Source organism: Plecotus auritus, assembly GCF_963455305.1.
Source record: "Plecotus auritus genome assembly, chromosome: 6".
Lineage (NCBI taxonomy): Eukaryota > Metazoa > Chordata > Mammalia > Chiroptera > Vespertilionidae > Plecotus > Plecotus auritus.
The window spans coordinates 84,938,768-84,993,643 of record NC_137773.1 but is presented as its reverse complement, the minus strand read 5'-3'; the positions used below and the strand labels follow the sequence as shown (position 1 = coordinate 84,993,643).

At 50.8% G+C, this 54,876-nt stretch overlaps 3 protein-coding genes and 1 long non-coding RNA gene across 18 annotated transcripts in view; all 4 read right to left on the bottom strand.

Annotated features, from left to right (window-relative positions):
- Window positions 1-904, bottom strand: part of SHD (Src homology 2 domain containing transforming protein D) — an 8,207-nt gene extending 7,303 nt beyond the window's left edge. For 2 of the 6 annotated variants that reach the window (XM_080675866.1, XM_080675871.1), the window contains exons 1-2: window positions 788-904; window positions 51-262 (exon numbers count right to left, since the gene is read on the bottom strand). The gene's annotated coding sequence lies outside the window, so the exon portion shown is untranslated. Of the gene's footprint in view, window positions 321-488 lie in introns of those variants that run through there. The other 4 variants (XM_080675868.1, XM_080675870.1, XM_080675872.1 and 1 more) reach the window with 4 other exon arrangements.
- A 3,644-nt stretch (window positions 905-4,548) lies between these two features.
- Window positions 4,549-19,661, bottom strand: LOC308251059. 2 transcript variants are annotated; one of them, XR_013960896.1, is made up of 4 exons: window positions 19,547-19,661; window positions 12,283-12,357; window positions 10,172-10,239; window positions 4,549-5,291 (listed from the first exon to the last, which is right to left on the bottom strand). It is a non-coding gene; the product is annotated as an uncharacterized lncRNA (long non-coding RNA). The 2 variants fall into 2 exon arrangements; XR_013960897.1 differs by lacking the exon at window positions 12,283-12,357 and adding an exon at window positions 5,516-5,643 and having other exon boundaries at window positions 19,547-19,647.
- Window positions 19,662-22,537: 2,876 nt separating this feature from the next.
- On the bottom strand, window positions 22,538-30,790 carry EBI3 (Epstein-Barr virus induced 3). Its single transcript, XM_080672248.1, has 5 exons — window positions 30,477-30,790; window positions 29,253-29,373; window positions 27,996-28,174; window positions 26,639-26,796; window positions 22,538-22,954 (listed from the first exon to the last, which is right to left on the bottom strand). Exons 1-5 carry the CDS (start codon window positions 30,541-30,543, stop codon window positions 22,802-22,804), a joined length of 678 nt encoding a protein of 225 aa, XP_080528374.1. The 5' UTR covers window positions 30,544-30,790; the 3' UTR covers window positions 22,538-22,801.
- Window positions 30,791-31,933: 1,143 nt separating this feature from the next.
- On the bottom strand, window positions 31,934-47,980 carry ANKRD24 (ankyrin repeat domain 24). Of its 9 annotated transcripts, none has more exons than XM_080677026.1 (21): window positions 47,801-47,980; window positions 46,846-46,932; window positions 46,604-46,734; window positions 46,434-46,522; window positions 45,167-45,231; window positions 44,594-44,651; window positions 43,051-43,121; window positions 42,769-42,875; window positions 42,415-42,602; window positions 41,897-41,925; window positions 41,256-41,336; window positions 41,012-41,119; window positions 39,884-39,928; window positions 39,697-39,795; window positions 38,789-38,861; window positions 38,439-38,557; window positions 36,761-38,269; window positions 34,356-34,523; window positions 32,630-32,755; window positions 32,340-32,405; window positions 31,934-32,232 (listed from the first exon to the last, which is right to left on the bottom strand). In XM_080677026.1, exons 1-21 carry the CDS (start codon window positions 47,873-47,875, stop codon window positions 32,155-32,157), a joined length of 3,372 nt encoding a protein of 1,123 aa, XP_080533152.1. In that variant the 5' UTR covers window positions 47,876-47,980; the 3' UTR covers window positions 31,934-32,154. The 9 variants fall into 9 exon arrangements, with proteins under 9 accessions (XP_080533152.1, XP_080533158.1, XP_080533156.1 ...); XM_080677032.1 differs by having other exon boundaries at window positions 46,434-46,508; window positions 47,801-47,976; XM_080677028.1 differs by having other exon boundaries at window positions 31,935-32,257.
- Window positions 47,981-54,876: the final 6,896 nt, after the last annotated feature.

Genomic DNA, 54,876 nt, shown 5'->3' with positions numbered 1-54,876 from the left:
AAAAGGAGAGAAAAAGGAGGAGACAGAGGAGGTGGGGACGCAAAGCCCACCTTAGCCCGGCTCTGGAAGGCCCGCGGGGGAAGGGGGTGCTCCGCAGGGCCCCGAACGCCGAGCGCGAGGTCGTCCGGCCAAGGCGAGGGGCATCCGCGGAAACGCGTGGAGTTCCTGCGGGCAGCGAGGTCCCCGTGTGCCACTCGGCCACCAGGCGCCTCCGGGAAGCGCCGGGATCCTTCCTGGGGTCCGGGGGTCAGGAAAGCGCCGCCTGCGGACGCCCCAGCCCCGCTCACACCGGACGCCTGGGTTCTCAGCGCAGCGGGGGGCTCCCCCGGGGTGCGGGCGCCCCGCCCAAAGTTGGACCGCCGGGACCTTGACCCCGACGCAGTGTATCTTTTGCGGCGCTGCCCTCTGCTCCGGGGGAGCCCCAATCCCTCGGCCCCCAGCCCCGCCGCCTCGATCCGCCCCGCCACCGGCACAAAGGGAAATTAAACCTGCAGTGCCCCTTCACGTTTTCGGAGAGACTTGACCCGCCGCCGGCGCGCGGCCGGGAGGTGGGACTTCGGGGAGGGGACGCGCAGGCGGACGCTCCGGTCCCCACCAGCCTCGGGCCGTGTCGGGGCAGCGAGGTTAAGGGTCCTCCGCCTCCCCCTCCGCGGCTTCCCCACTCCCTCCCCGCTTCTGCATTCCCCTCGGAGGTGACTGAGACCTTCCGCTCTTCTGGGGAGGGAGGGGAGCCGCTGCCACGGAGGGAGGGGGATGCGAGCAGGAGTCGCGGCAGCTGGACACTGACCCGGAGGGCAGAGGCGGCAGGAGCGAGCGAGGCGCGCGGGCGGTGGGCGCCCACAGGCGCTGACCTTCAGGAGAGTGAGAGGTGCAGAGGCGGGTTGGGGGAGAGGGAGGTGGAAATTGGCCGGGAAATGGGGGCTGGACTTGACCACGCGACAGGGCGAATTGACCAGCAGAGGGGGTGAGAGTGACCACCGCTACTGGGCGTTCAAATTGAACCAGGGTCTGGCGGCGAAACTGACCAGGAGATGGGGGGTGTGGGGGTTGTCGCAGAGGTCACCGCAGCGGGACTGACACAGAGGAGGAAAGAGGGAAGCAACGCTGGGGATCTGGCTTCCCCTCCCCTAAGAGGGCTCCCCAGGGGACTAATGGCAGGACGGGGGAGAGGGTTGGGGCAGCTGGCCAGGGGAAGGGAGATGGTATCTGTGCCTGGCGAGTGTCCTCAGCATCTGTCCCTTTGTGGCTTCTGGGGAGGAGGCAGGGAGGGGGACAGAAATCAGAGGGGTCTGCTTGGCCTGGCTGCCTGTCGGCAGCTGCAGCTGTCTGGTGGGGAGGACACTAAGAGGTTTGGGGGAGGGAGAGAGGCCAGTGGAGCTTCTGGCCACTTCCAGAGCAAACACATTTGCTTTCTTTCCCCATAAGGGGCTTGCTCAGTCCCCTAATGTTGGAGTAAGAGAGGGGTGGTCAGGAAGGGTGGGATCCCAGATTTCCTTCTCCCAGCCGCCCCAGGCTGGACAGGTGCCTATGGCTTGGAGGGGAGGGAGAACCAGAAGTCAGAGCTGACAGTGCTGTGAGCTGCCCCTGGGAAGAACAGTGGGGACGCCCCAGTATTGTGAGAAATATTAATCCTGCTCTGTTAACCATGACTGTTTTATTCTGATTAAAGAAGGCACATTCTCCCCTGGCTGGAGCTGACCTGGAGAAGCAGCCCTTCCTCCCCATTTGGAGCTGCCTGTTCTCATGGAAAGATGAACAACTTTGCTGCAGAAACAGGAATCACCAGCCCTTTGAAGACACCCAGCCCTTTGCACACCTGCAGGCCTTTGCAGACCTCCAGCCTGCTCACCTGTTAACTGCCCATCTGGCACTCCCATTGGCTATTTCCCCATGTTACCCCAGCCCTTGCATATCACTAAGCCCTTTGAAGACCCCTAGTCCTTCTGCATATCTGTAAACGGCCCTTTTGCCTACTTTTCCTTTGTGCTTTTACTGTATAAGCAACTGGCTCTCGAGGTGGGGTGCAGAGCAGATTCCTGTGGCTGACCTGCTGCTCTCCCATGCTGCCGGCAGTACTGGAAGAAACGCTCATCTATGATTCAACCCTGTCTCTGCTTCATTGGCTCGATAGTGACAGGCAGCACGGACCCATTGTTTGTCTGGTTACATATTCGCTGCCCCTGGGAAGAACAGTGGGGCTAGGGCTATGTCTATGCTTCTGCACTTTGCTTTCCTGGCTTAAAATATGGGACTTCTGATAGGAAACCCCCAAAGAGCTAGAGGAAGGATTGCCCAAGGGAGAGCCATTTTTTCCTGGTGGGGAAACTGAGGCACGGGGAGGGAGAAGGGCTTGCTCAGAGCCACCCCGCAGCTCATTTCTCCCTGGACGCCATGACATGGCCTGGCTTGGGGTGGCATTAGAGACCCACTAGAGTCTTTCATGGGATCAGTGGTTCTCCGTCTCCCCTCCACTGCTAGCCCCATTTTCCAGATGGGAAAACTGAGGTCCACAGCTGACAAGGCAAAGCCTCTCACAGCAGCAGGGGCTTGCTTCCCTGTGTCCTCCTCTTTCTCGTTTTGGCTGTGTCACCCAACACAAACCTGCTGAACTCAATCCTCTCTCGGGAAGCACATTCATTCAGCCTCCCAACCCCAACATGCCCACTCTGATCACCGCCCAGTCAGCATCCCTGGGGACCGCTGGGGAGCACAGCGGGTAATTGTCCTGTGTTCTGTCAGCCGCCAGGTAATTCCAGGCTTGGCTCAGGGCTGAGCTGATGACAGATCTCATCAAATCGAGTCCTCACCCTGGCGAATAAACACCCGGCGTCTGAGGTATAAATATTTGAAAGGGCCTTCTAATTACAGTTTGTGTCAGGAATAGCAATGAGAGGCCCCGGAGGCGGAATCAAACGGCATTTGACTTTCCTGCGCTTTTGAGCTGGCTTCTCCTGGGGCTGCCCCTCCACCGCCAGGCAAGGAGTGGGGAGAGGGGGGAGGAGGTGGACAGGAGAGCCAGGCTGGGCGTCCTGCGACCTTGAGGTATGACCTGTAAAGCCACATAACCTCTTGGGTTTTGGCTTTCTGATTGGAGAGCAGGGAGCCATGGAGCGATGCTTGGAGCCCCGGGGGCACTACATGGACAAAGGCAAGAAGGTGGGTGGTCTGGTGTGCTCCCTTCCCCCAGCACTACCCCCAGGCAGTTCAATAGGCTCCTCCCCAATAGGCTCCTCCCGGTGGGGCTCAGCCCGCCTGACCTTGGGCAGTGATTTGGATTGTTGTCCCATCTTTTCAGTGGGAATGTAACAGCTCACCTCTGCTGAGCACTTATTGCCGGGCATTGTTTGGGGCACTTTTTATTTTTAAAGAATTATTTTTAGAAAGAAACATCGATGTGAGAGTGGCAACATCAATCCTCTGCCTCCTGTCCTCCCCCAACATGGATTGAGCCCATAGCCTGGGTATGTGCCCTGACCAGGAATCGAAGGGGCAATCCTTTGGTGCACGGATAACACCCAACTAACTGAGCCACACGGGCCAGGGCAAGTGGGCAACTTTTTAAAAAGATATAATTCACATACCCTACAATTTACCCGTTTAAAGTGTGTATTTCAGTATGTTCAGAAGATTGTGTCACCTTCACCACTATCTAATTCCTGAACATTTTATCACCCCAAATTTAGCAGTAACCTTTTATTCTCCCCAAATCTATATTCCATGGCATCCATGAACCCACTTCCTGTCTCTGTGGGTGTGCCTGTTCTGGACCTTTCACATAAATGGGGTCACACACAGTGTGGCCTTTTACATCTGGCTCCTCTCACTGAGCAGCGTGTGCTCAAGGCTCACCCATGTTGTAGCCTGTGCTTCAGTCCTTCTTGCGGCTGAGTGATTGTCCAGTGCATGGACCGAGTAGGTGCTCACTATGTGCTTAGAGTGAATGGGACCTCAGGGAGGAGCTGGGGGGGACCTGGCTGGGGCTGGTGCCTGCCCCTCTGTTCTCTGCTGGATCAAGTCTGGAGTGGGGGTGGGGGCCAAAGCAGCAGGACAGAAGGGACAAGGCAGGGATGGCTCCCTGCTGATGTGATGGAGGAGGCGTGACCCTGCTTTAGGAGCTCCTAGTCTGATAGGGGAGACAATCTTTGCTCCCAGAAGCCCTAGACAGTCATGCCTTTCTTATCGCAGTCTGAAGGGAGAGACATGGTCTATACGTGCATGCCTTCATAGGCTCTGGCTGATAGGGGAGACATGGTCCTACCCTCGGAAGCACCCAGGGTGATGGGGGAGGCGTGGCTCTGACTCCAGGGGCTTCTCAGCTGATGAGAGATGCACGGTGCTGCCCCTGATGGAGACATAAACCTGTCCTGCCCTTGGAAGTTGCACTTTCTTTCAAGGGTCCCCATGTAATGGAGGAGACATAAGCCTTCCTGCAGGGGTCCCAGTCTGATAGGAGAGGCATAGCCCTGTCATTATGAGTCCCCAGTCTGATTGTGGTGACACAGCCCAGCCCCCGGGGGCTCCCCGTCAACAGAGCATGGTGATCAAAGTAGCCTTGGAGCCTTGCGGTATTTTTTATTTTAAAAGAGGAAGGGAGAGACAGAGAAACCTGGATCAGCCGCCTCCTGCACATGCCCCAACCAGGGAGTGACCCAGCAACCTGGGGATGTGCCCTGACAGGGAATCAACCTGCCAGCTTTTGGTGTACGGGACGAAGCTCCGACCAACAGAGCCACACCGGCCAGGATGGAGCCGTACAGTTCTAAACCCAGGCCTCGCGCTTCACTGGCTGAGTCCTGGAGTCTCCCCTCCTCGGTAAAATGGGGCAGCAGCGGGCTTGGGCATGGAGGGAGTGGGGTGCAGTGCCTCCTAAGGTGACAGCAGCCCCTCCTCTCCGTTGTGAAGCGCAGGCTCGGGCAGGAGTGGGCTCCGGGGAAGGGCGGCCACCGCTGCCTGGCCCTCTGATGTGCTCAGCCAGCAGTTCCCAGGGAAGTTGATAGAGATTCTGGATGGAGCCTGACAGCTCCCGAGAACCAGATGACAGACCGAGCTCAAGGGAAGCAGGGCTGTCAGCAGTGATGGGGGAGGGTAGCCTCCGGATAACAGTGTGTGTGGTGGCTCCAGGGGAGGAGAGGGAGGGGGGGCAGGCAGAGGCCCAGGAGGGTCTGCACACACAACAGATCCCAAATGTGTTGCTGTTCCTCTGCTCACTCGGTCCTGGGAACCCCCACAAGGGAATTGGGGGTCAAGAGCAAAACTGCTCCCAGATCACAGGGCGAAAGAAGCGTAAAAGCCTGGAGGGAAAAGAAAAATGAATGAAACACTACCAGTGGCAGGTGGAGGACTGGCGAGTGGTGGTGGAGCGCAGGAAGAACCAAGGTCCCCCGGGGCCTCGATAACCTCACTATGAATTGGGAGACACCCACTCAGTCAGGCTACAAACATTTACTGAACACCTACTAAGTGCCTCCTGGATGGTCTTAGGTGCTGGGGACGTACTCATCAACATGACACCTACCCTTGCAAAGCTCACTGTGGATGGGGGGGTCTGGCAGCCCCCAGTGACCTCCTGATGGACACACCCATGTGCAGTCGCCTCCCCTTGCATGTGGCTGGGACCTGAGGCTTGCTTCTCATCAGTGGAACCTGCAAAGTTGAAGTCACTTCCAGGAGACTTCCTCCTCTGCTGGTCTTACAAAGCCAGCTGGTAGGTCCGTGGGAAGGAACTGGGGCAACCACATGAGGAAGCTTGGAAGCAGACCTGTACCAATCGGGCCTTCAGCGGAGACCCCAGGCCTGGCTGACATCTCAATTACAGCCAGGAGAGACCCTGAAGCAGGGAACCCAGCAAAACCACATCCAATTCCTGTGGTTTTTAGCTGCTAACTTGGGTCATCTGTTATGCAGCACTAGATAACTCACACAGGGAGAAACGGGCAGAAAATACACCTCCTTAAGGCACCCTCTCAGAACTTTTTTTTTTTTTTAAAATATATTTTATTGAGTTTTTACAGTGAGGAAGGGAGAGGGATAGAGAGCTAGAAACATCGATGAGAGAGAAACATCAATCAGCTGCCTCCTGCACACCCCCTACTGGGGATGTGCCCGCAACCAAGGTACATGCCCTTGACCGGAATCGAACCTGGGACCTTTCAGTCCGCAGGCTGACGCTCTATCCACTGAGCCAAACCGGTTTTGGCCCTCTCAGAACTTTTTAAAAATATATTTTTATTGATTTCAGAGAGGAAAGGAGAGGGAGAGAGATATAGAAACATCAATGATGAGAGGGAATCATTGATCGGCTGCCTCCTGCACACCCACCACTGGGGTTCGAGCCCGCAACTCAGGCATGTGCCCTTGACTGGAATCGAACCCAGGACCCTTTAGTCCGCAGGCCGATGCCCTATCCACTGAGCCAAACCGGTTTCGGCGCTCTCAGAACTTTCTTACCCTGCTTTATTTCCAACATCGTTATCTCCACCTCTAATACTCATTTATTTTTATTTCATTATTATATTTAGATATGTTTACTCTATTATCCCCATCCTCCAACAAGAACATCACCTTTATGAGTGGAGTCTGTTTTTCGTCACCTGCTGTAGCACCAGTGCCTAAAACAGAGCTGGGCATATAGTAGATGCTCAATAAATGCTTTTTGAGTGAGCAAATGGATTAATATACGTGCATTGGGAAACTAAACAAGTGAGTTTGTATAACAAGCTTAGCAAAAGGTGTGGCCCATGCTAAGTGCTGCACAAATGTTAGCTGATGTTATTACTCGTTAAATGGACTCTGGGTGCCCCATCCACTGGGTCACACTGAGGAGTAGGAAGCTGGTCCAGTCCCTAGAGATGACCGCAGCCAGCAGAGCGGCAGGGACAGTGTGAGCTTAGAAATTGGGAAAGGGATTTCTTGGCCACCCTCCCCTAGAGGCTGTGGGCAGCTGAGTTGGGTGACCCTAACGGGCCAGCAAATTTTCTCTATAAACATGTTGGCTTTGAGGCCATGGAGTGCCAGTTGTAACTGCTCAACTCTGCCACTGGAGAGTGGAAGCAGCCATCCATGCATGATATGCACACAAATGTGCAAGCCAGTGTGCCAATAAAACTTTATTTACAAAAACAGGCCTTGGGCCAAGTTTTGCATGGACTGTAGTTTACTAAGCCATGTGTTGGAGTTAGGTTAATACTTAATTATAGTAAGTAAATAATAGTAACAGTGCACGCACAGGGCAAAAATTACGGTGGATCAAGAATGACAGAAGTATAGGAAACAGTCTAAAAGAATTAATCAAGCCCGGCCAGTGTGGCTTAATGGTTGAGCATTGACTTATGAACCAGGAGTTCAGGGTTTGATTCCCAGTCAGGGCACATGCCTGGGTTGTGGGCTTAATCTCCAGTAGGGCGTGTGCAGGAGGCAGCCAATCAATAATTCTCTCTCATCATTGATGTGTCTCTCTCCCTCTCCCTCTCTGAAATCAATAAAAAAATATTTTTTAAAAATAAAAACAAATAGCTCTAGCTGGTTTGGCTCAGTGGATAGAGCATCGGCCTGCAGACTGAAGGGTCCTGGGTTCGATTCCAGCCAAAGGCATATGCCCGGGATGCAGACTCAATCCCCAGTAGGGGGCACACAGGAGGCAGCCAATCAATGATTCTCTTTCATCATTGATGTTTCTATCTCTCTCTCCCTCTCCCTTCCTCTCTGAAATCAATAAAACTATATATTTAGCCGAAACCGGTTTGGCTCAGTGGATAGAGTGTCGGCCTGCGGAGTGAAAGGTCCCGGGTTCGATTCCGGTCAAGGGCATGTACCTTGGTTGCGGGCACATCCCCAGTGGGAGGTGTGCAGGAGGCAGCTGATCGATGTTTCTCTCTCATCGATGTTTCTAGCTCTCTATCCCTCTCCCTTCCTCTCTGTGAAATATCAATAAAATATATTAAAAAAAACAACTATATATTTAAAAATAAATAAATAAATAAATAAATAAATAAATAAATAAATAAATAAATAAAAGAATGAATCAAAATGCACAAGAGGAAAAAAATGCCCCAGAGGCCCTGGCCTGTGTTGCTCGGTGATTAGAATGTCAGCCTGCGCACCTGAAGGGTCTCGGGTTTGATCTGTCAAGGGCATATCCCAGGGTTGTAGGTTCGCTCCCAACCCCAAGTTAGTGCGTATGCGAGAGGCGACCAGTCGGTGCATCTCTCTCACATCGATGTTTCTCACCATCCCCCTCCCTTTCACTCTCTGAAAAGCAATGGAAAAAGTATCCTCAGGTGAGGATTAACAACAAGCACCAGAGAGGCCTCACCTCCCCTGTCCCTTCTCTTTTCACAACTCCTTAAGGTGGATGACTTTTTAAAAAATTATTGATTTTGAGAGAGAGAGAGAGAGAGAGAGAGAGAGAGAGATTTGTTTTGTTTTTGTTAATCCTCACCGGAGGATATTTCTCCATTGATTTTTAGAGAGAGTGGAAGGGAGGGCGAGAGACAGAGAGAGAGAAACTTGATGTGAGAGAGACACAAATTGGATGACTAAAAAAATATACATTGATTGATTGATTTGAGAGAGAGAGAGAGAGAGGAGAGGAGAGGGAGAAACATCGATTTGTTGTCCCACATATTTAAGCATTCATTAGTTGCTTCTTGTATGTGCCGTGAACAGAGATCAAACCAGCACCTTGACATGTCAGGAGGATGCTCTCACCAACTGAGCTACCGGGCCAGGCTTGGATGACTTGTTTCCGCCAGAGTCTCCTCGGGCACCACAGCCCCGGCGTCCTTCTCAACGCCGAGCTGGGAAGACAGGTGCGTGTGCTGGTCAGCACTTCACCACGGGACCTCTGGTTTGGGGCACTGACTCGTAGCACTCACTGACTTCCGTGGTGGAACTACTCTGTCATGGACAATTTTAAGCCACAAATATGCTGCTGCTGAGTGCAGGTTGAGGAAGTCTATGCACCACATGCCAGTTCTCACCAGCTGCCAGTACAAGCTGGCTCAGCCACCACGGTCAGGGCTTCAAACCAGGACCCCCAGGTCCTGTCTTCACAGCCAGGGAGCAGTGATGAGAAGCCCTAGTAATCCAGAAGCCCTGACTGGATCCTAGGTGGCCTCTTCGTCTGTCATATCTAAGTGGGAAAACTGTCAAAGGAAAGTGGACCCCAAACTCTGACAGTGAAAAACACAAAACGCCATTATCAAGTGCCAAAGGAAAGTCGTGTGTGTGTGTGTGTGTGTGTGTGTGTGTGTGTGTGTGTGAGAGAGAGAGAGAGAGAGAGAGAGAGAGAGAGTGAGCGCTGATGTCAGATACCCTGGGAGTGTGGGAGAGAAGAGAAGGTGTGAGGAGTCCGATGGTGGCACAGGCCCTTCCACTAGAAAGTATGGAATGGGAGAGCATGATACCAGAGTTGAAACCTGGCCACGTCAACAGAATGTGAGCTTGGGAATGAGACTTACTGGTCACATAACCATATTAGCTATCAACTGCTGTGTAACAAATATCCCCACACAACACATGCTAAACAACACACATGTATCTCATGGTTTCTGAGGCAGGAACCCAGGACTGGCTGAGTTGCATGGTTCTGTGCCTGCTCCTCAGACTCTGGTAGAGAAGGTGCCCAGGCCAGATGGGTGGGTTCCTTTTATTGCTCCCAGATGGTTTTGTGGCAAGAAGGGAGGGAGCCAATCGGGAGTGGGTAGGCTCACCCACGTGCCCAAAACATGACAGCCATCTCAAGAACTATCCAAGAGAGGACTGCAAAGGCCAGCTGGGAGCTGCTCCAGGGATATCACACCCGAACTCAGTGCCAGGAGGGGGCAGTGTAAGCTGGGGACCCGAGTTCAGGAGGGCTGATAGGAGGGGGGACAGGAGAGAAACCAAGTCCCTCATTCCCAAAAGCCAAGAGGTGGGTGGAGAGCTGGGAGCAGAGCATGGGCCCCTTGGCAGTACAAGCCGGCTTAGTCTGAGTTCTGGAAGGCTGGGGGGTGGGGGGCAGGAGAGAAACCAAGTCACTGTCCCCGCCCGCCTCAGAGGATGTTCATGACTGTCTGGTTGTGATCCTGGTTGGTGCCAAGGCCTCCTGCCCACATCGCTGGCTGGAGCTGGACGCGAAACCCTTGACCTGGGGAAGGGCCTGGGTGCTCTCTGTGTTGAAATACACACCTACCTGGCTCAGAGAGGAGGTGACAACTGTTCGGGGTGCAGGATCAGCCACCTTCTTCTTCTTCATGGCGCCTGGGGAAAGGCAAGAGCTAGCCCACCATGCCTTGTCCCTGAAGCTCTCCTATGGAGAGTTCCAGAAGCGCAGAGCCAGGATGAGACTGGGAGAGTGGTGTTAGTCATTTCTGCTTGTTCCCAGAGAGTATGGAAACAGTCTGGCCTGGCAGGGCCCAGCACAACTTAACGAATGCTCCTTGACCCAGCAACTCCACCTCTGAGCTGGCTGATGGAAATCCCCGCCCAGGCAGGCAAAGGCACCTGCACCAGGCTCCAAGTCTAAATCCAAAGCCACAAAACACGATGATTAAGAGGGCAGAGCCCTGGCTCGTGTAGCTCATGGTCAGAGCATCGGCCTGTGCACCGAAGGGTTGAGAGTTCGATTCCCAGTCAAGGGCACATACTTGGGTTGTGGTTTGCCCCCGTCTCTGGTCAGGGTGTGTGCGGGAGGCAACCAGTCGATGTGTCTCTCTCACATTGATGTTTCTTTCTCTCTCTGCCTCCCTCCCACCCTCACAGAAAAGCAATGGAAAAATATTCTCAGGTGAGGATTAACAGAACAAAAAAAAAAGAGGGGCAGACTCTGGGTTCACCACCCCCCATGGCTGTGTGGCTTTGAGCAAGTGGCTTCACCTCTCTGGGCCTCCATCTCCAAAGTGGGATGATAACTGTTCTGATGGCAATGGCTCATACATACGAAGGGCTCTCTGTCACTGGGCCCTACCATCAGGTCTGTTTCCCTCACTGAAACCCAGCCCCACAGCTGCCAAGGGTGCCCATGCTCTGCTCCCAGCTCTCTGCCCTCCTCATGGCTTTTGGGGCCTGCAGGTGCTGGGGGAAGATGAGTGGGTGCTCTTTCCCAGATCCTGGCCCTTCAGCGGCCTCCCTACTCTTAGAGCCCCTGCTAAACCACAATCTCTACCACCCCCAAACTCTCTGCTGTACTGACCAAGTGTCTCCCTTGCTCTAAACTCATTTGTGGGTCCCTATTGCCCTAAACTGCATACTCAACATCTCTGCCCATTTTTCATCCCACACACCCTTTGCTTACACATGCTAAATCACCATGGCTTCTCATCTTCACACCTTCACCCAAGCCATTTCTTGCTGGAGGCTAATTCCAGCAGGGCATAAATGCAAGAAGTTCATCAAAAGGTTGATGAACCTTGGGGCTTCGGCAGGGCTGAATCATATTACCTGCTGCTGGAATAGCTGAAAGCATTTCCCCAAACCTGAAGATCTGCATATATTATTGCCTGCTGCCAGACAGTTGAGGTCAGTTCCCCCAACCTGATAATCTTACCTTTGATATGTATATCTGCTTTGCTATAGGACAAAATGTGGGAATAAAAAGCCTTGGGCCCGGAGATTCAGAGAATTTAGCTACTAAAGCTAAGCCTTCCCTGGCTCCCCCGAAAAATGCCTTCCAAATTTATATTTCATGTCTAGTCTCTTTATTAATTTACTCCCAGCCCCTTCTCCAGATTCCTGAGCCCTTCTAGATGTGGATAACACCTCGGCAATTCCTCCTCCTGGAATGCCCCCGTTGGCCTCTAGTTCAATTGGTGAACTCCTACTCATCCTTCAATACCCAACTTAGGTATCTCCTCCCAGGAAGCCTTTCCTCACAGTTCGAGCTCATGCACACAGTGGCCTAGACTGCCCTACTAACTGCCTCCCCCAACTGTGCTCTAGATTCCTGTCTTGCTCACTGCTGAGTCTGCAGTGCCTCAAACAGTTCTTGACACATAGTAAGTGCTCAACCAAGTTGTTTAAGAGAATGAGGGAAAATGGAGGCACCACTTTGGGGACTAGTTAGAAGGAAGCAAAAGGGGCTCAGGACATAGAGGAGTACTAGACCAATTTTCCAGTGTTAATCCTGCAGTAATGTTTGAATTGTTTTTTTTTACCACACGTATACTTAGACATATACCGTGTTTTCCCGAAAATAAAACATCCTCCGAAAATAAGACCTACTTACAGGTTTCCTTCTGAGTGAAATATAAGGCATCCCCCGAAAATAAGGCCCCAGGCTCTGTCTCAGAATGAAAATTAATTTACCGTAAACTGGTCGCTAGGGCCGCCCCAGCTGGCGTCTAGCAACCAGTGACGTTATGCGGAGTCCTGACGTCACTGCTGTGTGGAGGCGGAGCGGAGGTCAGAGTGAGCGGTGAGCGCGGGGGCGGGAGAGAGGAGGAGACTTTCGCAGATGCGTGTAGAAGAACAGGAGGATTAGAGCGGACGGGACGCGGCGAAGGTGGTGAGTGCTGGTCTGTCTCTGGTGACACTACCTGATGCTCACAGCCGCCTTCATGATGACTGAAGGTTCTCAGTCAGTGGCAGACCCTGCTCCAGCCCAGATCCAGGCCCCAGCAAGCCCAGTGACAGTCCCCAGGCAGGCGCCAGGGGGTAAATGTCTGATAAAGGGGTATGGGGGATGTCTGGTGAAGGTGTTCAGTGGCACAGGGGTGGGGGGAGGGGGATCACTTAAAATGACACAGGAGGATCAGAAGGGGCAATCAAAATGACACAGGAGGATCAGAGGGGACAATCAAAATGACACAGGAGGATCAAAAGGGGTTACTAAAATGGTAATCCCCCCTCTGATTCTCCTGTGCCATTTTGATTCCCCCCTCTGATCCCCCCTGTGTCATTTTGAGTGATCCCCCTCCCCCCACCTTGATACCCCAATTCCTTTTTTTTTTTTACCCCTAGAAATGAGCGCAAAAAGAAAAAGCTACTCCGTGGAGTACAAGAAAGGAATCGTGGAAGACTCTTGGGGCCAAAATCTTACTGCTTTCTGCAAAGAGAAGATGTTGAGTACCCGATTGGTCCGAAAATGGCGAGCAGAGTATGGTAACCTCATTGAACAAGTGGACAAGGGAAATGCTAAAAAGCGCAAGTGTGGATCAGGTCGGCAACCATTATTTTCCGAGCTGGAAGACCTGATCTGTGAATGGGTTGTTGACAGGAGAGCAAAGGCTTTGGTTGTGAATAGGGCTCAGATTCAAGAATTTGCCCTTGCAATGGCACCACAGTTTGACATAGCCCCCGAAGACTTCAAAGCATCACAACACTGGCTGGATAATTTCCTTCAGCGAAGTGAACTGTCTTTAAGAAGATCTACAACATTGTTTAGGTTGGAAGATACTCAAGTTATTAAGCGAGCACTTGCATTCAAGTCCTTTATTGATGATGCTGACTTCTCTAAATACAATCTTTCCAACATGATTGCTATGGATGAAACTGCAGTATTTATGGGCCAATCATCTCAAACAATTGAACAGCGGGGTGCCTCCTTAGCGTACATTCCCTCCACTGCTTACGAAAGTGCACGTGTTTCCTGTATTTTGCAATTCGTCTGGATGGCACTAAAATTCCACCTTTAATCATTTCTAAGGGCAAGAAGGAAAAGATTGAACGTGTTTTGGGTGTTTTTATTCTTGAAACTGAAAAAGCCTGGGCCACACAAGCAGTTATAAGGAAGTGGGTCGATTTAATGCTGCCGCTTGTTATGCGAGGGAGCCAAAGAGGTCTGCTAGTCTGGGATGCAGCCAGCACTCACCGCGCTAAAGACATGAAGACATTTCTTCACGAAAGAAAAATAGATCAGATAATGATTCCCACAGGAATGACGGCCTATCTCCAGACTCTTGATATTGCAATAAACAAGCCATTCAAAGACAATTTGCGCATGGAAATTAATGACTACATTGAAAATAGAATGGAGAGAAATCAGCATGGAAACTTTGTGAAACCTAAACTGCAAGAAGTTGTGACTTGGGTGAAGAATTCATGGGAGAAAATCACTGACAGTTGCATTGCAAATGCACTGCGAGCAGGCTACCTTGACAAGAAGTACTCATTTAAAGACAGTGCTATTGCTAAACATGAGAGATTTGGTCCACTGATTCTGAAAGAAATGGAGTCACAAGAAATTCACCAGGAAATTCAGGAATTGGATTGTTATGATGATGTTCCAGAAGATGATGACATGATTGTCATTGAATCAATGAGTAAATTCTTGATACTGTAGGATTCACAGTTTGTCTGGTTTGTGTTGACAACTACCGTACTACCGTACCGTATACAGGTAATAAATTTCCTTTATTTTCATTTAACAATAAATGTGTACCGTATTCTTCTTCATGGAAAAATAAGACATCCCCTGAAAATAAGACCTAGCATGTCTTTGGGGGCAAAAATTAATATAAGACACTGTCTTATTTTCAGGGAAACACGGTATATCTACATTGATATCTATCTATCTATCCTATATAATAAAGAGGTAATATGCAAATTGACCATCACTCCAACACACAAGATGGCCACCCCCATGTGGTCAAAGATGGCCACCCCCATGTGGACACAAGATGGCCGCCACAAGATGGCCTGCAGGGGAGGGCAGTTGGGGACAACCAGGCCTGCAAGGGAGGGCAGTTGGGGACAACCAAGCCTGCAGGAGAGGGCAGTTGGGGGTGACCAGGCCTGCAGGGGAGGGCAGTTGGAGATGACCAGGCCTGCAGGGGAGGACAGTTGGGGGCGACTAGGCCTGCAGGGGAGGGCAGTTGGGGAGACCCAGGCCTGGAGGAGAGGACAGTTGGGGTCAACCAAGCCTGCAGGAGAGGGCAGTTGGGGGGGACCAGGCCTGCAGGGGAGGGCAGTTGAGGGGGACCAGGCCTGCAGGGGAGGGCAGTTGGGGGAAAACCAGGCCTGTAAGGGAGAGCAGTTAGGGGCGACCAGGCTGGCAGGGGAGGGCAGCTAGGGATGACCAGGCTGGCAGGGAAGGGCACTTAGGGGCAACCAGGCCTGCAGGGAAGGGCAGTTGGGAGGGACCAGGCCTGCAGGGGAGGGCAGTTGGGGGCAACCAGGCTGGTAAGGGAGGGCAGTTAGGGGTGACCAGGCCTGCAGGGGAGGACAGTTAGGGGCAATCGGGCCGGCAGGGGAGCAGTTAGGCATCAATCAGGCTGGCAGGCAGAAGCGGTTAGGGGCAATCAGGCAGGCAGGCAGGTGAGTGGTTGGGAGCCAGCAGTCCTGGATTGTGAGAGGAATGTCCGACTGCCCTCGAGGGGTCCCAGATTGGAGAGGGTGCAGGCTGGGCTGAGGGACACCCCCCCCCCATGCATGAATTTCGTGCACCGGGCCTCTAGTATATGTATATATAATCCTACTTATTTAATCACCTGAAATGCTTTATCAGAAAGTCCAATTTATAATATTTTCCCAAAGTTCATCTAGTCTTTAAAATCTAAATATATACATAACTTTATAATTCAGGTAAAAAATATAACTTTCTGGTAACAACCCAAATGCCCATCAATGGATGAGTAGATAAACAACATGTGGTCCATCCACACACTGGGGTATTACTCAGCCATGAAGAAGAGGGAAGCTCTGACACAGAGCACAACATGGTTGGACTCAGTGAGAGAAGCCAGATATGAAAGGCCAGTTGGGTGTGATTCCATTTATGTGAAATGTCCAGAAAACCCACAGAGTCAAAAAGTGGATTACTGGTTGCCAAGGGCTGGGGAGTGAGAGGGGGAGTGACTGCTAATGGGGATGGGCTTATGTTTGGGGTGATGAAAATGTCCTGGCATTAGATAGGGGTGGTAGTTTAATACATTGCAAATATACTAAGAACCAATGAATTGTACACTTTAAAAGGGTGAATTGTATGGTATGCAGAATGTATCTCAATAAAACTGTTGTTGAAACAGTAAATAAATAAAAGATATAATTTTTTTAAATTGTCTTTTTATTTTAATCAAATCTGATTTTTTAACCAAAGGAAAAAAGCTTCTGGCAAAAATATGCTCAAACAGTACAGAAGTATGTGAAGAAAAAATTGTACGCTCTCCTTGTCCTTTCCATAAATCTTTAATACCACACTTGGGATGACAAAGTAAACTTGTGACTGTTATTGGCTATGTAATATTCCACTGCACAGCAGCTTGTTCATAGAATCTCCTATTATTGTACATCTAGGTTATTTCCAGTTTTTATGCCTTTATAAATAATGCTGCTATAAATATCTCCCCCAAACCTTTGTGTCCCGGGGGCAAAGTGAAATGGGGGCTCCTGGACTTCAGGAGGGAAGGTTCTACCAGGAGGGAGGCCGCAGGGAACAAGGCAGAACTCCCGCCACTGCCCTACCTTAGCCCCTCCTGCTCAGCCTGTGCCTCCCCACCCAGCACACAGCCTCCTGCCATCCCTATAAACCCCCCGTTTGGTCCTACATCTGGGTTTTTGTCCTTGCAGTTCCCACGGCCCATGACACCCTTCAGCCTCAGACCCCAGCTCCGCTGGCATTTCTTCTGGCATTTCCTGGACCACCCCAGCTAAGCACTCTCCCTTCTCTGCCGTCTACCCAGTCACTCTCCCGTGACTGATTTATGTGCCCCACATGCACCTGTTGTGAATGCGCCTGAGTACTTTTTTATTATCTCCACTCCCCATCAGACTGTGGGGTGCATGGGGTCAGGGATTTTGTCAGTCTTGATCCCCAAGCATCCCTGGTATCCAGCCTAGGCCTTGGCACACAGCAAGTGCCTAATAAATGACTGCTGAATGAAAAACAAAAAAGAATGAAGGAAATAGAAAACAAACAGATCAATATGTAAACATGCACTGAAATTCACTGAACTAAGGTATCTTTGATTATCAGGGGTACCTGATTTCAAATTATGCTAAAATGTGAAAAAATATGAGGCTTGGAACTGGTAACATATGGTCATTCAAAAGTGGTGTAAAAGACAAGAGGGGAAATAATGGATGGGTTAGATGGGGGTTCAAGAGCAGCTCTCTGAGGAAGTGAGATTTAATCAAAGACCTCACGGGTGAAGAAGAGTCATGTGAGAGCAAAAGGAAGAGTGTTCTTACTGGGTAGAGGAACAGCTTATGCAAAGGTCCTGAGGTAGGAACAGTCATGGCTGCTGGTGGAAGTGAATGTATGTACAGGGCCCCATCTCTGTGCTCACACTTTCACTATCAAAGATCAAAATCTTGAGGCAAGCACTGGCTGGGAGCTCGAGGAGGGCAGGGAGATTAATCCTGAATGGTGGGAAAGTGGGGCTTGGAGCCGTCACTTGCTCACTGTGAAGATGTCTGAGCCAGGACTGGTGACCTGGTCTGATCGCCAGTGATGAGCACTCCCTGGACTCCAGACATCGGATCTGTCTGTCACAACTGGTGTGGGGGGCCATGTGGGGGCACTGACCTCATGTTGAAGGGAACCATCAATCGAACCATGTACTGCCTGCCGGTCTTTGGGTAGCCGTGCCAGGGTCCCCAAGACCACTCCTGGGTTCAATGATTTCGTAGGAGAACTGGTGGGGTTCAGCATATGGTCATACACATGGCTACTATCTATTACAGCAAAAAGTTATAGAGGAAAATCAGGAAAGGGAAAAAGGCACGTGGGACAGGTTCAGGAAGATCAGGCACAAACTTCCAGAGTCTTCTCCCAATGGAGTTACACAGGATGTGCTCAATTCCCCCAGCAAAAACCTGAGCCCTGTCCAGTTTGGCTCAGTGGATAGAGCACCGGCCTGCGGACTCAATGGTCCCAGGTTCGATTCCAGTCAAGGGCATGTACATTGGTTGCAGGCAAATCCCCAGTAGGAGGTGTGCAGGAGGCAGCTGATTGATGTTTCTTTCTCATCGATGTTTCTGACTCTCTATCCCTCTCCCTTCCTCTCTGTTAAAAAATCAATAAAATATATTTAAAAAAAATTCCCCCAGCAATGAGTAGTCACAACAGGAGTGAAAAGTCTCCTGGAGAAGCTCATGGAGACCCAGCACCCAGAGTTCTCAATGGGGATTGGTCATGCAGGCACCTCTGCCCAGCACAGACCAAGATTCCAGACTCCAGGAGGAAAGCAGGTGCTCAGCATAACTGTTTGTGCAAACAGTTTAAGCCCAGGGAACCACTCTTATCAGGGAACAGTGGAAACCATCCGGAAATTAAAGTTCCCAGATGCCAGCCAATGTCCAACCTTGTAATCTGGCCTTTCTAAGGACAGCAGCCTCAGACTTGCTGAATTAAAACTTCCTGCACAGGAGCCTGAAATGGGAGACACAGGGAAAGTGGGTTTGGATTATGAAAAATAACTACATCAGATAATGAGAAAACAAAGCACTTTGTGTTTCTGAGCACCTACTGGGTGCTGGGCACCACACAGAACACTTTTTATGGCTTTCAAAGTCTCCATGAGACAGAGAGTGATGCATCCATTTCACAGAGGAAACTCAGTCCTGGCAGTTTCAGTTCCTCAGTCACAGAGCATGAATTGCAGAGCCAGGATTCAGACCTGGGGACCCGACTCCAGGGGAGACAGGGTAGTACAGGGATTAGGAGCATAGGTTACAGAGCCAGGAGCCTGGGTCTGACTCTTCCACTTCCTAGCTATAACATATCCTCTCTGGGCCTCAGTTTCCTCATTTGAATGGATATAACCTGTCCACTTGTGAGGATTTGATCAGCATGGCACACAGAAGTATCTAACAGTAAATTACAGAAATAGATGGCTCCCAGTTGGATGCTCACGGTGAAAGGACTTTCAAGGACACAAAGTCCTGCACACTGCACTGGAGTGTGAAAAGGCTGGGCTGGATTCCTAACATAGGTGTTTAAAAGATGAAGGCACTGAGTCACAGGAAAGAACATCAACTCGACTTCAAACCGAGGCTCGTGGCTGTCGAACCTGACATCTTGGACTTACTCGCAGGCCTGAGAGCTCATTCCCTTTCTGGGAGCACACACACTCCTGTGGGGTGAGGACAGGCACTCAGAATTCCAGAGCTCTCTTCCAAACGCCGAATCCTGCCTTCCAAGGCCCTCTCCACCCAAGAGTACTGGTTAGTACTGGTTTTACCCAACAGAATTGTGAAGAGAAGTTGAGGGGCCCCTGAAGCCAAAGAAGTTTATTTAGCAAAGCTTAACCCCTTCTAGGAACGCAATAGGCTAGAGATCCCAGGATGGGCGGGGCTTAGCAGAGTCCCGCCTCCGAAGGTGAAAAAAGGTGTCGAGGGAACAATATTTTAAAGAAGCCCCGCCCCCAAGGGAAGTGATTGGATCATTTCTTTCGGAAACCCAATAATGGGAAGTGATTGGGTAAATATTCCAAGCTCCGCTCTTCCCTCCCCCCTCCGCCCCCCGCCTGTGATTGGGTAAATCCCGGGAAAAGTTTAGCGAAAGCCCAACTCTCGCGGAAGATGATTGGGAGGCCGTTAGCTAGAAAACAAGGTTCCAATTAGGATCACCTCGGCCAGAGTTCCGAGATATGCCGCCCTGGGTATAAAGCCCTAGACATCCAACACTTACTTTCAAAACTTTTCGCTCCGATATCTTTGTCTCCCACTCCTCTCACACGTACCAGAAAACAGGTTAGGGTTGCTGTTCACTGGACTTCCCCGCCGTCCCTTGCACTTCCGATACTGTCATTCCTCCAGCCTCCAGTATTGGCTGCAGCCTACACAGCCTGCATTTGTCATTGGTGCGATTCCCGCCTGTTAAAATCTTAATCCGGTTGTTTTCCCTCCCGGGTTGCAACTGTGATAGCTCGCAACAAAGGTACCGGGGCGTCTGGATTTGGCGTTCGAGGAGGTGCTGAGTCCTAGAGGTCAGCAGCTGCTTGTTAAAATTTTTTCGTGACAGGACGTAGCTGTTGTTCGCGATACTCCCTGTTGTTCATTCTTTTATTCAGCAAATCAAACGTTCAGTGTTGGGTGTTAAACCTGTGTGCTGGCCTCTGGGAACCCACACATCGTCCCTGTGTCCGCGGGGTTCACGTGGGGACTGCGGTCAGTTTCCACGGGCTACCCTGGACGGCCCACCCCGTTTATCCTGAGCCACAGGCAAAGACTCAAGACCAGGCGGCAAACCCACCTTCCCCCTACACACACACTAGCTTCCAAATGTCCCCCCATAACCAAATGTCCTTTTTTAAAAATTCTTTTTAAATCCTCACACAAGGATATTTTCCCATTGATTTTTAGAGAGAGAGAGAGAGGGAAAGAGAAAGAAATATCAATGCACTTCAGTTGGTTGCCTCCTGCATGGGCCGACCAGGGCCCCAGCTGGGGAGGAGCCTGCACCCTAGGTACTGTGCCCTGACTGGAATGAACCTGGGACCCTTCAGTCCGCAGACCAACACTACCCACTAAGCCAAACTGGCTAGGGCCCAAATGTCCTTTTAAAGAGGAAATCCCACCCAATTCCTTCCCCAGTCTCCTTCCTTCCTTTTTAATTTTTTTGTTTATCCTCACCCGAGGATATTTCCCACTGATTTTGGAGAGTAGAAAAAAGGAAAGGAGAGAGGGAGGAAGGGAGAGAAATATCGATTGAGAGACAAATATCAATTGGTTGACTCCCGCAGGCACCCCCACGGGCTGGGGATGGAACCAGCAACCCAGGTACCTGCTCTTGATCTGGAATAGAACCCTCCACCCTTCTGTGTGTGAGAGGGGGCGCTAACCACTTAGCTCACTGGCCAGGCCTCCCTTCCTTTGATAAATGTTTGTTCTATTTATTTAATTTTTTGGTTAATCCTCACCTAAGGATATTTTTCCATTGATGTTTATTTTTTTATTTTTTTAAAATTTTTTTAAAATATATTTTATTGATTTTTTACAGAGAGGAAGGGAGAGGGATAGAGAGTTAGAAACATCGATGGGAGAGAAACATCGATCAGCTGCCTCCTGCATACCCCCTACTGGGGATGTGCCTGCAACCAAGGTACATGCCCTTGACTGGAATCGAACCCGGGACCCCTCAGTCCGCAGGCCGACGCTCTATCCACTGAGCCAAACCAGTTAGGGCTCCATTGATGTTTAGAGAGAGTGGAAGGAAGGGGGAGAGACAGAGAGAGGGAAACATAGATGTGACAGAGACACATAGATTAGTTTCCTTCCACATGGGCCATGGATGGACCCTGCAACTGAGGTACATGCCCTTGTCCGGAATCGAACCTTGGACCCTACAGTCTATGGGCTGACACTCTAGCTGCTGAGCCAAACCGGCTAGAGCTAAATGTTTGTTGTGTCAGATATGTGCTCAGCCTCTAGGGACACATCAGAGAACAAGACAGAAGATTCCTGTCCTCACGGATCGCTGTGGGACAGATGGACAATAAATACACAAAAAGGACCTTTTCTGGCTTGGTAAATGGTCTGAAGACAAAACAGGGTAACTATGGAAAGTGAAATGGTATATGAGTTTCCTACGGCTGTTGTAACAAAATACCACAAGCTCCATGTCTTACACACAGCTATTATCTTCGAGTCCTGGAGGTCAGAAGTCTGATATGGGTGGCAGTGCTGGATCCTTCTGGAGGCTCCAGGGGAGAATCCATTTTCTTGACTTTTCCAGCATCTAGAGATGCCTGCACTACTTGGTTTATGGCCCGCAATCACTCTGACTTCTGTTTCCACTGTCACATCACTCTCTGTCTCTCCCTCTGATCTCCTGCCTCCCTCTTTAAACGTTTTTAAAATATGTTTTTATTGATTTTAGAGAGATAAAGGGACAGGAAGAGAGAGAAACATCGATCAGCTGCCTCCTGCATGCCCCCTACTAGGGTGCAAGCCTGAAATGGGCATGTACCCAGGCTGGGAATCAAATCAGTGACCTTTTGGTGAATGGCAATGCTCAACCAACTGAGCCACACCGGCCAGGGCTCCTGCCTGATCCTTGTTATTTTCTTGGGGCCCCAGGATAATAATTCTCCTTGATGTTCATTAACTTAAAGATCGTTAAACTTTAAATAAGGAGTGTTCTCATGATTCTTAATTTAATCATACCTGCAAAGTCCCTGTGGCCATGTAAGGTACCATATTCACAGATTCTGGGGTAGGATGTAGTTATCTTTTGTGTGTGGGGGAAGGGTATTATTCTGCCTACCACAGATGATGTGGTCAGGGAAGGCTTCTTGGAGGAGGTGACCTCTGAGATGAGACGTAAGTGAAATCCACAAACAAACCCATGGATTGAGAAAATACTTCCAGGCCTGGCTGCTTTGTCCCCTCCTCAGAGAAATCTTCCCAAACTGATGTCCCCTTTGTGTCCGCTCACACTGGGGCTCACATCTTTTGAGATGATGGGTGAACCAAATTGCTGAACTGAATGGCTCCCACCATCCCATCCCAGGCAGAACCCCTCCACTCCCACCCCAACTCCTCACGCTCCGGGCTCTTCCTCTCGTCCAGCCCTGACCCTCTCCACAGAGTGGCGATTCACTGTATGTGTGTCCTGCTCTGTTCTGTCCTCTCTAACTCCTCTCTGGGTCTGTTGAACAAAGGGAGGAAGAGTCTTTATGCTAGTAACAATGGTCCTGTCTAATTAAATAACAAATGATATGTCACATTCACAGTTCTGCAGTCAGAGGAGAGAGTACATCTCCATTTCACAGATTAGAAGATTAAGTGCCAGAAAAGCAAAGTCACTTGTCCAAGGTTGCCCAGCAACTCAGCAGCAGCGACCCCAGGCCAGTCAGGTTCCATCCACCTTTGAGTGGGTAGCAGTGAGGGGGAGGGGATGTCACGGAACCAGCCCCTCTTCCGGGGAGCTGGGAAGCCCCTGCTACTGGCCCAGAGCCACTGAGGCAGTGGCAGGGAGACTCCAGTTGCTTGACTGCCCATAGTCAGTGAGGTCCTGAGCAGCCACCTGGATGCAGTACCGGGCGTGGGGCTTCACAGCTCTGAGGGTGAAGGATGTGGCTTCGATGGGCCCCACCTGAGAGCAGAAAGACTGTGGTCAGTGGGATGAGGAGGCTGGGAAGGGCCATTGTCCAGCGATCTGTGTGACTGAGCCTCCAATCCTCACGCTCCATCCTAAACCGTTCGCCCTCCACAGCCCCCTCCCAGTCTTTGGCTTGTGTGGTCCTGACCTGTGTGGACTTCCTGCTGGTCCCACAGCCAACTCATTCAGGAATCCTTCCTGGACCGCACCAAGGGATGGTCCAGTTTTGAGGGATGTCTCAGTGGTGAGGTCCCTCACTCCCGGACATCCCCCTTCCGCCCGCCACCTCCTCCTGGCTTTAAACCAGAGCTTCTATCATTGACTTCAATGCCTTCCTCCCCAACCCTCCAGTCCCACTGTATTAACCATGTTTTTAAAATTTTTTTGTATCTTAGGATATTTTGGCATCTTAACATCTTGCTGGCCGGGAACAGACTGCACTTCTTGGGGTCAGCCAATTGTTAGAGATGGCAAAGGAACATGCCTTTCATATACAAACTAAACAATCGGAGTCTAAACCCCCATCCACCCTTTTCCCTCATTTCCCCCACAGAGGCCAGTATTCCTCCTGCCTATGTCACCCCAGTGCCAGGCAACTCGAGATCACTCATGTAGCCCAGAGCCCACAGGATTACTCACACTTGCTAGCCCCCAGCATTCACCCCACCCTGTCTCCTTTCCCAGGGAAACTCCAGCAGAGCTCTGCCTTGGCTCGCCACTCCCTCCTGCTCCAGCCTCCTGCTCCGGCCTCCTGCATCCTGATATTGTCTGTATGGCCCTGCATGGTGCAGCCTCCTGCATCCTGATGTTGTCTGTACACCCTGCATGGCGCGGTCTCCTGCATCCTGATGTTGTCTGTACGGCCCTGCATGGCGCGGTCTCCTGCATCCTGATGTTGTCTGTACGGCCCTGCATGGCGCGGCCTCCTGCATCCTGATGTTGTCTGTACGGCCCTGCATGGCGCGGTCTCCTGCATCCTGATGTTGTCTGTACACCTTGCATGGCGTGGCCTCCTGCATCCTGATGTTGTCTGTACAGCCCTGCATGGCGCGGCCTCCTGCATCCTGATGTTGTCTGTACGGCCCTGCATGGCGTGGCCTCCTACATCCTGATGTTGTCTGTATGGCCCTGCATGGTACGGCCTCCTGCATCCTGATGTTGTCTGTACGGCCCTGCATGGCGCGGCATGTCCCCTTCTCTCAGGAAATGTAATCAGTTCTTCTCTCAATGGCCTTTGCCTCTCATGTCCCCACACAGGGACATCCAAAGATTGAAGTCCCATGGGTACAAATGAGATACCCACTCAGGTCCGCCTTTCCTGCTTTCTCTCCTGTCCATCTTTTCTCCCCTGTCCCTGCTGCTCCACACTCTCCCTCCCTGACCTGGCCCTCACCTCCTTCCATCTCCCACAATCCTCAGAAGGTCCCATTCCAGCCCCCACGCTCAGCTGCCCAGCCCCAGGTCTGCCTAGCTCCCTTCCCTGCCCTACGTGAGTTTCCCATAGTGGAGGCTGATATGGAGCTGCAAGTCTTAAATTTAGGTTGATGGTTGCACAACTTTATGAACATACTCAAAGCCACTGGCTTAAGCACTTTAAAACAGTGAATTTTCTGGCATGTGAGTTCGATCTCAATTTTAAAACTGCAAAGACTTTAAAAAATTAATGAACACTAGTAAAATTTAAAAGCCAGTTCCTGGGCTACTCGCCACATTGGAATGGCTCGGCAGCCACCCATAGTTCATGGCCACTGTCCTGAGAGCAGATGGAGAAGATTCCCACCATCACCAAAGACTCCCACATCCCCGGGGCAGGGTGTGAAAAGCCACACTTGGCAGACTCGCTTCTCAGCCCAGGATCCAGCACTGCCCAGGACACCACCGACCTTTGGATGCTCATAGGACACTGCCTTTATTTTTTATTTTTTAAGAAGTTAAGACAACCCTAGCCAGTTTGGCTCAGTGGATAGAGCACTGGCCTGTGGACTGAAGGGTCCCAGGTTCGATTCTGGTCAAGGGCACATGCTCAGGTTGCAAGCTTATCCCCAGTGTGGGGCATGCAGGAGGCAGCCGATCAATGATTCTCATCATTGATGTTTCTATCTCTCTCTTCCTCTCCCTTCCTCTCTGAAATCAATAAAAATATCCTATATAATAAAGACAGAATATGCAAATTGACCATCACTCCACCACAAAGATGGTGGCGCCCACAGCGGAGGCTGAGTTCCCATAAAGAGCCTTAATGAGCAATCAGCAGGAACCTGAGGCTGCGCCCCCCGCACGGTGGGACTTAACAAGGGTGGGACCGGCCAGGTCTGGATCTAGCCCAATGGGGGGGTGGGGGGCTGGCTAGGTCTGGGTCTCATGCGATTTTGAGTTGCATATGGGTGGGCGGGGACTTGACTCTGGGTCCCATGGTGCACCCCAGACTCTGACAGGAGGAAGGTTTTCATATACATTTTACTAATTTTCTTTCATCTCTGACACTTCTATTATAGAGAAAGGGCAAATAGCAATATTAAAATATTTCCTCTAATTAATCCCCTTTTAATGTGCACGAATTTCGTGCACGAGGCCATTAGTATTTTTAGAAAAAAGACGAAGAAGCCCTAACTGGTTTGGCTCAGTGGATAGAGCATCAGCCTGCGGACTGAAAGGTCCCAGGTTCGATTCCAGTCAAGGGCATGTACCTTGGTTGAAGGCACATCCCCAGTGGGAGGTGTGCAAGAGGCAGCTGATCGAAGTTTCACTCTCATCAATGTTTCTAGCTCTCTATCCCGCTCCCTTCCTCTCTGTAAAAAAATCAATAAAATATATTTTTAAAAAAAGAAAAAGAAAAAGAAGCTGTTAAAACAGCCCTGGTTGGTTGGAGAGTCACCCCATACACCAAAAGGTTGTGGGTTCCATTTCTGGTTAGGACACATACCTAGGTTTCAGGTTTGATCCCATGTCAGGCCATGTATGGGAGGCAACAGATCAGTGTTTCTCTCTCCCTCTCCCTTGCTCGCTTTCTCTAAAATCAATAAAAAAAATTTTTTTTAAAAGTTAAAATAATATATGTTGTTTTCAATCAAAGTAAAATTTACATGGCATAAAATTAACCATTCTAAAGTGGACAATTCAGTATCCTTTAGTACATTCACAATGTTGTGCAACCAGCACCTCTAATTCTAGAAAATTCCATCACCCCCCCAAAAAAAACCCTGTTTTCATCAGCAGTCACTCCCCATCCTCCTCCTCAGCCCCTGACAACCATGAATCTACTTTCCATTCCTGGATGTGCCTGCTCTGAACATTTCACATCAATGGACTTACACACCTTTTGTGTCTGGCTTCTCTCACTGGGCATCATATTTTCAAGATTCATTCACATTGTAGTGAGTGTCAGTGCTTTCATGGCTGAGTAATATTCAGTGTGTGGGTGGACCGTGCTCTGTGAATCCATTCACCCACTGATGGACATTTGAGCCGTTTCCACCTTTCAGCTATTGTGTATAGCACTACTATGAAGATTTTGTCTTTGGGGCAGATACGCAGGAGCAGGAGTGGAGTTGCTGGGCTGCCTTTATTTTGCACACTAGCCACAAGCAATCTCAAGCTACATGGGAGGCCTCAGTGCACCTTTACACGTGCTGTTCTACCTGGGAATCATCCTCCCCAGCTGCCTCTCATCTTCCTCACCTGGCGAAAGCGGGCAGCTCCATGACGCTTGTAGCGAATCCAGTACTTGAGTGAGAAGATCTCTGGGAAGGGCCAGGATCTGGGAGGTTCCCACTGCACCCACAGTCCCTGCCCATGGAGGGATCTCAGGTGCACACCTTCTGGAGGGTCTGGTTTGACTGATAGACAAACAGGAGACAGGGTCTGCAGAGGGCAGTTTCATTCATTCATGCATGCATGCAAACAGCCAACAAATATTAAATGAGGATCTACTGTGTGTCCAGTGATGTTCTGGACACTGGGGACACAGCAGTGACCAGTACAGACCCAGCCCCTGTCCTTTTGGAGCTCAATCCACAGGACAGAAGGCAAGAGATGAGAAGGAAATCTACTGATCAGAAAGAGTAGGGAAGAGCTTTGCACAGTGGCAGTATCGTAGCCAATGAGGTTTATCCGGGGCATGATTATTGCTAATTGAAAAAAAAAAAAAAGGAGTAGGGGAGAAAGTTCAGGAGTGCAAGGAAGAGAGTGGCTTGCAACTTTTTGAGACATAATTCGCATACCACAAAACTCACCCTTTCAAAGTGTACAGTTCAGTGGTTTTTAGTACATTCACAATGTTGTGTGAACACCACCACTATTTAATCAGAACATTTTCATCACCCCAAAAAGAAATCCACATCCATTAGCAGCCATCCCTCCACCCCCATTACTGCTATGGAGGAGACCGGGCAGGTCATACAGGGCCCTGTGGGTCATTAGAGGACTTGGGCATTTACCCCAAGGGAGGCGGGAGCTAGAGAGCTGTGGGCCGAGGGGCGGGACCTGACTAGGGTGCTCACAGCGCCCTCTGGTGGCTGATTCAGGGAAGGCGCCCTCTGGTGGCTGCTGAGGGAAGTGGGTGGGAACCAGAAACTAGGGTGAGAGGACTGTGGCCCAGGTGGGCGGTACAGAAGCGGGATCAGGCCCTGGCCAGTTGGGCTCAGCAGATAGTGTGTCAGCCTGTGGACTGAAGGATCCCAGGTTCGATTCTGATCAAGGGCACATGCCCGGGTTTCGGGCTCGATCCCCAGTAGAGGGTATGTAGGAGGCAGCTGATCAATGATTCTCTCTCATTGATGTTTCTCTCTCTCCCTTCCTCTCTGAAACCTATTTTTTTTTTTAAAAAAAAAAAAAAGGAAGAAAGAAACGGGCTCAGGAAGGCTCAGGAGGAGAGAGAAGTGGGCGGATTCTTGGTTAACAGTGAAGTGGAGCCCACAGGACCCACGATAGAGGACAGGACTGTGTGACAGGTAGAAGGTGGGGGTACCTAGAGAGGCGGAAGAGCACAAACAAGCCAGTGACCCTCCTCACCCCCCCAACCATGGCCCCCACTCACTGATATGCTCTGGGACAAAGGTCACGAAGCTGCTGCTGCTGCCCCAGGGGTGGACAGCTGTGATGTTCAGCATGTAGGGTACCATGGAGAACATTTGGACGTCTGGGATGGTGCAGCTGGTGGCTTCTGGTGTTGGCTGGAGGCAGGGCTGGCTCTCCCCATGGGCGGCCACTCCAAGCCTGGGCACGGAGTGGGCACTATGAGGGCCTCAGCACTTCCAGCTGGCCCTGCCTGTGCCCTAGATCCCAAGTAGGGACAGAAGGTGAGGAGCCCTGGTTCGGGGTCCTGCTCTTGTCTCTGTGACCCTGGGGTAGGCACTCACTTGACATCACAGATCCCACAAGTACCCAGGGTTTGGGGTGAAAACCACGCTAGATGCTCAGGTCCCAGATTTTACAGGATTCTGGAAGATCAACATTCCAGCCTTAGAATTCCCACATTCTAAGGTCTACAGAGTCACAGACTCTGGAATCTGAAACAGTAAGATTCTGAGACACCAGGATTTCAGGCTTTAGAGACTTGAACTGAGTGCCATCCATAGAACTTTCTACAACATTCACAATGTCCTGTTTTTACATTGTCCCATGCAGCAGTCATTCGCTGCCTGTGGGGTCAAGTGCTTGAAACACAGCTAACATGACTGAGTGGGACTTTTAAGTTTGATTTATTTTATGTAATCTAAATGTAATGTTTCCAGTTCTCAGAAAACTTGGGAAAGTTGTTTGGAACAAGTTGGATGCATAAATTTATTGCTTCAAATGCAAATTTTATGAAATCCAATCACAGATCAAGAATTTCTAATGAAAGTTTAGTATCTGAACTGAAATGCACTATATTCATAAAATACACGTGGAATTCTGAAGACTTCATATAAAAAGGATGTAAAATATCTCATTAATTTTTAAAGTAATGATAATGATATTATTTTAGTTATTTCTATATTAATTTCTATTCTACATTTAAATGTATACATTGTGTATAAGTATGTTCAATTACATTATGCCCAATCATTAAATGATACATATTTGGAAATATAGATATTATTTACATTGAAATATTAAAATTAATTTCACCCATTTCCTCTTACTTTTTAAATGTGGCTTCTAGAACATTTTAGATGACACCCCTGGCGTGAATATGTATTGTAGGAGGTACAGCTCTACAGGCCGCACTGCCCTAGCACTTGCAGGGTTCCAGGCCAGCGCTGCCTGCTGGCCCGGCTGTGGATCTCCAGGAAGCCCCTCCAGGCTCTCTGACCTGTACGTGGCAATGAAGGACGTGGGCCTGGTGGAGTCCGCAGCAGGCGGCAGGGTCCAGAAGCAATCTACGGCAATCGGGTACCTAAAGGCCCAGCACCACACCCTGGACTGGGTGGGGGCTGCAGGGGTGAGGGAGGAGGGAGGAGCGTGAGCTTTCAAACCACCCCACAAGTACCCAGGGTTTGGGGTGAAAGCCACCCTAGATGCTCAGGTCCCAGATTCTATAGGTTTCTGGAATGTCAACATTCCAGCCTTAGAATTTCCACGGTCTGAGAGGTCTACAGAGTCACGGCCTGGAACCTGAAACAGTAAGATTCTGATTCTCTCCAGTTCTGAGACGCCAGGGCTGTAAAGCCCTCTCTGGGTTCTCCGGCCTCCCTGCCGGCCAGTGTCAGGCATGCAGGAGGCACCTAACAAAGGCTGGTGGAACGAATGCATGAACGAAAGGCATCTATGTCATCTCTTGCTCCTACAACCTGCAAAGGTAGGAACTATTGGCTCATTTTCCAGGGTTAACAAGCCACAGAGGAGACCTCGGGAGTGGAGAACCCTGATGGGAGGGAGATATTTTACGGTCTCCCCTCTTTGTTACAGATTTTTGGTTTTGTTAATCTTCACCCGAGGATATTTTTTCATTGATTTTTTTTTTTTTTTTTTTTAGAGAGAGTGGGAGGGGGAGAGACAGAGAGAGAAACATCGATGTGAGAGAGGCACATCAATTGGCTGCCTCCCCAATGTGCCCCAACCAGGCCCAGGGATTGAGCTTGCAACCGAGGTACGTGCCCCTTAACTGAAATCCAACCTGGGACCTTCAGCCCGAAGGCCGACGCTCTACCCACTGAGCCAAACTGGCCAGGGCTACAGTTTTGTTTTGAAGCACATGAAATGAATGCATGCAATTAACCCCCACCCCTTCTCTCTCTCCCTCCCTCTCTCTCTCTCTCCCTCCCTCTCTCTCTCTCTCTCTCTCTCTCTCTCTCTCTCTCTCTCTCTCTCTCCTCTCTCTCTCCCTCCCTCCCTCCCTCCTTCCCTCCCTCCCTCCAGGCTGTGGCTGCCACGACCTGGTGTCACTTTGGAGTAGGATTCATCTTCTCCGTGCCTCACTTTCCCCATCTGTGGAATGTGATGGTAACCTCCTCCCATCCCACCCCAGAATGTTCCACAGCAAAGTCCAGTCCCCAGACTGGCCCTGGTCCCCCAACCCCCCAGGGGCCCTACATACCTTCACTCCCACTGCAGGGCGAGTAGCCAGCCCAGAGGACAAGGGCCAGGAGAAGTCCTGGGGCCATGACTGCTGTGGGCTCCTTGCAGAAGCTGGGGCAAGGGGCACCCTTGGGGAGGCAGGCACTCAGACCCTGCCAAGGCCCTCCTTTCCCTTTCTCTGGGTTGGACGCACAGGCAGGTTCGTGGGGCCGCGAGGAGTCAAGCAGGGGTAGCAGATCCGCTAGTCCCTTTACTGGCCACCCTGGGACGAGGGTGCGGAAGGCTCTGAGGGTGGGGGCAGGGGGAAGAGGCCACAAAAGGGAGAAGTGGAGACCCAGTGGCCTTTCCCAGCACAGTCAGTCCTTCCTTCCGGCTGCAGTGAGGAGGGGCTGGGGAAACCCCAGAGGGGGAGATCACATGGAGAAAGACAGAGACAGGCAGGAGGGGAGACTCAGAGGAGAGGAGAGAGGGGGTGGGAGACTCAGAGAAGAGGAGAGAGGGGGTGGGAGACTCAGAGAAGAGTAGAGAGGGGGTGGGAGACTCAGAGAAGAGGAGAGAGGGAGTGGGAGACTCAGAGAAGAGGAGAGAGGGGGTGGGAGACTCAGAGGAGAGGAGAAAGGGGGTGGGAGACTCAGAGGAGAGGAGAGAGGGGGTGGGAGACTCAGAGGAGAGAGAGATGGAGATAGACACACACAGATAAGAGAGGAGACAGAGAGACAGAGACAGGGAGAGAGATAGGAGCTAGACATAGACAAGAGAGACAGAGATAGAGATAGGGAGAGATAAGAGAGATAGAGAAAGAGAGAAAGGGTCAGGAGACGGAGAGATAGACACACAAAGGTCTAGGAAAAAAGAAGACAGGGACACGAGAGACCCAGGCATCTCCACAGGAGATGCCCATTCACGCGTGGACCACAGCGACGGGGTCCCCACCCTTACCGGCCACACTCCACACCCCAGGCCAGAGAGAGACAGAGACAGACTTGGGGGCAGCCCCTCCCCACGGACATTCTCCTAGCCATGGGGATGCCCGGCCGCTGAAGCCCTACTGGACACGTTGCCTGCCCGGGGTGAGCAAGGAAACCCCCAGGGGCAGGCTGGACACTGGGGGTTCACAGTCTTAGTCACCTCCTCTCCCTGAGCTGGAAAGGGCTGAGAACCACCGGGGGATTTCAGGGAAGTTGCCAGGGGCAGGGGGTTGGGGGGGGGGGCTCTCCCTCCCAGGGGCTGGGCGTAGGGTAAGGAAAGTGAGGTAAGTGCAGGCGTGGCCCCTGTCTTCCCTTAACTCTTGGAGATTTTGTTCATGGTGAACTTTTTGGCATCCATTTTGACTTTTTAAAATATTGCATTAACACAGTGTTCATCATGGGGACTGAGATTTGGGTGCAGGAGGGGGTGCCTCCCTCTCCTCACCCTAATCTGCACCACCCTCTCCCCTCCTCCAAGTGGGAACCCAGCAATCAGGCCACACGCCGTCCTGGGCTCAGTGAGCTTTATTCCTGGGGTGGTGTCTGGCGACAGGACTTGAGCGAGGGAACTCACAGATTCTCCGATGGGTGGGGCATGGTCAGGGCCTGAGAATGGACACCAGGGACAGCCGGGACAGGGCCAGGCTGATCTCCAAGTCCAGAAGGTCAGTGTGTGAGCCCCAACACGCCCTGTGCAGGTCCTAGCAAGCAGGGTCCGTGTTCCGAGGCTTAGCGTCCCTGAGCCTGGAGCCTCTGCATCTGCAGGATCTGGCTCAGAATCCGTTGCACATCTTCATCCATCTGGCCCTGGGGTGGGGGGACAGAGGAGAGCCTGGGCGCCCTGCCACTGTACAGACGGGAAACGGAGGACGAGAGAGCAGCCAGGGGTATGGCCAAAGCCAGGGCTGACTCACCTGAATGGCGTGTAGGAGGTGGCTCCTGTACAAGGCCACCACTGCGCTGTGCTCCCGGGCAGCTTCCTGTGGATGTGGCGGATGGACGCTCAGAAAAGCAAGACAGCCCCCAAGTTGCCAAATGCCCCCTTCGTACCCTGCGCCCCTACGTTGATGGCATGGACCAGTAAGACAGTGCCAGCTGACAAAATATTGCAATATTTTCCTCCCATGCCTGGCACATGTACCCCAGGTTCCTCCGTGGCCCCAGCCTTCTCCTGGGGTCTCTCTGTGCCCAGAGCGGCTCTCACCTCCAGCTGCCCCTGGAGGGCCTCCACCTGGCCACGGAGGGCCTCCACCTCGGAGCTGCCCGGGACTGCTGGCTGGTCCTTCAGCGCCTCCTTAAGACTGAAGACCTCCTTGGAGAGCTCTGTGATCTGGGGTGGGGGTGGGAGGTGTCAGGGGACACCCTGGTGACCCTGAGCTCAGGGCTGGGGGCAGCAGGGGTAAAAGAGGTGGGACAGGCTTGTGAGGGAAGGTCACATCCTAGAGGCCAGCAAACTCTGGCCCTCAGGCTAAGAATGGTTTCCATAGTTTTAAATGGCTGGGGGATTAAAAGTCAAAAAGAGAACGCTATTTTGTGACACGTGAAAATTAGATAAAATTCACACTTCCGTGTTCATACATGAAATTGTATTGGTGCGTGGCCACGCCCATTCGTATTAGGTCACCTATGGCTTCTCCTGCAATGGCAGACCTGAGCCAAAAACACTGACTATTGGGTCCTTTACAGTACAAGTTTCCGGATCCTGTCACACCCCCTCTTGGCGTCTGGAAAGGGAAGGCTGGTGGAAAGGGGCGGGAAGCCGGTGTGGCTATCAGACAGTCCTAGGTTGGGTCCCTCTCTATCCCTTTCTCAAAGGAGATCTTGGGAAGATGACTCAACCCCTCTGAGCCCAGTTTCCTGCCCTGTAAAGAGAATCATGGTTCCCACCAGTTAACTGATTCTGAATAGTGATTAAGTGTAAACTGCTGGGCAAAGAGCAGGCACTCAATAATGCTAAACTCCATTATTATTCCTAGGATAAGAGGTTCTCATCAGAGGCCATGCTGCCCCCAGAGGACACCTAGGGCTTCTCCTGCAATGAAAATGTCTGGGGTGCTCCTGGCATCAAGTGAGTGGGGCCAGGGATGCTGCTCAATAACCCATAGTGCCCAAGACAGCCCCCCACATAGAGTGACCTGCCCCTTCATGCCACTAGTGCTGAGAAAGAGAAACTCTGATACAAATAAAGCAAAATCCCTACAACAACTTTATCTTCATGTTACAGATGTGAAAACTTGGGCTCAGAGAGGTCAAGGGACTTATCCAAGGTCACACAGCAAGTCGTATCTAGATGACTCTTTGCACTAAAGACCTTGGGGCTCTGAGGGTCACATTCACTGTCCAGTGACATGCTGTGTAACTTTGAGCCATTTGCTTTGCCTCTCAGAGCCTCAGTTTGCTCATCTGGAAGATGAAGAGAAAAATGCTTTCTGGCTCTTAGGGTTGTGAGATTAAAAGTGACATGTGAAAAACAGCTAGCTGAGTAACAACCAGAGGCCTCAGTTATCATTATTCTTATTATTTAAGAAAAGAACTTGGGAACTTGGCTTTGAGCCCTGGAAGAACCATTGCACAGCTGTGTGACCTTGGGCAAGTGGCTTCATCTCTCTGTGCCTCAGTTTCCTCAAATGGGATAATAAAAAGAGCAATCTTATTGGAACTTAATGTGAGGATTAAATGCATTGACCCATATTGAATGCATAGCACAGGGCCCGACATGCAATAAGCACCCAATAAAGGTTACTGTGGTAGTAATTAGTAATTGGAACAGCAGCCTGTGTGTCTGAGTTGTCCCCTTCCTTCTCTGTCTCAGTCTCCTATCTGGAAAATGGGCTCATTTCCCAGAACCCTTTCAGCTGGGACATTCTTAGATTCCCCCCGATCTCTGTTAAGTGGGGACCTCCAACTACGTATAGGAAAAGGAGACCCACCTTCTTGTCCTTCTCTTTGGCCCTATCCAGGGCCTCCTGGGCGCGGCTCTGGGCCTGGCGTGCCTTCTCAGCCTCCGTGCGTAGCCCACGCAGCTGCTGCTCTGCCGTGGCCAGCTGGGCCTCCGCTGCGTGTCGTTCACTCTTCATGAATAGGGCCTCGCGCTGCACCTGTGGCCCAAGCCCACGTGTGACCCTGAGGACACTTAGACCCCTAAGATGCCTGAACCCCAGACTTCCTCTGACCCTCTATCTTGTCCTGAGGACATTCAAGCCCATTTTAACCTTGAGGAGTTTGATTCAGGGAAGTTCCGAATTCCACAGGGCATTATAAACATTCTGACCCTGCCAAAGACCTCTGACCTGCTAGCTGTGTGGCCTTGACAAGGGACTTAACCTCTCTGTGCCTCAGATTCCTCATATATAAAACGAGAATAATAACAGCTCCCCACTTCATAGGGTGCTGTGAGGATAAAATGAGCAAGTACATGGAATACAATTAGAACCGTGTCTGGCACAGAGTAAGTGCTATATTCCAGTGGGTGGTATTATTAATACCACTAATGTTCTTTTCTCTGCTAGTGGTTGAAGGTTTGTAGATTTCTTACAAAATGCAAGAAAACCAGAAGAATTTGGATGAAAAGCAAACAGATGTTCAAAAGTTGATGACTGCATTTTCACAAAAATATCAAGATCAGAGCAATGTGAGCTTTGCAAAAATCGATCCTAGAGGGAACATTGCCCTTTATAGAAATAACAGCTCTGGGGAAGAGTGGATAATAACTAGATGTTTCAGTTAGTATAGATTGACACACATTAACTATTTAAATAAATCCTAAACCGATTGATAAATCAAATCAGACTTGTAAAATTTACCCAAAAAAGAAGTGATCATGAGAAAGGTAAAATTGCAGACATCCATGAAGATGGTCATACTTAGGTTGGACTGTGATCAAGGGTTTAACTGGTTTAAAAGAGGGTTTTCTTCCCGGCTGGTGTGGCTCAGCGGTTGAGTGTTGTCCCATGAACCAAGAGGTCACTGGTTCAGTTCCTGGTGAGGGCACATGTCCAGGTTGCAGGCTCATTCCCCAGGAGGGGCCGTGCAGGAAGCAGCTGATCGATGATGTTCCTCTCTCATCAATGTTTCTATCTCTCTATCCCTCTCCCTTCCTCTCTCTCTAAAAAGCAATAAGGGGAAAAAATTTTTTAAAAAGATGGTGTTCACCCTGGCTGGTTTGGCTTAGTGGATAGATGTCGGCTTGTGGATGAAGGGCCCCAGGTTCAATTCCAGTCCAGGGCACATGCTCAGGTTGCAGGCTTGATCCCCAGTAGGGGGCGTGCAAGAGGCAGCCCATCAATGATTCTCAACATTGATGTTTCTACCTCTCTCTCCCTCTCCCTTCTTCTCTGAAATCAATAAAAATATATATTTTTTAAAAGTGGTTGTTCTTGGAGAAAGGATAATTCTGGCTGTCATTTATAAATTGCTTGTACCACCACTGTCCTAAGTAGCTAACATAAATTAAGCCACTTAATATCCATGCGAGGACTAGGAATTATTATCTCCATTATATGGGTGAGTTAACAGAAGCTCAGAGAGGAAAATGATTTCCTGACAAGTAATGAATATAGCTTCTTATTTACATATTTATTAAAACAGCTCCCAGTTTGTTTAAGAAAAAAGATGGAGTCCACCATCAGGGACAAAATAAATAACAAACAAACAAAAAAACTCAGCATAAAAATCTACTGGATTCAAAATTAGATTAAAAAAAATCCCAGTGCATGAGGTCCTCCTCCAGAAGGGATTGAAGCATCAAAATGATCATAAGATAAAATGACAATTTCAAAAGAGCCAGTGGGGGGGAAAAAAGGGTCATCTTGACCAGCAGAGAAAATGGACATTTCGTAAAAACATCAGGGTAAAACCCCCAACTCACTGCTTGCAAAAACAATGAGTAAACATTATCCCTACCTCACACCATACACACAATTAGAGCCAAAGCATAAACAGGATTGTGAAACAAAAACAATAAAGATGCTGGCAGAAAACATATGAGTATTTCTCCATGACTTTGGGATACAAGCAGGTTTTATAAAAAGATTATAAAAAGTGCTAACCGTTAAAAAAAAAAAAAGATAGGGTCGAAACTGCCAAAAGGATTTAAAGAAGAAAACACAAACAAAACAAAAGAAGAGAAAAGGAAAAGAAAAAAGAAGAAAAGGCAAATTGAAACATCCAGGAGGTCAGAATAGCCACAGGGTCAAAGGTCGACCTAGAAACACTGGCAGGGGCTAGTGTCTATAGGACTGAAATCTATGGGATTGAAACATCCTTTGGCTGCAGGATCAAAACAGGTGGCCAAGTGGCTGCTAGGTGTGCCTGGTAGGGGCTTGGCCATGCTCACCTGGAAGACCTCAGCACTGGTCTTTTCATGGCGGCGTCCTAGGTCCTCCAGCTGCCCCTCCAGCCGCGCCACGTCGGCCTGAAGTGCACCCACTATGCGCTCATGCTCCAAGCGGGCCACACTGCCCACACGCTCCCGCTCTAGCTCTGCCCGCAGCCGGGCAGCCTCCTTGCCTGTGGCCACCACCTCCTGCTCCAGGCTCGCCGCCCGGCCCCGCAGCTCAAGGGCCTCCTCCTGCAGCCGGTGATGCTCCGAGGCTGGCACTGCCGACTGGCGGAGCACCTCTGAGGCCTCGCGCAGCTCTGCCAGGCCTCGCCGAGCCTCCTCACAGGCCTCGGCCAGCTCAGCGGCCCGGGCCTCTGCTGCTTCCCGAGCTTGGCTCAGCTCAGCGGCAGCTGCCCGCTGTTGTTCCTCAGTGGCCATGGAAGTGGCCAGCTGCTCCCGTAGCACCTCCAGCTCCCGGATTTGCTCCAGCCTCACCTCCTCCCGCTGGGCCAGCTCTGCCCGCAGGCCCCGAGCCTCCTCCTCGGCCAGCAGTCTGGCCGCTCGGGCCTCATCCAGCCAGGCCAAGGTGGCCTCCAGCTCCCGGAGGCGAGAGTCCCGGTCTCGGAGGTCCTCCCGGGCCTGCTCCAGGGCTGCCCGCAGTTGGACCATGTCACCACCAACAGCCTCACACACCCGCTCCGGCAGCCGGTCAGCCTCAGCCTCCGTGGCCTCCCACTTGCCACGGGCTGCCTCCAGCTCGGTGGCTGCCTCCCGCTCCCGCTGCCAAAGTGCCTCCTCCAAGCCACGAATCCTAGTCTCCAGTTCGGTTTGCAGCTTTTCCGAGGCCTCGGCAGCACCAGGGTGTAGGATGGGACCAGTGGGGATACTAGGGGTGGTGGCCTCCACTCCCGTGGCCTCCACACTTGTGGTCTCTGTGCCTCTGAGCTCTCCTTCCACTTCACTCACTCCATTGGCCTTCATTTCTGGTTCCTCTACTTTCATATTTGTGGCCTCTGCTCCCGTGGCCTGTGTTTCCACGTTTCCTCCTCCTCCTAGAGCTTTCGTTTCTGTGACTTCGGCCCCTGTGGCCTTTGTTTCCAAAGCCTCAGCTCCCGCACCCTCTGTTTCCACGGCCTGACTGTCCGTGGGTTTAGTCTCCATGACCTCGGTCCCTGTGGATGCTGCTTCCGAAGTCCTGGCTTCCGTGGTTCCAACTTCTGCAGCCTCATCATCTGTGGTCTCAGCTCCATTAACTTTTGTTTCTGGAGCCACGATGCCATCAATCTCCATTTCTGTTGGACCATTTTGGGTGGTCTTGGCTCCTGTATCCTTGCGCTCCCCAGGGGCTACCTTCTCTTCTCTGGGGCTCCCCTGTACTTCCTGCTGCTCCAGCACCCGCACAGCCTCGGCATGCTGCCTGCGCAGCTGGTCAAACTCAGCCCGGAGAGAGTCATAGAGGGCCAGGGGGACGACCTCGGCTGATCCATTTGCCTCCATTTCATCCTTCTCAAAGTTCTCCAGGATCTGGAGGTGGGAGTGGGGGTGAGAGGGAACCAGTGGCAGCTGAAGTGGCCATGGGGGCGCAAGGCAGTCTTGCCACCTTCCCTGCCCATGGACTCAGCCATGTGCCCATGCCAACCCCCTCAGATCTGTCCCCAGCCATAGCCACTCTACCAGGCCTTGGTTTCCCCACCTGGACCTTCTCCATCAGCTCCTGGTTCTGTCTGGTGAGGGTGGCCACCTGTTCCTGCAGCGAGGCCAAGAGCTCCTGCGCTGACGGGCTTAGCTGCTTGGAGAGCAATGTCTCGGCCCCTGGCAGTGTCACAGAGTCAGACCCTGGGGTCCCAAACCACAGGGGATGGAAGCTGGGGTCTAGAGCAGTGCTTTGGGGCCCCCGGGGCATGTGAAATAAATAACAACTGAGGGCCAACCTTCCTTTCAGCTTCAAATTCTCTCCACGCCTGTGGGCAAAAGCTCTGTCTCCTGGGACCCCAGGGACCAGGTGGGTGGGGTGCATAGGGGAAGGACAAGGTAGAGGCTCACCTGGAAAGTCGGGCAGTTCACCCTCCTCATCCTGCAGGGTGGCCACGTCATAGCTGGTGTTCTCCCGCTCATTCTGAAAGGGGCCAAATGTCTTTCTTGGGGTCCTGCCCTCCCACCCCAAGGAACCCCCAGGAATCTAGAGTGGACAGAAATGTTCATGGGTCTATTTGACCCCACAAGCATCAAACTGGCTGTGTTTGGCCCACAAGTATAGAGTGCCTACTGTATGCCGGGGACCATGCTGGCCTCCCAGAAAATTAGTAAATGGCCCAATCACTGCCCAAGTGTGTGACCATAACCCCAATGACTGGGGTTGTATGTGCAGCCTGGACACCTGGGACTGGGAGGGGGACAGTGGGTCCATCCTGGCGAGGGTGTGAGGTTGTGGGTCTGCAGTGAGCACGTGTGTGTGTGTGTGTGTGTGTGTGTGTGTGCCCTCTGGGCAGTGGCCCTTGCCTCTCCTGTGTGAGTTCCTGTGACGGTGTGATTCTGCACATGTGTTTTAGTCTGTTGTGTGTGGTTGCATTTGAATGTGTATATGAGTATGTTTGTGTAATTATGTATTTTGAGAAATATGTGTTTATATGTATTTGGGGGGGTGTCATCTGCACATGTGATTAAATGAGAAGGGTTTGCTGTATGCACATATTTGTGATGTGTGTGTGATTGTGCTTTCATGGATTTGTTTGTTGTCTGTTTGCCTGTTATATGTGTAAGATCACATGTATATGAGCATGGCTGTCCATCTGTGTGTGTGTGTGTGTGAGATTGTGTGTTTTGGGAAGTGTCCTTTATGTGTGTGTTGTCTGTATGTTTGTTGTGTGTTTGCATGTGTGTGAGACTGTATATTAGTGTGGTTGCCATGCAACTGATTGAGAGGCCCCGCCCACACTCTCCACCCCGCCCACCTCCAGCAGGGACAGCCGGCTCTGCAAACTCTCCACCTCCCGTCCCAGACTCTCCTTCTCCTCCTGCTTCTCTGCCAGCAGCTGCTGTAGCTCTTGCACCTGGAGAAAGGTGATGGAGGCTCAACAGGTCTCCAGGAGGAAACACTGGGCAGCTGGGTGGCTGGCTCTCCCCCAACCTTCCACCTACCTGTCTCTCCAGGCTGTGCAGGGAGCTGGCCTCTGCCTCTGGCAGCTTATGAAAGAAGTGAGGACAGGACTTGGATCAGGGCTGGGGGATCCCTGGCCCACCTCCTGCTTAGTAGCCCTCCATTCCAACCACAGACAGCTGCTGTGCATCTATTGCACACCCAGCACTGCTCTACCCGCTCACTCATTGCTAAGGACTGAGTGCCTTCTTTGTGCCAGACCCCATTTTTGGCCAATGATTCATTCATTCACTCATTCCCTCACCCATTCAACATTTGTCCGTCCTATAAATATTTACCAAGTATCTCCAAGTATGTCAAATAACAGTAAGTGCTTTACATAAAAATAAAGGGAACTGGGCCCTGGCTGGTGTGGCTCAGGTTGTTGGGTACTGTCCCGTGCACCAAGAGGTTTCTGGTTCGATTCCAGATCAGAGCACATGCCAGGGTTTCAGGCTCCTTCCCCAGCAGGCGGTGTGCAGGAGGCAGCTGATTGATCTTTCTCCCTCTCCCTCTCCCTTCCTCTCTCTCTAAAAAAATATTTTTTTAAAAAAATAAAGGGGCCCTGACCGGTTTGGCTCACTGGATAGAGCGTCGGCCTGCAGACTGAAGGGTCCCAGGTTCGATTCCGGTCAAGGGCATGTACCTTGGTTGCGGGCACATCCCCAGTAGGGGGTGTGCAGGAGGCAGCTGAATCGATGTTTCTCTCTCATCGATGTTTCTAACTCTCTATCCCTCTCCCTTCCTCTCTGTAAAAAATCAATAAAATACATTTTTAAAAAATAAAGGGAACTGAGAAGCGACAGAAGAGTGTTACAATTTTAAATAAGGTGGGCAGGGAAAGTATCTTTGACAAAGGATCTTTGAGCAAAGACCTGAGAGAGGTAAAGGAGGGAGGCTGGAGAGATCTGAGAGGAGTGTTGTAAGCAAAGGGCACTGCACATGCAAAGGCCCTGAGGCAGGATCGTGCCTGGTGTGTTGGAGGAGCAGTGAGGAGGTCCAGGAGCTAGAGCAGAGTGATGAGGGGAAGAGAGGGAGGAGTAAGGGCGGAGCGGTAGTAGCATTCTTCCCCTCAGAATTGCACCCCACCCCAGGCTCAGCCCCAGGCCTGTGTTCCTGCTGCTTCTTACCTCCTGCTTCCTCCGTTCCTTGTGCTGCTCCAAGCCCCGGATCTTCTGAAGCAGGCGGCCCTTCTCCTGTCGCAGCCGCACTATCTCCTCATAGGCATCTCGATCATCCTGTTCCCCCGACCCCAGGACCCCTCACTTTTACATGAGGCTCAAGAGCTGTTCTGTCCCATACTTGAGCGGGAGCTTCCTCCTCCCATTCCCACCCCCGCGGCCCCATTCTTCTCCATGGCCAGGCATCTCTCACCGGCATAGGGGTGCTGGTGGGAGGCGGAGGCGCCTTCCGCTTCTTGGGAGCCCCTCGCTTCTCATGGCTGGACACAGAGTTCTGGTGGGAGGGAGGACAGGGACACATGGGAGACCTGCTAGCCTCCCACCAGATAAGTCAACCCACCCGGACTCTGCCCTCACTTCCTGCGTGGCCCTGCCTGTCTGGTCCTCACTTATCCCAGCATCAAAGGGAATGAGACCATGTTCCCAGCGAGTTCCAGATCTTTCACTTTACTTTCTGCTTCTCTCTGTGCCTCAGGACTTTGCCCACCAAGACCAAACTGTCTCCAAGCGACCCTTCCCTGTGGAGCTGAGGTGCTGCAACCTGGGAGAGGGAGACCTGCCTCCTTCCCTGACTACATCAGCCCTCACCAGTCTCACTTCCCCCACCTCCCCTCCCCAGTCCCATGATTGGACCTCATCCCCACAATGTCTCAGCCAGTTCTGGGAGTGATGCTGTGGGTGACACTGTCACGTGGTGGCAAGGTACCTGGCAGGTCCTTCTGAGTCAGAACCCTGTGGCAGGGCCCACCTCTTCCTTCTCTTCCCACAGAGCTTAGGGTGAGGGGAAGGCAGTGAGCACAGGCAGGGGACTCAGTCACTGCTTAGAGAACATACCTGAGATGATGCCTCGCCTGAGTCTTCCTCTAGGAGGGTGGGGGAGAAAGAAAAGCAGGGTCAGGCTCAGTGTTCCGGGTCTCCACTCCCCACCCTAGGAAGGGCATTAGTGAACCCAGGGCACTTATGCGGAGGAGCGGGGAGCTCCTGATTGCCCAAGAACCAGAACTTTTAAGTTGGGAATCAACCATGTTGGCAGAATGCTGAGGGGCCTTGAAACTCTCAAAAAGAGAGGACAGTGGCCTCTCCAGGATGGAGCAAGTGGGACACCAATTCTTAGAAAAGGCAAAGAGCCAAGAATAAAGATGACCCAGGAAAGTAGGGTGTACCCCTAGACTATTCTAAAAGCTCTGGTGCTCCTTGAAACTGTCCTGATTAGGATCAGGGAAGCCAAGAAACCCCCTATAATGCAGCACACAGGGATACCTTGAAACTATCCACAGAAGGGAGAGAGAGGGGTAGCAAGAAACTGCCTAGAAGGGGGTGCCCGAAATTGCTTAGAGGCGGGGCTTGCATACCGCTGGGTGGTGAGGGGCGCTGGGCCGCCTCCTGCAGGAGATGCAGGATAAGTTTGTCCCCTGCCAGGGTGCCATAGTGAGCAGCGTCCTGGCCCAGTGCGTCGGTGATGCCTGGCTGGGCCCCTCCCTGCAGCAGCACCTCCACTGTTTCAGGGTTAGCCCCTTCACAGGCCAGCATGAGGGCTGTCCTACCAGGAGAAGGGGCTACTGAGAGGGTAAGGACATCCTTAAACCCCCGTCTCCCACGCCAGCCTGGGTTGAAGGAACATGCCAACAAGATCCCCCAGCCAGAGACGCTAAGAGGCTTCAGTGTTACACACACAGGATGGACCAGCTAGTAGGAGAGATGCTCACCTGCCCTGCAGGTCCTGGTCATTCACGGCAGCCCCCTGCTGCAGGAGGAGGCGGCACAGATCTGTGTGACACATCTGAGCTGCTATGATGAGGGGCGTTGTACCCAACTGGCGGGAGTTGGGGGAAGAATGAAACGTCAGAGGCTGACCCTGGGAGGTGGGGAAGCCCCTCAGCTTTACCTGAGACTTTCCCACGCTTCTCAAAGGCTGCCTGCGATGCTACCACTTGGTGGCAGCATATGTCAAGTTCAGTATCTTTCCCCTAAAGGTCCCAGAGGCTCACCCGATCCCGGGGATTCAGATGTGCCTTGAAGGAGCAGAGCATTTCTGAGCAAGAGATGCAGCCACCAGCCGCTGGAAAGAGAGAAAAAGGATGGGGGAGGGGTTAGTTAGGGTAAAGCTTAGACATTTGCTGGGAGCCTTTTGTCTGGGTGTGATCTTTTATTTCATGAGAAATTCCCACCTCCCCTGAAAGATCAATAACAAAGGTATGAATCCCATTTTACAGTTGAGGAAACTGAGGCCCAACCAGGTCCATGGTCACCCAGTGGGGTTGGAGGCAGAGCCACGATTAGAACCCAGGTCTGCTAACTCCCAGTCCCAAGCTCTTTCTACCTTCCATTGTGGTTCTCCCTTAAGGTAGAACTTTGGGCTGATTTTCATGTCTTTATCCTCTTTGAGTCACCTAGCATTTATTGTGCACCTACTATGTACCAAACCCTCTGTACAGAGAGTGTTACTGTTTACCAGAGGGATCAGATCTCAGCTGAGGTTTGGCAGGCTTCTTAAGGTTTGATCTAGTTGTGAGTTTTTGTTGTTGTTGTTGTTTTAATATATCTTTATTGATTTCAGAGAGGAAGGGAGAGGGAGAGAGAGATAGAAACATCAATGATGAGAGAAAATCACTGACCGGCTGCCTCCTGCATGCGCCGCCGCCCCCCCCCCCCCCCCCGCCCCCGGTGGACCAAACCTGCAATCCAGGCATATGCCCTTGACCGGAATTGAACCCAGAACCCTTCAGTCCGCAGGCTGACACTCTATCCACTGAGTCAAACCAGCGAGGGCCTGAGTTGTGAGTTTTGAAGGTGAAAAGGGGAAGGAGAAGATACTGCATGGGCAAGGGTCTTGAAGTGGAAGCTGGGTAAGGCCGATGTGGAAGAAGATATGGACGTCCAGAGCCTCAAAAAGGGAAGGGAGGGAGGGTTTTCTGCTGGGAGGCGTCTCTGGACAAGTCAACACACTGTGTGCCCAAGGAAGTACAGAATTTTGTTTGCTGCTATAATCCTAATGCTTAGAACAGAACCTGGTGCACAGCAGGTTCTCAAGAAATACTTACTGAATGAAAAAAACCTATGAGCTTCCATAGTGTGACCAAAGGCATGGCCACCACTAGGTGGCAGCATACTCCAACTTTACTACAGGGACATAAAGTTAAAAAAACTAAAGCAGACCCTAATTTATTCTGTGTTCCCAAGAGGACAGACATTTTGGATTTGATGAGTTAAAAGGCTGCCTGGACCTTCGGCCTTCCTGAGATTCCCTAAGCGTTCCTCCAAGGATATTACACTCTGGTCATCCCCTATCAGGACTGGCACACACTAGGCTGTTCTTTGGGGTCAGATGGCCTAGGTCCTCCAGCTGTTTTGTGGATGAACCTCAATCACCTTGTCTGTCCAATGGGATCATCATGGCTCAAAGAGTTGCTAAGAACCAGTGCCTGACACACAGTAGATGCTCAGTAAGGAAGAAAGAGAAGGAAGGCAGCTCCCCAGGGCACTGGGTAGAATAACCCCCAAACCTAGCAGGACAAGCTGGGTTGCACCCACCTGCATGATGCAAGGCCGTCCACCCACTGCTGTCCACAATGTCCACCACGCAGGATGCCTGGGGAGGGGGGAGCAGGTCATTTGAAGAGCCAATCCTCTTTGTTTCTGATTTCTATAGGAACTGCCCCTCCTTGGGTCTGCTATATTTCACTCTCCTTGCTATATTTCCCCTCCCAGTTACCTGCTCTGTGGAGCCTGTCTCCTCATGGGCCTCTGAATGACTCTGTTTTTATAAAAGTTTGTGAGAAAAAGGGAATAGCTAGGAGCTCAGAAGCAGCTGAGGGTTTGGGGAGTGGATGGGAGCTCCAAGAGTACTGGTGGCCAAGAAAGTACCGAAGGTTTGGGAGAAACTGGGGCTCAGGAAATATCTGATATTGAGAATGTATCTTATATGCAGGAAGTATCAGGGAGTATCTAGTTATCGAAGGAGTAGCTCAGGAGTAAAAGAGGCCAAGGAATATCAAGGATTCAGGGAATACATTGGGGTTCAGGGCATTGCTGTAACTCAGGAATAGTCAGGGCATGGGAGTATCTGGGAGTTCAGGGAGTATCTGAGACAAGAAAGGAAATGACCTGGAGTAGTTGCTTCAAACATTGTGGATGCCCATACTTGGCAGCCAGATGGAGGGCATTGTAACCTGAAAGGAAGAGAGGATTTACTAGGGCTCCAGATTCTCAAGAAGCTCTGACTGCTCCCCAAACTGTGTCAAGTATTTGTGATGACTGTTTCCCTGTACCTAGCAAGTCCCCAAACCCAGGTATTTCTCAAAACCTTGCTACTCCCTGTGGTCAGACTCTCCCAAGCCCTAACTAGTCTATGTCCCAGACCAGTGGTCGGCAAACTGCGGCTCGCGAGCCGCGGTTTGCCGCTCTGTTGACTAATGAGTTTGCCTACCACTGGGATAGGGGCTTAATCACAAGGAACAACAACAGCCTATAATTATTGGAATCGAGAGTCTAGGTCAGTAGTCGGCAAACTCATTAGTCAACAGAGCGTCAAACCGTGGCTCGCGAGCCGCATGTGGCTCGCGAGCCGCAGTTTGCCGACCACTTTCCCAGACAATCTCATCTTAGTTACACCCCACACCCACCCATTCCTCAAGCCCTAGTGCCCCAGCTACTTCCCATATCCCTAGCCACTCTACATGCTCAGCCACACTGAAGCACCTTCTATGCCCCTCAGAATCCACAGTTGTTCTGTATGTCCCAGCTAATCCATACACCCTTGCTATCACATGTGCCAGCTATGTCCCTGTCTTGATACTCTACAAATCCGCAGTTACTCCACACATCCTGGCACACAATGCCTGTTGCTGGAAGCTTCAGACATGACTATGCTCCATGCCTAGTTACTCCCTGAGCCCCAACTACTCCTTTTGGCTGTGAAGTATATATCAGTTTTTCCCTCAGGTCCCTAGTTAAGTCATAAACTCAGAATTTCCTTTTGTTCCAGCTATTCCCAGAGCTCCAGCTACCTATAAACCCCAGCTACTCCACACACTCAGATACTCCCTCCAAATTTACTTATTCTCATGCCCTCAGCTACATCTCAAGCTCATATACTCCTCTGTCCCAACTACTTCCTCTGATTCAACTACTACCTGAGTCCCAGCTACTCCTCATCTACAAGTTAACTCACCTTGCTTGGTGATAGCCATGGTCCCTGTCCTTGGGCACTGGTAGCCTGGCATGCCCCTGTGACTCCCTGTGGACACTAAAGGGAACCCCTCCCCCCTTTTCAGCAAGACACTAAGGACATGAGGCAGGGCCGGGCTGGACCCCCAAGTTGGGCACCTGGTCTGAGTTCCTCCTCCCTCCCCTGGGGCCTGGTGGGCAGTACCTGCCCCGTCTGTGCTCATGACGTTGGCGCCGTGTGCCAGCATCACCTCCAGACAGCTGGCTGCACCCCTCATAGCTGCCAGGTGGAATCTGAAGGTCAGAGGTGAGGGGTAAGCAGCAGGGTGGCCACCCCTCAGCCATCATAACCCCCCCCCGGGCATGGGCACTCACGCGGACTTGCCCTCGGGGTCCAGCTTCGTGGGCACCAGACCCTTGCGGACGATGAGGGAGGCCACCCGTGCGGCATCATTGTTCTCCACAGCCTGCAGCAGCCGCTCATCACTTTTGCCCCAGTCCTGGCTCTGTGGGGCACACCCAGAGGACCATGGGGCTGGGCAGCCACTGCCCCCTCCCCCCTTCCCCTGGTAGGGGCTCTGGGCTCTCACCCAAAACACCCGCCCCTGGGCACTTGCCTGGCGCCTGACTCTGGCTGCCGGCTTCGGGATGGGACAGGGACCACAGGGAGGGCAGGAGCCAAGGTCGGTGGGGCTGAGCCGCAGCTGTGGGGGGAGGTGGTCTTGGTGGGAGTCTGAGACAGGGTCCTCCAAGCCTGTGCCTCCCAGCATCTGTCCCTAGGCCCATCGCCCCACCGGTTCATCCAATACCCAGTGTCAGCATCCTCCCATTAAACCATGCCGGATAAGCCCCCAACATCTTTCCCCAAATTGCCCTCCATGCCTAGACCCCAGTCTGTCCCTTAGTGAACAGCCATCTTCCCAACATCACCCTATCAAACTGATCCACACATCTTTCCAAACTACCCTCAGAAGTCTTCCCATAGGAACCCCTAAAATGTCCCTTTAAATGTCCCTCATAACCATCCTTTGCCATTTATCCTTTTACCACTACCCCGAAATACCACAATTGTTACCCAAATGTCCTCCGAGATCTGTTCCCCAAAACTGAAATGCATTCTAAAATGTCTCCCCAAAGTTCTTGATGTGTTTTCCAAAACTGTCCCCCCAAATGACCCCATCATCTGTCCCAAAAATATCCTCCACAAAATCTCTCAAGTGTCCTCTAAAATTGTCCTCCAAATGTCAATCTTTTTCCAAAAATGGTCCCCCAAAATAGCATCCAAATTATCTCCCCAAATGACCCCATCCAAAACTATTCTCTGAAACTGTCCCTTCAAAAGCCCTCTCAATTATCTGGTGTTCCTATCTGTCCTCCAAGTCCCCATCTGTCTCCCCAAAAGCCTCATCCATCCCCCACCTCTGCCCCCTCCCAGCTCATCCTTCCCCGGTCTGGGGTGGGGTGTCTAGACCCCTGTGTGATCAGGCCCCCATGATCAGGGGGAGGGAGGGGCGGGGCAGGGGGAGAGCTAGGACCCCAGTCCCTCGGCTCCAGGCCCCTCCCCTGGCCTACCGCAAAGGAGGTGGCGGCGCACAGACACAGCTGCTTCATGGCATCCTCGGCCAGAGGGCCCGGAGGGAGGGGCATGCACTGCCAGAGCTCCACGATCTGGCCCAGTGGTGGTGCCAAACCCAGCACCGCCCCTTCCTCCCCGCTTATCCGCTTGCTTGCCCTCCTCCTGGTGTCCTCTCTCAATGTGGGGGGGCAGGGAGGAGGTTGGGCTGGGCGGTGGGGGAGGGGCAGGACTGGGCGGTGGGGGAGGGGTGGGATGGGCAGGGAGGGGTGACCTGACCTGATTGCCCTGAGGAGATGTAGCCAAGCGGCTTGTCTCCCTCACCCCTGCAGGCTGCCCACTGTATCTCCCAGGAACTGCCTACTGTGTGGTCTCCACCTCCTTCAAGCCGGTTGGGGCTGGCAGGAGACTCTTGGCCTGAGCCCTGGACAGACTGAGCCTTCCACTGCCGCCCTGACATTCCGGCTCACCCATCAATTCATGCATTCACTCAACCACCAGTGGGGATCTGCAGTTTGACAAACCTGAATTTGAATCCAGGGCCTCACTCCCTGCACAGCCACATGTACCATATGACTCCACTAAGATACTTACCTGCTTTGGACTTTACTTTCCTCATCTGGGAAATGGGTTCCATAATAAACAGTAGCTACTGCAGAGGGTTATTGGAGGACCACATGAGATACTATCTGCGAAGCACTGGGCACAGTGTAGTAAATGTGCAATAAATGTGGATTCACTCATCAAAAAAAGGTGTGGTTGGACCTGTGTGCATTCTAATGCTGAGTCCTGGAGATGTAGGACATAGTAGGTGCTTAGTTAAATCCCTGAAAGACAGAGAAGACACAGCCTTTGGCTCTAACTCCAAGGGGCTGGCTTGTCCAGAGAAGAGACTGAAATGGAAGATTTCCAACTGCCCTTGGCCCGTCCTCCTGGAAGGCCCCCACAGTGAGCCATGGGCACTGCTGTCCCCCCAGGGGCTCAAGCCAAGTTTTTGCATCATCTGACCCCTTCTCTCTCACTGCACACCCATCTTCCAGCCAACCCCACTGGATGTAAACTACATTCAGGTCCACCCCTTCCCGCTGGTGGTCCAGCCCATCACCAAGGGTTCCATTTGGACTTCTAGCTTTTACCCTGATCCCCTTTGCTTATCTCCCGGCTTCCTAAGCCTGCACCAGATCCTCTCTTTCTCTCTACTGCTACAAAGCCTCCCGCGATCTTTATTTTTCCCCAAGTGTCTTTCTTTTTTTATAATTTCTATTTTTTTAATATTTCAAGAAAAATGATTTTAAATATAATAATGTTACATGCAATCCAGCGATCTTACTTGCATAAAATGCAGACTGCTCACAGGCCCAGGAAGTCTTGTGGCAGAGGATCTGCAAACAGTGATGATCCTCAGCCAAATCCCACCCCTGCCTCGTTTGTCAGGCTCAAGGGCTCAGAATGGATTTTACACTTACAAGTGTAAAATCATTAGGGGGGGGTGGATAAAAAGAATAATTTTTCGTGACACGTGAAAATCATGTGAAATTTACATTTCAGTGTCCATAAATAAAGTTTTATTGGGACAGAGCCATGCCCATCTATTAAAGATGGCCATGGCTGCTCCCAAGCTGCAATGGCAGAATTGAGGTCTGAGGGCCCAAGAAGCCAAAAATATTCACTGTCTGGCCCTTAACAGGAGAAATGTGCCCACCCCTGTTCTAAACAGCCCCGCCCTTTGTCAGGTGCCTGAGCTCATCTCCCCTACATTATTTCCCCAGGTCCAATCCGTCCTGCCGCAGCAGCCTCTCCGGGCGCCATCCCTCCGCTCCGGTCCACATGGCTGATTCCTTTACTATTGTCTGCACTGGAAGCCACCCCTTCAGACAGCCTGCTCTGACCACCCTTGTCACTCTCTAGCCCTTTCGTAGGGTTTATTTCTCCTTCATTGCTCTTGTCCCATCTGATGTCATACTGTGTACCTTTCTGAAAACATTGTGTTTTTTTGTTTTGTTTCTTCCATTCTGTTTCTTCGTGGCCTCTCCCCTAGAAAGTCATTTCCACACGGGCAGGGATTTTGGTCCTTCTTGGTTACTGCTGTATCCCTAGCAGGTACTGGGGATAGATTTTGCAGGGCCCAGTGCAAAAGGAAAATTCGGGGCTCCCTTGTTAAAAAATTATTAAGAATTTCAAGGTAAGCCCAGCTGGTTTTGTTTAGTGGTTAGAGCATCAGTCCACAGAAGGGTCTCAGGTTTGATTTCCTGGTCAGGGGCATATACCTTGGTTGAGGCTTGGTCCCTGGTGCTAGTTGGGGTGCGTGTGGGAAGCAATCAATCAATGTGTCTCTCTCACATCGATGTTTCTCTCTCTCTATCTCTCCTCCTCCTTTCCACTCTCTCTTAAAATCAACAGAAAAAAGTATCCTCGGGTAAGGATTAACAATAACAACAAGAAATTTCAAGGTAAGCCCGGCCTGTGTAGCTCAGTGGTTGAGCATTGACCTATGAACAAGGAGGTCACAGTTCAATTCCTGGTCAGGGCACATGCCCAGGTTGCCAGCTCAATCCCCAGTAGGGGGTGTGCAGGAGGCAGCCGATCAATGATTCTCTCTCATCATTGATGTTTCTCTCTCTCTCCCTCTCCCTTCTTCTCTGAGACCAATAAGAATATATTTTTAAAATTTTTTCAAGGTATGGGGTGGGTGGAGGTGGGGGAAGGTATAAGAGGGATAAATGGTGATGGAGAGAAAAATGAAAGAGAAAAAAATAGTCCCAGCTGGTTTGGCTCAGTGGATAGAGTGTTGGCCTACAGACTGAAGGGTCCCACGTTCAATTCTAGTCAAGGGCACATGCCGGGTTACGGGCTCAATCCCCATTAGGGGGTGTACAGGAGGCAGCCAATCAACAATTCTCTCATCATTGATGTTTCTATCTCTCCCTTTCCCTTCCTCTCTGAAATCAATAAAATATATATATATATATATATATATATATATATATATATATATATATAAAAAGAAAAAGATGACTATGTTTAAATAATAATTTCAGGACAGTGAGAACAGATCATTAAACCAAACAAGCACCTAATCAGGGCTTGACACACAATAGGTGCTTAATAAATGTTTGTTGAATAAATATGAGAGAAAGAAAGAAAGAGATTGGTTTTCTAGGAAGCACTGAGGCATTGGGAGTCTATGAATCTCTAACATCCCAATCTTCTTTCTTGTGGGATTTTTCAAAACCTGAAATAAGGGCAGCAGGTCAGTGGGAAACTACTAGGCTCAGCCCCAGTTAACTCCTATTTGATGGGTGGGAACACTGAGGCCCAGATCAAGTATTGCCACCTGCCGGGGCCTTGAAGAAAAGGCTGGTATTAGAGGAAGCAGAATGAAGCGGGAGGCAGCGGAGAAGGACTGGAGCAAAAGTGTGAGGGCTGGACCGTGTGTGCTGAGAAGAGAGGAATAAAAGGTCCGCAGAGACATGAGGTGGGATCTCTGCAGTCATGGGTGTTTGCTTTCTTCCCTCGGGGAGCTGAACAAAAGCTGAACCTGACTCCTGCTGCCTGCTGAGAAACTGGAGCCGGGGGCGGAGGGAGGGATGGCAGATGCCCGGTGTGTGTGTTGGAGGGCGGAGAGGGGGGGGAGGGAGAATGGAGGACTAAGCTACTCCCCCAGGCCTCCCAGCTGCTGCTACAGCTCCAGTTCCTCCAGCCCAACCCAGGCGCCTCTCTGCTCAGAGCAAACACTATTCTCACCCCCCAGACACCCAGAGACCCTCATACCCAATTGGACATTTTAACACCCTCCAGTTCCCATTCTCTCCCCCTTGACTTTGTGCCACACACCTATCAAAACACACCCATGCCCTGAATTAGGAGTCTTTTTTATTTAGTTGCACAAAACTTTTTGAAAGATTTTATTTCAATATAATTCTGCTTTTGAAATTAAAGTTATTTGTTTGGTTTACTACTGGCTACAACTTCTCAGAAATTCTTGGGGCTAATGTGAAAAATTCAAGTTAGAAATTGATTCCAAACTGGAGGTAAAAATTTAGGGTGATTCCACAGTAAATGAAACTGAGCTTATGTCATTTTTGGAGGTTAATGAGCCATTTATTATTTTCTCTCTATTTCTCTCTCTCTCTTCATTTATTTTCAATCAATGCACTGCTCGCCCCCCCACCACCCCCACCCCCCCAAAAAAAAGAAAGCCAAGATCATGTTCACAGCAACACAGCCCTGGGAGAAGGAAGTCTGGTGCCTCAATTCCAAGCTGTGTGACCTTTGGCAAATTCCTTAACCTTTCTGGTCCTCCATTCTTCATATGTAAAATGGGGATAATGAAAGCTACCATTTCATTAAGAGAATTAAATTCATTAACATCAGAAAAATACATGGTAAGGCATTTATAGTATCTGAATAAAAATAAAATGAAATAAAAATGAATTCAATGACACCCAATTAAAAATGAATAATAAAATAAATTTTAAAATGAAAAGCAATGTTAAAATCAATAAATAAAACAAAATAAGTTGAAAAAACTGAGGGAGGCCATAGAATGGGTGGCAACAGATCCAAAGTCACCCAGCTTGTCCGGGACAGGATTCTAACCCAGGGCCACCTGACTTTAAAACCAGGCTTGTGGCCCTGCCCCCGTTTTCTGGCTTTCAAGAACTCCTCTGGCTGGGCCCTCTCTGCCCTTAGCTCCCCCCTTATGTTCTCTGCTCCAGCCAGAAGAACCTGCTTATAATCCCGTATGTCCCTAAATCAACCAGGCCCGAACCTTTGCCCACACTGGTCCCCATCCCCCTCCTGTCTATCTTCACTTGTCTAAATCTTCCCTGTTCTTCCAGGTTACTCTCCAGCGCTGCCCCCTCCAGGTAGCCCCTCTGGTTGCTCTGGGCTACGCCTGCCGATAGAAGGCCTTACCACTTGGGGGAAAGTCAGGCATATGTGTGTTTGAGCCTCATGCTGCCACTTTGCTTTGTGTGCTCTGTGACTGGGAGAGGGGAGGTCACCTCTCTGGACCTGGCTTCTTCGTGCTGTAAGTGCAAAGTCAAGCCCAACCAAGGTCAGCACAAAGGGGCACTCTGACTCTAGACGCAAATCCTCTTAGGTCTCTTAATCTATGCCCTGAACTGGCCCCCACATTGGCAGGGACTGGGGGGGGCAGGAGGGAGTGGGGATGACGGAAGAAGGAGCATTTCCTTCTGGAGGTACACAGTCCACGATATAGTTTCAAGCCCTAGCTGGTTTGGCTCAGTGGATAGAGCATCAGCCTAAGGACTAAAGGGTCCTGGGTTCGATTCTGGTCAAGGGCACATACTTCCATTGCAGGCTCTATCCCTGGCCCTGGTTGGGGCACATGCAGGAGGCAACCAATCAATGTTTCTCTCTCTCTCTGTCTTTCCCCCTCCCTTCCAATCTCTCTAAAAACAAAAATCAATGGAAAAATATCCTCTGGTGAGGATTTTTTTTTAAAAAAGCTAGCTTTAAGGGAAGCCAGCTGGATCCCACCTCAGGGCCTTTGCACTGGCTATTCCCTTTGTCTGAAATGCAGTTCCCTCAAGTAAACACACAAGTCCCTCCTTCTTTCCCTTCTGATCTTCGCTCTAATATCAGCTTCTTGGAAAGGCTTTTGCTGACAACCGGTTTAAAAGTGCAACCTAGCCGAAACCCATTTGGCTCAGTGGATAGAGCGTCAGCCTGTGGACTGAAGGGGCCCAGGTTCAATTCCAGTTGGGGGCATGTACCTTGGTTGTGGGCACATCCCCAGTAGGAGGTGTGCAGGAGGCAGCTGATCGATGTTTCTCTCTCATCGATGTTTCTAACTCTCTATCCCTCGCCCTTCCTCTCTGTAAAAAATCAATAAAATATATTTAGCCGAAACCGGTTTGGCTCAGTGGATAGAGCGTCAGCCTGCGGACTGAGGGGTCCCGGGTTCGATTCCGGTCAAGGGCATGTACCTTGGTTGCGGGCACATCCCCAGTGGGAGGTGTGCAGGAGGCAGCTGATCGATGTTTCTCTCCCATCGATGTTTCTAGCTCTCTATCCCTCTCCCTTCCTCTCTGTAAAATATCAATAAAATATATTTAAAAAAAAGAAAAATTTCCTAATGTTTTAAAATATATATATATATATATATATATTTAAAAAATAAAAATAATAAAATAATAAAAAATAATAAAAATGCAACCTAGCCCTGGCCGGGTAGCTGAGTTGGTTAGAGCATTGTCCTGATACGCCAAGGTTGCAGATTCCATTGGTCAGGGCACATATAAGAATCAACCAGCCGTGACTGGTTTGGCTCAGTGGGTAGAGAGTCGGCCTGCGGACTCAAGGGTCCCAGGTTCGATTCCGGTCAAGGGCATGTACCTTGGTTGCGGGCATATCCCCAGTAGGGGGTGTGCAAGAGGCAGCTGATTGATATTTCTCTCTCATCGATGTTTCTAACTCTCTCTCCCTCTCCCTTCCTCTCTGTAAAAAAATCAATAAAATATATTTAAAAAAAAAAAAGAATCAACCAATGCATGCATAAATAAGTGGAACAAATCAATGTTCCTCTCTGTCTCTCTCTCTCTGAAAAAAAAAAAAGTATTTTAAAAATAAAAATAAAATTGCAACCTAGTCATCCTACACAGCTCACTTTCAATTAGCTGACAACCAGTTTAAAATCGCAACCATCTCCCTAGACACTCCAATCTCCTTTCCTTGCTTTCTTTGTCTCAATGGCACAAAATATGCCTTTCCCCTCATTTATCTTGTTTTGTGTTCATCTCCCTCACCCGGCTGTCAGCACCTGATGACAGAGATTTCCGTCTGCCTTATTCATTGCTGTTTGTTCTGTGCCATAACAGTGCCTGATGCAAATGTTTGCTGAATAAATAGTCAAAAGCAAGAGATCTGGTGAATACACAATACAATATACAAATGATATATTATAGAATTGTACACTAAAACCTATATAATTTTATTAACCAATGTCACCTCAGTAAGTTCAATAAATTTTTTTCCCAAGGATAGTTGGCAGCTTTATCATGTAAAATACTGACAATTAAATGTGACTTGAAAAAGCATCTAATATGTG

What these genes read in the sequence shown, in the direction of transcription:
- ANKRD24 (XM_080677026.1), bottom strand. Translation starts at nt 47,875, where the DNA reads ATGCCCCTCCCTCCGGGCCCTCTGGCCGAGGATGCCATGAAGCAGCTG. An exon ending in CAGGCGAGGCATCATCTCAG is followed by an intron (nt 41,337 to 41,896) that starts GTATGTTCTCTA and finishes CCCTCCCACCAG; the next exon opens with AACTCTGTGTCCAGCCATGA. An exon ending in CCAGTGCTGAGGTCTTCCAG is followed by an intron (nt 34,524 to 36,760) that starts GTGAGCATGGCC and finishes CTTGGGCCACAG; the next exon opens with GTGCAGCGCGAGGCCCTATT.
- EBI3 (XM_080672248.1), bottom strand. Translation starts at nt 30,543, where the DNA reads ATGGCCCCAGGACTTCTCCTGGCCCTTGTCCTCTGGGCTGGCTACTCG. An exon ending in GCCCTGCAGTGGGAGTGAAG is followed by an intron (nt 29,374 to 30,476) that starts GTATGTAGGGCC and finishes TCACCCCTGCAG; the next exon opens with CCCCCACCCAGTCCAGGGTG. An exon ending in TCCTTCATTGCCACGTACAG is followed by an intron (nt 28,175 to 29,252) that starts GTCAGAGAGCCT and finishes CTCCGTGCCCAG; the next exon opens with GCTTGGAGTGGCCGCCCATG.